Below are 54898 nucleotides of genomic sequence, written 5' to 3' on the forward strand. Positions count from 1 at the left end.
AATCACACTGATATATCATTATTTTTTAATCACCACTAATTACTTACTCAGACCAATCCTTACACAACCATATTCATTTTCTAAGAAATCACTTTTAAATTAGAGCAAATCACTCACGTATCTCATATACTTCTCAGGCTTTTTCCATGATCAGCAAAGGCTCCCTCTCCACAACCACAATGCTGGACAGTCACAGTGCCTGCCTTCCCTGGACCTGAGTTTTAGATACACACAACATAAAGAGCCACTACTTTTGTTGATCTTATTTTTGATCAGGTGCTCTTTCTTCAGCACAGTGCCAGAATGACTGCATACTGCAGATCTTCTGTCACTTGGCATGTTACCCATTGATATCCATTTCTTCATTAATGCACATCATCTTGTGTAGGCTTAATTAACTTAAAGACAGACTAAGAAAAACATCAGTATTATATCAGGTCAAAAGAAAGCCTGACTCTAAAAGAACATTTTAAGCTGCCTTGGTAATAATTAGGCAATTTTGTAAACCAACACTCCTCCTGCACACATACAACAGAAAATTAAAGTTTTGTTAACTACTGCACTGCTTTATCATTATTCAATTAAGACTCAATTAGAGGGGAAAATGTATGAGGAGTGGCTGAGGCCACTGGGCCTGTTCAGCCTGGAAAAGAGGAGGCTGAGGGGGGACCTCATCATGGTCTACAACTTCCTCGCGAGGGGGAGTGGAGAGGCAGGTGACCTATTCTCTGTAAACACCAGTGACAGGACCTGCGGGAACGGTGTTAAGCTGAGGCAGGGGAAGTTTAGGCTGGACATCAGGAAGAGGTTCTTCACCGAGAGGGTGGTCACACACTGGAACAGGCTCCCCAGGGACATAGTCACTGCACCGAGCCTGTCTGAATTTAAGAAGCGATTGGACTGTGCACTTAGGCACATGGTCTATGCTTTTGGGTAGACCTGTGTGGTGCCAGGAGTTGGACTTGATGATCCTTATGGGTCCCTTCCAACTCGGAATATTCTATGATTCTATGATTCTAAAATGCTGAGCGCCAGTAAAGAAAAATTCACTCTTAAAATGTTCTATCAGGTTTTTGTACAGGTATAACATGCAGTGTGACAAGTACTGCCATATGATGTGTATTTATTTGAGTTGGTACCATCTGCATTACAAGCAGTGGAGTGAGGCAGAATCAGATTGATATACAGTCATTTAAGGCTGTGTATTCTATCAGTTTTCCAAGAAAGCCTCCCTAAGCTCATTTTATTTTAAAGTAGGAGACGTAAACAATCAACTACCTGTTTCAGAAAGTGCTTTTTGATCCCATATAAGACAACTTCTTAAGGAAAGTTTGTTTGCCCCAACCTCAGAGGTGGATTTTTCACCAATTCTTCCACTGCAGTCTAATTCTTCTCCCAGATTTTCCCTGGGAACACTTTTCTCTGCACTTCCAAAAAATGAGTCAGGAACACAGCCCAAATCCTGCTGGGAACTATTCAGCAATACCTGTCTTTAGCTACTCTTCTGAAGCCTGAAATACAGAGTCAGACCCATTACCTGTTTGAACTGAAAACCCTGTAACTGGAGGCCTCCTGCCAGAAGACAGCGTTGTTCCGAGTGACGATTTCTGTCACTCAGCTCTTCCAGGCCAGATTTTTCAGAAGCAGGAGAAAAAATTTTAACATCCACCACAGCCTCAGAAGAGTACGCATCTGATAGCTGCCTATTAGCAGCCTTCACTGGCTATTCTTTCAGTAATATGCGAAGCAGTGTACAGCTATGCAAGCTTGTCAGCTGCTTCCTCTTAAACATGGCATGTCCTTGTCAGGGGCATTGAAACTTTGCCTTTCTTACAAGCACCACTCAAACCAAAGGCACAGAGCTGCTTCAGCTGTGTGCAATGAACAATCTGCCATTGCTTCTGGACCAAACTTCTGCCTCCGAGCCTCAGCAACCCACCCGATTGCCCTGGCTATGACACAGCTTTGGCCAACCCCCACGAGCACTCCAGCTTTTCCAACGCAGCTGCTGAGTCCTGCTGTAACCTCACCTCGTCAGGCTCCTGATCTTCCCCGGGGTGATGGTCCCCGGCCGTCCCTGCCCAGCCGTAAGGTGCATCTCATCCACCCCAATTTCTAACACCTCACTGAAGCACACACAGTACCTTACAGACAGGCCCTAAAGTTAGTGTAGTTAAAGGTCTATGCGAAGGCAAAAGACACCTTTAAGTAAAAAGTTTGGAGGACGCGGCCTCACCTGGCTCCTGGAGGCGGCAGGGCGCAGCGCTGAGGGGCGGGGGCGCCTCGCGGCAGCGCCTCCGTTTTCTCCTCAGCGCCCCAAGGGCTGCGGCCACCCCGGGCTTTCTCCTCGACCGCCCGCGCCCAGCCCCGCGGGAGGGACAGAGGCAGGGAGCGGGGACACCCCCCTGCCGCCGCCGTGAGGGGAGCGGCCCGGGCCCGCCGCTGCCTTCGCGCCACCGGCACGTGCCGCCGCGGGCGGGAACGCGGCCGGTGCAGCAGCGGCAGGAAGGGGCCCCGCCGGAAAGGCGGGAACGGGGCAGGGCGGGGCTCGCGCCCGCTGACAAAAAAGGCGGGAGGCGCCGCGCGGTGTCTGAGCAAATCGACTTTATTGCTTCCGACGGCCTGAGCCACTCCGGGCGCATACACGTCACGGTTTCTCTTAATAAAAACATAGGCACAGGGATTTAAAAAACAGCAGTAACATAAAATAAAAAGTCATAACTTATTTAAATAAAACAGTTGCTTTGTTTCCGGCTTTCAGCTCTCGCCAGGTTCCTCATGTACAAACACAGCACAGTGCAATTAAGAATAATTAATTGTTCATTTTCTACTTTTTTTTCCCTTCTTTATATATAAAATACATTTAGAAGATATATACAAAATCATCTCGGTGAACATTATAACAAAAATCTGTTCTCAACTTCTACAGGATGAATGATAAAAACAAGTAAAGCTCAAATTGTGACAGGGTAATTTCCACAATATTAATTAATAAGTATGAATATGGCAACAAGTACAGAGCCTATTCCATTCCAAAAATATTCTGAACAGTGAGAGCATTTAAAACCTTTAACAAGAATGTATATCATTCATTAAAACCTTGGTTTTCATCAGGATTGTTCCACTGATGAGAACGGTCCACCTCTGTCCATTACAATATAAGAAACTACACGGAAGGCAAACAGCTGATTTAATTGGTCCCTGTGATGCTGCTTCACAGTGCAAAAGGCCTCAATGTCCAGCAATTTATTTCCAAACCCCTCAGACAAAAAGGGAGCAGAGGGCGGCATTTCAGAAGGTGGGAAGAATCCCACACCTCAAAAGCTCTGCTAGCAGCACACAGGCAGTTCGGAACAGCTTTAAGCACATATGGCCAAGAGTTTAACAGACAGGTATACATGGGTAGATTCCCTACATGCCGAAATAAACAAACATTTAGTGACTTAAATAAAAAATAAAAAATAAAATAAAATAAAATAAAATAAAAAACCAACAATTATTAACCTACTTGAAAGATTATTTAGCATTGTAGTAGAAGAGAACTGTGTTCTCTTCAAAGAGGAAAAAAAAAGCAAAGAGGAAAAGCAAAAAAAAAAGCAAAGAGGAAAAAAATGGCAGGAAGATTGTTCTGCAGTTAACGCTGCTGCACAATCCAAGCCTTGAGCTCGTTGCATGGCCACGCTGGAACATGGCACGAGTGGCTGCCACCATACCTGGTCTAGCTGAAAGGGGTTGGCTTCACTGACAAATGTCTCAGAGCTCAACTGATCAAAGCAGAACTAAGGGAATTTGGGAAAAAAAAAAAAAGCAGACATACAAACAAACAAACTCACAGTGTTCCTTCCTTCCCCCTGTATTGTTTAATAAACCTCCTAGTGCTCAATCTAGGGTATGGGTCAGCCGAGTGAACTACCAATATAACCCCAGTTTGACGAAGCGACAAAATAGTCACTTAAAACATCACGCCTCTCAGCTTTGGAGCTGGAAAGGCTGGACTCAAACTTATCTGGTTCTTTGTGGGAAGAGCCCCTCAAAATTTGGTAAGAGAAGAGGAAAAGGCATGAGAGCACTGGTGTTAAATTGCCACACCATCCTTGATTTAAAATGGAGTTTAAAACAATGCCAGGCTGGCCATGGATCCATCTCAAACTTCTAGTATCCAGCTGGCTGTGATGAGGTAAGGCTTATTAGAACAACTAAAACTATTGGTAAAAAAAGAAATAAAGAGATGGCCAAAGAAATAAAGAGATGGCCAAAGAAATAAAGAGATGGCCAAAGAATCTGTAGCTGCACAGTTCTAACTTTCCCTGGTTGACCAAAGCGACCTCATCTTCTCTTGGGGGACCAAAACAAAAACAAAAAAAAACAAGTCAACTCCCTTTCCAACATTGCTAGCCCAAGGAGCAGATTTGAACTAAAACCCTAACAAGCAGAGGCAGTTTCTTGTTTTAATATAAATTAGCTAATACAAATAAATGATTAACTGACCTAGAAACCTTAGCCTGATCTTGTAATACTTGTGCAATATCTACCATTCTCTGGGTTTCACTAGTATTCTACCTTAAAAATTAAACAGAAAGCTAAGAGAACGCCTTTCAGTCAAATGGGAAGTCCATGCTCCCTCTCCTTACTTGTCCAGACACGTCACAGACCATGGCAACACAAGAGATGAAATAAAAGGAAATGAAAGCAATAGTATCAAAATGCAGTGTCATATTTGCCAAAACATTAATTCTCCTGCTTTCACATTTTCTATACCTACTTTCTCTTGCCCTTCCTTCAACATTCCCAGTCCAGGTTCACCTCTGCTCCCTACACATCACTTCTTTTACTCACTTGCTTCCCCACTGCTTTTGCCCCCTCCCCACTTCCTTCAATTTAAGTTATTATTCTTCCCTCAACTCATACTTTCTGCCTCTCTTCTGCAATCCTTCTTGTACGTTTCCTGCCTTTCACAGAAATACTTTCTTGTCAACTGCATTTTAGCCTTTGCCTAAGAAAGGATGCAAAAGCATAAATAAAAGTAGCACATTTTTCTTTCTCAGAAACTGGATTACAGGCAAAATTAACCTAATACCAGTTTTCAAAACCTGGTTCACACCTTCAGCTCTAAAACCTGAAGCTGGAAGTGGTCATTGTAAAGCCAAACAAAATCATTTTTCCTGTCAATCTATTTCTCTTTCTAGGAGGTTTGCTTTGTGATTTTTGATTTATTAAATGGCAAAATAAATACGAATTTTTAACAACCAGTATATTCAATACAAAAAATAGCCTCATCTATGCTCCTTTTTTGTACCAATTGAACAACACTGGTTTTTATTATATGGATTGAGTTAGGCTGATACAACTTCCTAGCACAAAGGAGTTATCTCAGAACGCTAGTTTACTCAATTTTCAATACAACCCCCTGGAATAAAATACAGGTATGTGCAGTTTGGGTTACATTTGAATGGCACCTATGTAAATAGGTGTTAATGAATCTCCAATTTGCTGACAAAGTAAAATAAAAAATAAAAAAGTCTAATAAAGACTAAAGACTTCTTTTTATATATACTCTGGCTTTTTTTAAGTGCCCTGTTTTGGTGAGGCATCCCCCCATCACTCTGTAAAAATGTTTTATTTGGGTACATGACAACCTCTACGCCTCTACGGGTTATTTTTTTTTTAAATCTTTCCTCATACAAAAAATGCCCTAAGACATCTCATTCTCTCAGCGGCAAGAATCAGTTGTACTCAACTGACCAATGGCAGCTGTGTTAGTCTTCTATCCACCAGCCACAGATGATGGCCACAGCACAATTCTTGTTGGAATAGAGAACTGTTTACTGCTAGGCTGATGAAATCAAGGTTATGATGGCACTATGATTTTCTCCTCAATGACAGCAATAGCAGAGTGAGTATTGCACACAGCCAATGACACCTGTCAGATATCTGCTATCAGATATGCTATAAGCAAATACAAAAATCATATAAAATTTTCTTTAAGACTCAGTAACAAATTCCCTGACTGAAATAATGTACATAGACTTAGTCATTGTGCAAAATGTGAATTATTCTGCAGTTAAGGAATATCAGTAGAAAACCCACATCCTGAGTGCAGTTGATATCACAAATAGACTTAAGTATCCCAAAAAGCCCAATATATAAAAGCACACATGTGGTGCCTGTGCTGCAGCATTTCCCTGGAAATCTGCATCCCCACAACATTCTAAAATGCTCAGTAGATGTTTAACAACATTATCCAGTTGTTGGTGTTGTTTGAGAAGTGGGAAGCATCATACCAAGGATTCAGACTAAAGTCAAGGTCTGCTGTCAGAACTGCTTTTTCAGCAAGGATGAAACTTTGCTCTGTTCCCTGCCCATGGAATGCTAATGACACTAGGATATGCTGCTTCTTCTCTGAAGAGTGGCTTTTCTTTGCTGAAGATCCTCACCATCACTTTCACAGTTTCTCTGAAATAAAAAAGCACATTGTTTCAGTCACATAAATGTAATACCACACTGCTAAATATGATACTCTGGTATTATTAGCGTATCTGGTATTATTAGGTATCATTAGCGTAAAGGTAACAGAAATATCCCAGAGTTTCATTCCAGCTCACGTGCAGTGATGGGTTCCCCACCCTCCATCACACTGCTGGTGACAAGAGTAGCTGTGCAGACTCCATACAACCACTCATTGCTCATTCAGACAGGACAGTTACTGCTCTGGTATATGAAATGGTTGTCACCACGGTATTGCTGTCATACGGTATATGGGACATAATCTGCAGCCTCCATGCTGTTCCTTTATAGAATAAATGTGGCAAGCACCTACAGGCCATGTGGAGTCACCATTTCTCTTTGTCCAACATTTCTGGAACGATGCAACTACAGAGGCATTAACAGCACACAAAGGATGCCGTGATCTTATCTGGTTTCCCACTCAAACCATGCCCATCCTGTTGGCCTGTGCATCCATGCAAGCATAGTAAAATTCAATTCATATTAAAATATCCCTCTCTTCTTCCTCTTTGAAAAAGGTACCTACCAAACTTTCATCCTGTATTAGGACCTTTTTCACCAGTGAACGAGATAAGTGGTTGCAAAATGAGACAATGCTGTAAGAAAGCTATGGAGAAAGGGAAGAACAAGAATTAGACAACACTGATGCGCTGCAGACACATGCAAAGAAATTTCATTTTTCTAATGGATCTTACATTTTTACTTTTACAAGCTCTGTCTTGCCCTCTGATCCCTATCCAACTCAAGAAGCCTTACACGAGCAGGATTAAAAGCTTGCTGTCATACCTTCCATCGCCTTCTGGCATATTGCCTTTTGAAGTTTTCCAAGTTAACAACAGATTCTCGCCGTACCAAAGCTTGTTGCTTGTCCACTGGCTGGAAGATAAAGATGGCAATTTTATTGCTCGGCTTCCTTTGGTGCATAAGGACAGCATGGCTCAGTTTTCTGTACTCCTGTTGACCAGGTGTTTTTATAGACTAAGTTCCCCACCAAGCCTTCTCTTTTTGATACTGAACAACCCCACCTCTCTCAGCCTCTCCCCATTTATCAGATGCTCCAATCCCTTCATCACCTTAGCAGCACTTCATCAAACTCACTCCAGCATGTTTTGCTGAAAACATCACAATAAAATGGGAAAAGGTTAGCTGTAATTGAATATTAGTTAGCAGGATATATGGTACAGCATATCTGAAGAAAATTGAGACTATGTTCTTTAACCATACCCAAAATGAGAGCATGAGACACCGATATCCTGGCAGTATGAGGAAAGAATTACAGTATCTAATAATGGGGAAAAAGAAAAAAGAAAAAAAAGAACATACACATCAAAATTCAGACACATGCTTAAAATTTTGGGATGCCAACCTGGAGTTAAAGAACAGATATTCTGCAGACCCTTACACAGCCCTTCTGAAAATGAAGTACTTTTGAACTCCAAATCCACATCAATATATCCACAAGACCAGACACTTGTATTCGACTGGGAATGACATAATAAAAGCTCAGTACCAGATCTGGTAAAAGTGGAAGAAAAAGGCTGGGAGACAACCCTTCAAAAATTATGGAGTGACAACCATTTCAGCTCATCTGGAATTTGCTTATGTAGGAGGTGGACAACTCAGAAATATTTATCTGAACTGGACTAGAATGCAACCAAGGCAGACAACCAAAGAAAGAGTACTAAAGGAGAATTAAAAACACATCAGTGAGGATTAAACATTTTTTCAAGCAAAGTAATAATGTTTATGAGACAACAAATGTCACTTATCTCCTCAGATGCTGTGGATACAGTTCTGATTTCTACAAATACTGAGTTGTGGGCTAGACATCCTTCGCATCTAGATGTACACACCATTTGCGCACTGTTGAACTAGGGCATATAAAGACTAAATATCATTTCCTCGTGCTGCAAGTGGCTAGCATGGTACAACAAAAACCTTAAGCAGAAATCAATTTGAAGTGGAAAAAATGTCACTGGCTAAATGTCAGCTGCGTAATCATCATGAAAAATTTCTGAGTGACCTTTTGGCAGTACAGCCATCAGCAAATCAAAACAGCCCACTTTACAACACTCCCAACTGTTAATAACTGCCTATCAGTTTCTAAGTAGCCTGCAAAGCAATGTCCCTGTCATTTTCTCAGTCATTAGAATACCTTTGCAAGCAGTATGTCAGTTACCTCCTTTGGCTGTGGGAACCCTAGCCTCAAGGACTGAATCACGGATATATTAACCTCAGCCAATCACACTTGGGAACAGAGTGGCCTCATTTCATGTTCTTTCTCATCATGCCAGGGCATTTGTTCATAAAGAAAATCTACATGAACAGAGGACATGAAATTACAGCTGAGGGAAGGTGGACTCTCTTTCTTGAGAGTCTTCTCTGAAGATATCAACTCTCACTGGGCTCTAGGTTATTTTTAAAGATTAAAACTCTTCCTTATTTAAAAAAAAAAAAAAAAAAAAAAAAAAAAGACCTGAGTTTTGATGCAGGGATGCTTGGCTCCTACCTCTCTAATTCTTGTAGCTGTATAACAGTCACCTTGCAGCAAATTCATGCAGCTAAGTAAAGAGGCTGCAAACTAGCTGCAGAACCTAGCCTGCAAACCTTCCCAGTACGCAGAAGCCCAACATCTCTTTTTCAGTCACTAACTACATCATCAAGGAAAAATTGTGTCCTACATAAAGAACAATTTATTGTGTCCAAAAATGAGAGGTACATCTGTGAACATTATATTGCATAATCAAGTGACTTCTTTGAAATACAAGACAGCAGGGCAGGATTCAAGTTTGGGCCAACTTTTCTTTTACTTTCTAAAACTTAAGAAAAAACATCATAGCAAGAACACTAGTCTCAAATCAATTGTAGCTTTGTGACATCAGCATTACTGTAGAAAGCAAATCAGATGTCTATGCTTATTATCACTCACATTAATATTTGCACTGCAAAATTACATACATAGTAATTTGATCAGTTCATTAAATTCCAGCTCTGTCTTTCAAATGAATCTCTTTGGTATGGGACAGGAAACTTAACTGAATTTTAAACTGAAGAATAAATTGTTAGCTTATACCTTTTGATGGTAAAAGATCCCAACCTGAATAACAGGCCTAAAAAAAAATTTTAACCATTCTTCATCGGCAGACATTTCACAGCAAATTTCCACAGTACTAAATGTTAAATTACTACATCATTTACTTTGTGCTGGAGCACAGATTTAATTTGCAAATATTTCTCCCTTCTGTTCTGCCCACACCAGGTCTACATGACTGTTTCCTTCATCCAGCCAAAGATGCTACCACAAATTCTTTATTGGTTTCCAGGCACCTGGCCTTGAGTAAGTACAGGCTGAACTACTTGCTTTTCCACATTCGTTACTTGGTACACTTTAGGAACCATAAACTATAAGCAGTGCAAAAGGCCACAGGGTTAGATGTGGTCCGTACCGCAATGATAATCTACCTCCTGCAAGTTCAGACACCAAACATTGGAAAATAACTTCAACTCTACAAACTTTAGTACTGGGATTTATGGTTTTGCAGCTTGTGCAATACATCAGAATTTCTATTTCAGTTCTAGGTGATGTTTTTGTGTAGAGATTATGAACTGATTTGTTTTTTTTTTTTTAAAAACTGCTGTACATAGACAGAGGCAGCAAAGCCCGCACCTAATCCAACCTACAACATTACTGATTTGATTCTGCTACATCAAGATTCAACCCTGCAAGGAATTCTTCACAGCAAGATCTGTTTAATAGGTCCATTAGTGATTCACTAATATCTTTGCTGAAAACAGAGTCAAAGTTTCCATTCACACAGGCTTCATTTCCATTTTCTGGTTGAAAACTACTCATTAAATCTTGTATCCACTTAAGATCTTCAGAAAGCTCTCGACTGAGAGATTCATATTGACTCTGCAGATCAGCGTATTTCCCAGTTATGCCTTTGAGACTAGCACCTACAGTCTTGATATCATCTTGTAGATGCCTCTTCAAGGATTCAATTTTACGATATTCATACTTCAGCTGAGAGAGCTTGTGCCTCACGCTTTCATTCTCTTCTTTATACCAAGCTTCTTTCTCATTATAAATGGAAACCAGAGCATCAATGTCCTCCTGCAAAGAATCATGGGATGCAGCCAAATTGCTGAAATTTCGTTCCATAAGTGAAATGTCTTCTACTACACGCGCAAAGCGCTCAAAGTTGATGTAGGTGTTGTTGGGAGGCATACTCGAATGGCATTTTATGGTGTACTCTCTCAGCCGTTTTGTCTTCAGCTGTGTGTTCTCAACCTTCTTTTCTTCGACTTTTGTTTCTTCCTTCAGCTGGTGAGTCTTCAGATAGAGGAAGCGGTATTACTGAACATTTACAAGGCAGTGCAATAATTCAAAGTCTACACAAAGGATGCAGCCTGAATTTTCACAATTCTGGAAGATTCTTTGCTCCCACAGATTTTTCTTCATGCATTTGATTAAAAGGAAAAAAAAGCTAGTGTGATGAGCATCGTGCAATCGTTCCAATGCAGTAAGTGTTAAGTACCAGGCCACAGTTTATTTTCTTGTTAATTTTTTTTTAAATCAGTCTCAGAAACATCCATATTTGTAAAAGGAAGAACAACAATCCTGAAAACACTCCACTTAATGCTTCACACAATGCAGAGCAAAAAATGGATTTCAAACATCATTAGTCATGCTGAGATTAGCCAAATGTATTTTCAATGAAAGATTTATCCACAAACAAGCAACTTTTATGATGAAAAAAATACATACAGACACGAATGTATGCAAATCAACACACATGGTGCAAGCAGTTATATTCTGGGGGAAATTATATTTTCACATCGGTTATGGTCAACTCTCAACTCAAGAAAGCACTAAACCCAATATGCAGTATATATCCATGCACATAGAGGTGGACGGAGAAATGCAAAGCACAGTTTAACGCAGGACACTGTATGTGCAACAAACATCAAAGCTTTGTTTGTCTCCCTCTTTTTGAAAGCTATGGTAATAAAAGGTCATGATTAAGGTTTGCAGAAATCCTAAGATTGAGTCAGATCCAAACAGCTTCTTTTCCAGTGCATCTCTTTGAGATGCATACCACCTCTAATGGCTTAGAGGTCAGATTTCCATTTATCACATCAATAAGAGAGAGAACATTGTTTCTGCTTTGCTCACAGAAGAAAAAAAAAAAAAAAAAAAAAAAAGATCTGTCTTTTTATTCAGTCTTACCGTTATCCATGGATGAGACAGAGCTTCCTGAATGGTAAGCCGTTTCCTAAAATAAATAAATAAATAAATAAATAAATAAATAAATAAATAAAAACAGATTTGAATAAGAAATACCATGCATACAAGGCCGTTGACCTTCTCCTGGGCTTTGTATAACCAACAAAGCATGCATCAAGATAATTCCAGGACTAATAATCAAACTTCTGGGTTATGTTTTTCCACAAGGCATCTGGTTTGTGTGTAGATTGGTAAATGTTCTAAGTTTCAGTAAGGAGCTGTCCTCACTCCACATAATTTTAATTCCTACTTGTCCAAAATCTATCTGTACTTTTGTGTACCCTCCTATAAAAAGTGACAAAACATTACTTATATTCGTCCTACATGCTTAGAGAATAAATTATACACCTTTAATATGACTATATCATGATACACATCATTAATTATATTGAAAGCATCCGGTAGAGCATAATATTACATCACTCCTGGAGCTGCCGTTTCCTGAAAATATCATTTCTAAGAGAAACACTTCAAACTTAATCAAACATGATCATTCATTCCTGCATCATGGCAGTTCAGTGAACAGCACCCTATCGCCACTGAGCATCAAAGGCAGAATCACAGCATTGCACAAGGACTGCCTCTGGACACGTGACTGATACCAATGTCCCTGACTTTCCCTTGCTTATAAAGAGGTTGCTAGACCTTTGCAAACCTCTCAGACCTTACCTACCCTAACATATACTAAAGCCTGAGGATTTGCAGAAGTCTCGACACAACAGCTTGTCCCTTTTTAATATTGTTCTTTTCTCCTTATGAAACTGTTAAAAAGAACTGCAAGTGGCCTGACATCCCTCTGGGACAAACAGGCTTAAGGGAATGAGATGCTACTTCTATATGTAGCTTATTAAAAGAAATAAATGAACTGAAGTCTAGGGTTCCCAATAACTGGGAATAAAACTAGGAACAAAACTATCACACACACTCTAGGTGACTGTAGCAGATGCACAGAGACTTAAAGAACAATTCCTGCAGGAGCATGTGTAGTGATTCTCCTGTCCTTGAACCTCTGAGGATGTGCCATGGGATAATGTTATCTCCTTGCAAGTAGTTCATAATAGACTGAAATATTGGAGTGATGATTACCCAGAACTAAAGATCTTGCACACCATTTTCAGTCCTTCACCTACACATTGTTGTACCAGTTTGACCCGGGAGAGAATGTAGTCCAGAAATTAAAATTTAACCAAGGAGCTTTTGGTTCCTTTTGGTAGGGTTTCTAGCTGCAGTGTTTCACTATAAGCACAGCCACAGAACTTTTCCTGCTGTCTTGCTCTTCAATAGCAGGGTACACATTGCAGGGAAACCTTTGCAGATTACTCAGCAAGCTATTTCACCAAGTTTCTCTACAAGAGGGGTGAATGTTTCTGAATTTTCACTTACCGTGTATCTTTCACCAGGAGTTTCTGAATAAAATCTTTTGCCAGGTCACTGGTATTGCTGAAAAATTCTTCATCAAATTCGTAATTCACAGCTGTGATGTTAGCAAGTGTTTCTTGCTTAGTTTCTCCAAGGAAAGGCGATGCACCGCTAAGCCTGGATAAGCCAGAAAGAAGAACCAATCAGAAAAATAAACAGCAGAGGTCCTCTAATTCAATGACAGTGGCTATGTAATGTACACTTGGGACATTTGTGCATCTCTGTGTTGTAGCAGCCATGCCACTTGGGAAATGACAGGTCCAGCTTTGGTTTGCTCCATCTGTGGTTCTGAGTCATCCTGAAATTCTCTAGAACAGCACTGTGTGCTCTGACAGAAATGCAGAGATTCTCCCATTCTGAGTCTCATTTAAGTCACTGCTAGTTAAGTAGAAAAAGCTTCAGCTAAGGAGAGCCTCTGTCCCTGTGAACCCCACAAACACTACACCAGGCAGAAACTTCCATCAAGTCAAGCAGATGAAGTTGTATTTATATTGATTTTTTTTTTTTTTTCAGGCAGGAAAAACCCTGCTTGCAATTTTCTGCCTGCAAAGCCACTGACAAGTTCCCTGCACAGGAGGTTCAGCCAGATGTTTCTCAGCTGGAACCACAATACAACGTGTGACCAGAAATCAGGTGCGTGGCCTTGTCTGGAGGCCAACTCCACAGGACAGGTGTGGGCACACTGCTCATTAAAAGGAATCCACAAGGGGACTTAGGTTGCAATAGAATCCAACCATTTCTGAACAATGCAAGACTTCATTGTTGGCACTCTTTTCCAACTGCATGGATATAAGAGACAACATTGTAATAAAATGGAATTCAGCAGTCTTTATCTAGACAGAAAATACTTTCATCTTGATTTGCTTATTTTGCCTCTCTCTCTCTCTCTCTCTCAACTGTGACTGATGACTTTTGTCTTTGATAACTATTTACCTTCGCTCCATAAAACTCGAGTGTCAGAGTGATCATTTATGTTCCATGCTTCTCTGACAATTTTTTCCTCTTTAGGACTTAGTTTTGAGGTCTGTAAAATGGAAGGATTCTCAAATCCTAACACCTAGTGACTTTTGACATATCCTGACTCAGTGCCTGTGAACACCTAACAGCAGACCTCAGTGATAAAGGCTTTGCATTTATAACTCAGTTAATCACTCCACCAGTTACTGAACTGAGGTCTTGCGTGCATTTTGACCTCTACCCCTGATGATGGCATCCATTTGATTGCTGCCATATTTTCTAAAGTACACAGTATCATTAAACACACTCCCATTTATTCAGAATTCTTCAGAACAAAAAGCTTTGACATTAACAGCTAACACTATATAAAGGCATACTAATTCCTGTTATCTGGCGTAACACAGAAGTTGACTCCTCCTGTCACAAAAAAGCATGTTCTTTTTTTCTGATCTTTTGTAGGGAGGTCATTTTCAAACTTAATTACTATGGCAATCATAACTAGCCAACTGGATAAAACTGATTGACTACTGGACACAGCACAGACCCATTCACTTCAGTATTCTCCCTCCAGAACTCTTAATGCAATGGAAAAAAACTCTTGAGTGCTTCTAGGCACCTGTGCATCCCTGTAACCATACAGTAAGTATTCCAACCTGCTTTTCTTCAACTCCAAAGTTTTCTCCTCATCATTCATGAAGACCCATAAAAAGCAGTTAATCACGTTCCATGTCCTGTCAAGTACACGTGTCACTGAAAACAGAACGCTGATAAAAAGCAAGGGTCTGGAACAATTTAAAACCTTTTAACCTAAGCTTTGGCTTAACCAGTACCCCTATCTATTCAAACTTGCCTGTTTTCACCAGAAATAACTCAGCTTGCAAATGCTGCTATTACATTTTCTATTTCTGTTCTTTCTGCACACTAGTAATTCAACCATTCTATGGCCAAACTATATGCTTTTCCGTCTTCTGCATCATATTGTGCTAATGAGACCTCATAAGAAGCTGAAATGCCTCGCAATGCCAGAGACATTTGTTCTTCATCTGCTCATAATGACCTTCTTAATTTCTTTTACCTTTTTTTTAATTTTATTTTAAATTTGAAAAGGCTTCAGGATAACATTTCCCTTTAGACTGTCCATCCTGCATGTGCAGCTCCTTTCTTGCTTGACTGAAGGAAAAAGCTATTTCATACTAGTGCACTAGTGCTTTAGAAACACATTTACAGGAATCAATCTGTTGTTGTACTTACAGTATGTAGGTGATGACTCCTATGCTCCTGTAATACAAAGGAGATTAATTGCAGGGTTTCTATATGATCTGTATCTTTTTCAGTGTACACAATACTGAGATGTCAATAGTTGCTGCTATGCAGGCAGAAAAGCCATCACTGTCTTAGATAACTGCTACTATCTTTCTTAAAAAAAAAAAAAAGAACAATGTAAAATTCACATTTTCACTGAAACATCAATATTAACATTGATTATATTTATTAAATTAATGTTTTACTGTAGTAGAATTTACTACAGTACACACCAGAACTAAAAAGAAACAGAAGCAAGGATGTTTTGTTCAGGGTGATTTCTTTTGGCTGCCTTCTCAGCAGATCAGATTAGTACACAGGTCTCCTCTGCATGCAGTGCTCTTATAAATAAAGCTGTCACAGGCATTGCAAGAACATGTTTTCTTTTAAGATTGCTCCATTGCAGTGGACAGTGTCAACCTTTTAACCCTCTAACTGCCATTATTAAAATTTTCCAATGCAATTTTGCAGAAGTTAAATGCTCATCATTTTTATTAAAAAGAATCCATAGAAATTGAAAGACAGAACAATGAACTAGTAACTACATTTTGTTCTGTTTGCAGTAGAATGGATTCTCTTCAGAACAAATTGGGAAAAATTACTAGTAGAGCAACCTGGAAAAGAAGTTAAGAACTTACCACATATCTGCAGCTAGTCCCAGTGGCTCATAATTTACTATTTCTGGAGCTGTAACAGATATTTAAAACAAGAATGTGGGTGGGAAGGGAAAGTGAGAGCAAAAATGAAAGGTAGTTATAGGATACACTGTTTATACTTCAACAGTTCTGATAGGAATTCAAGTTCACAAGTGTCCAGGAGAGGTCATACTGAGTAACCTGAAGTATAAGGCAACTCAGTAAGGGTCAGGCAGATACCATATGCAAGTTATAGTGTAAATCATGCCTTCAATAGCAAATTATTTGAGCTTTGTTTTGTTTCCAGAACGACATTTAACTGGTGTCATTTAAGCTAGCTTCTCATAGGTAATCAGAACTAGCTCTTGTGGAAGAGATTAAAATTACAGGCTAGGCTACATTGCTAGCCATGTGAAAACCTGTTATCATTATAAAAATATTTCCTTATTGGAAATCATCCCCATGTAAGACTGCGTGCAAGAGAAAAGGCAAGGTACTGAGATGAAAACAGGTGTCTGTAACAGCACTGAAATGATCTCAGGTCAAGCAACAGTTGTGGTTAACTGGAATATGAATTACAGGTCTCTCCCCTCCCCACCACAACTTGCAGAACCTCCAAATGAAACCAAAAGAAAGGAGAGAGACAAATTAGAATTATGATCAGCAAGCTACACAAAGAAAATCAGGTGGGAAAATATAAGGGAAGTAATTTTATCTAGTAAGAAATCAAAGAAATCTGTGGAATTGTGTATCTAACAGAGATAGCTTACTTGCCCCAGGCAACAAGTAGAAAATGATAATTTGTATTGCAGTGTTTCACAACCTCAATCCTGAATTTGTGTCTCTAAATTTTATTTGGCAACATCCTACTCTCACAGGGGTAGCCCATCTAATGAAAGCACCATTTGCCTATTCTAGAAAAATAAAGTAAATCTCCAGATTTAGGTCACCTTGATACAAACAAAATGAAAACTACTTCTACTCCTTGTTTCTTAACTTCAAAATGATGTCACAACTTACTCAGGACTTGCAATTCAAGACAAAGCAACTGGTCACTCACCTACAAATTCTGGAGTTCCAAAAATGTTTTTAAACTCAACTCCATCTTCTATTTTGTGAGCCAGGCCAAAGTCAATGAGTTTGATGTGTGGAATAGGGATATTTTTGTCTAGAAGCATAATGTTTTCAGGCTAAAAATAACAAAAGATAGATGTTTGTTATTATATCCTCTTGGGAAAGTAGCAGATCTATACTTAAGAGTTATCAAATGTTTTTTTCCTTCACATACACAGCACCATAGAACAAGAAATGCATACCTGTGCCTACCAATATACAATTCACTCTTTTGATAAAGAGATGACAACTTGTGAAATTTGACATCAACAAATGGACCAGAACTTCACAATAGTGAAACAAAACTGATAAAAGTAATACCTTCCTCCTTTTACAGTCTGTATTCTCATCTCAGACAAAATCTTCCTTACTCTCACCTTCCCACTAGTACTTCCAAGCTTTTCTTAATGCTGGCTGTTGCCAGGATGTAAACAACATATCCTTGTTTTCACAGTGGGACAGAAGTTTTTCCACACTACTGTATTTAGTTCACTCATCTGATAAAACATGTCACTAGATTATTATCCCAGCAGCACAGTGATACAATGTGAACTGGGAGCGTGGTATGTTTTGTCCCCTCTTAGATTATAAAATATATCTTGGCCTACAAGGCCCCCTTGGAAGATGCCATACCCTGACCCCATGGATTTACCTCAGTTACAACCACCAGTGCAGATGTAACAGTTAGCAGGTAGCCAAAACTGTGCAACTACCCAAAGTGGGGACAGAGCACTCTTGCTTGATCCTGAAGGAGAGCTGCACAACTAAGAAATTTGGCTGGCAGCATTTAGGCAGAATTGTTACAGGAATTTACACTGAGAAACTTCAGTACTTCTGTCCAGCTACTCCTACTGAACCAGAATCCACTGGATAATGCCTTTGCAAGTGGCTTTTAAGAGATTCTAGACACACCTAAACCTATATAGGGAAGGAAAATACTATTTCCTGTGGCACTAAGTTCATACCTGCAACAAGAAGACCCAGAAAGATTCAGGATTTGCTATATGAATAGTTCTGAAAGTGGCAAGCGTTGGGATTAGAGGTCCTAGTTCATGTATAACAGCAAGCCATTAAAAAAACATGTAGCATTTCTTACAGGTTTGTAGGGCAAAGCCCTGAACCAAAGCTAGAACAACTTTGAAATTAGAGCTAGCTTTTTCTAAAATATAGATTTGAATTCCTTACTCTTCCCAAGATGCAATGGATATTTCTTTTTTTTTTTTTTCCCAACTAAATTTCTCAGCCTTAGTTACTCCCTGCCACCCCTTGAATCACAGGTTTCAGAACTAACTGTGGTTTCAATTTGTCTGATGACAAGCTTCAATGCATTAATTTTTCATAACTTAATCATAAGCTCAAGAGCGACAGTGAGACAATTTGATTCACTGCTGACAGCTGCCTGGCCTTTTCAAAACAGATCCTAACATCTCCTGGTAACGCACACATTCATTCAGAACTGCACTGGGAAAGAAAGCATATGAATAATTTAATATCATAGCCATTGGACCAAGCATAGTTAAAAGCCTATTTTAGCCTCTGGCTAACAAGTCCAGTATTCTTCCAAGGATCTAGGGCATGTGTGCTCACTGCTGGTACAAGATATAAGCTTGTCTGGAGCACAAAGAACAGACTGAAATGGCAAAAAGTCACAGTCACTACCTCTTGGACCGTTTTATTCCTTAGGTAGTGTTAAGATTCTGCAGCTCCACTGCAATCAATGGAGCCCTGTCAAGTGATGAGGTAAATATGCATTATCTTCTATCTAATCAGATCACTGCCTTAAAATATGGGTCTCATTAGCATTATTATTAGTAGCATTAATGCTAGTGAATCTCCAATAACAGTCCTATAAAACCCAGGAGAGTTATTCTGTGAATATGTTTTATTAGGTCATTTGATGTTTTCTGTCAGTGAAATGATTCTCTACTTATCCTCCCTCATTTCTATTTTGCATTTCTCGTAACATCCATATCAACCACCTGATACCACTGGTATTAAATATCAAATTAGTTGCTAGAGATCCGTATAGAAAAAATCGTACCTATATTCACAAAATAATTTCATATCACTAGGTCAATAATTTCATACCACTAGGTATTATGCTGTTTCCTAATACAATGTGAAAACCTTCAGTCTTTGGCTTCTGGATTCACATAGCAATTCCAAAATGAAGTGTACATCCCTTTATAGCTTCATACATCTCACATGCTTTTGTGCATGCCTCCTGAAGTGAAGATTTCAATGGTAGTTTTTGCTAACTAGTCTGTTAGGCTAGATGTAATTTTCAGCATTCACAAAGACTGCATAAATGCCATGAACACTGACTCAGGTAATCAAGAACTTTAAGACAGAGACAGCGTTAGGCATACATTTAGCACAAGCAATCAGCATATGTGTCTTGAGATTCTAGGAGGAGTCTGTCTATAGCACACACATCAGTGCAGTAATTAGCACTACCCTAACCTGGATTTAAAGTTAGCACAAAGAACATGTAACGAAGCAGTAAAGTTTCCTTCATTTTCCTGAAGGACTCTTAAAAGAGTTCCCTTTATTTCCTGTTTTCATTCTATCTTCTATGGAGGAAGCGTATTTTGACTGCACTTCTGGAAGCAGCAATGTTTGAGGAGCCAGTTCTATAGCTGTGGGTCTGCAACTAAGAAAGCACTTTATTCTATAGTCAAGTGTTTAATCCCCAAGGATGACAGACTTCTACCTTCAGATAAGCATGCCCACCTAGGCAGGGCACAACCAAAAGGAGAGAGTCTCTTCTTTATTGATTAGGCTATGCATGTCACCTGACACAGCAGGTAGAGGGCTCTGTGTGGTGTACTTTGAAGGCCCTAAGCGGTTAAGAAAGCAAGAAGTCTCTCTGTTAACCAGACTGCACCGAATGACTCATACTCCTCACGTTATTCTAAACATAGTGGGCATGTTATTTTAGGCATGTTACCAGATACAGATATGCATCAAATTGTACAAATTGCAGTCAGTCATTAAAAACAGCAGGAATGTTAACTCTAAATCAGCATCTTTACCTTTAAATCAAAGTGAGCTATTTTCTTAGAGTGAAGGTAGTTCACACCATCCAAAATCTGCTTGATGAATCTGGTTGCTTCCTCTTCACTCAAAGATTCCTTCTGTGCTAGGAAGTCAAAAAGTTCTCCACCAGACACACTACAAAATGCACGAGAAAACTTCCTGTTATCTACTGCATTGTAGGACATGAGTACAAATACAGAAAACTAAATTAAAAAAAACCTCTATGTAGTTAGAAAAAGGCCACCCTTACAGACAATCTAGAGCTTTGTGTTGTGGTCCCAGACATGACAAAACCTCCTTTTGGCTCCAGCTTCCTCCCCTCTAAATTAAGGATTATCTTTCTCAAATTCATAGATGCTGCAAGGTTTGATTCATCGAGCATCCTGAAGGACCAAAAGGGGTGCAACGTCTGATAAATCTACAGACATACACACACTTCAGTACACGGGCTTTGCTGTTAATGACTTCAACTGCCTTTTTTCAACGTTATCACTCAGGACAAGACAGGAAATAGAGTTGTAATAGTTAACAACTGTTAAAGAATTACTTCTCTTATCAGTTGCCATCAGTAACACAAAGCAATTAGATCTGCCAGCAGATCTTTCCAGAACAGCCAATACAGATTCTGGCCTGACAGATACAACTGACAGGAGAGCATTTATTTTGTGCTGATTTTTTTAAAAAAACAAACTAGATTTCAGCCACTTGGAAGGTACCTAAAATTTGTTTTCTCAAATCAAGGAAGTGCTAGAAGTTACTATGAATTTTCACACCAAAAATGAAATATATTCCATATGTATTTAGTACATAAGACTTCTGTTTTCATTTTTATGTCCTGTATTGAGAGTTCCAGTGCTGTTTTTCCATATATAATGAAATAGTGTTATCTAGATACTGAATTGGGCATTGTTTGCAGTTGTTATTCATAATTACACTCACATTTATTGTTTCCAGCTCACACTGTTATTGATACTACACATTTTATTCTCATTCCATTTTACTGTTCGAGACATACACAAAATGGTTTAACTGGGTTTAACAAATTGGTTCAATAGGCTGAGATGTCCCACCTACCTGTGCTCACCATTCAGAATCCAAGCACAAGACTTGAGTGATCCAACAGTCAATTTGGAACACAAGCTTTTGGCCCTGTTGTCTGATAAATATCAGTAAAAAAAAAGCAGGGAGGTTGAAATGGTCTGAGTTAACTAAGTGCTGTGACTTCCAGTCAAGTTAGATTACATTGCCTGTGTACTGCAGAGGACTTTTAGGCAATTTCCTCTGACCCCGGGGTCTTTACAACACTGGTGGTGACAAGCTGACTTTGCCTCTTTCAGAGCAACTGTTGTGAACAGCTCCAGAACTGCAGAGAGGTCAACTGCAAACAAGAACCCTGTGTCAAATTCCACAGAAATGGGCTCACTTCTTAGTTTCCATGTTGCTGTGGGTGTTGTTACAAGGCAGAGATTTACACAGCACCTGATTAATTGCATATCGATTAATGGATATTTTTTCACAGTTCCTATGTTGCCAGAAACTTTCTATGCAACACGAGGCAGGAGACTTCACGTGCCATTAAAGAAATCCGTAAGTGAAATCTGCTAATCTCTCAGTGAAATCTGTGTACAAAGAGCAGGCAAATCCCATTTCCTTGATGATTGCTATTCAAACTACACTTCAGCAATCACCTCCGGCAGGCGCTCTGGCCCTGTCACCAGGAAGCAAGCTGCACTGGGATACTTTCTTGTACTCTTCTGGAATGTAACCGTGCAGGCACACTACTCCCTCTGTCTCTTTCTGTGAAGGCTCCTTGGTGACAGTTCCTCATGGCAGACTCTTTAATCAGGACTATAAGAAAGAAGGCAAAGCAGCCTCACGGCAGGGTCCATGAGACAAAGAGCAGCAAGGTCATAAAAAAGCATACCCCAAACAACGTGCACATGGAAGGGCAAACTGTGGACCCGCCAAGGTGTGTGTAACAACAGTGAATTTGGCAATGCTCTTCTGCTCCACAATATGAGAAACAGTAACTGTAGAATCAGCCCCCATATAAAGGGAAGATACTCTTGTCTGTGCCAGCACAGTCTGAATTGGGAGAGAAGTCAAGCCAAAGCCTGATTTAAACACCTGGGCAGCTTCTTCAATTAAGCAGGAATACTGGGAACATTCTTTTGAAGATAAAGTCCATGGTAGCTTGTCATAAGATTACTTGGCCAGGTGCTGAAACGTTTCTTTTGATAAATTGCTGGGAGTATAAGTATCAGTGTGACAGGAGTAGAAATCATCTGCTTATGGATAGAATTTAGTTGTCTTTATCAGCAGTTATCATCCTCAATTTGTGTAGAGCAGATGGATGCAGTGGCCTTGATCAGGTCTAAGCTCCATTGCATGCAGCCCTCCAAAAGTGCAATAAGCTACAGCTTAACAATAAGACACACAAAACATGTCAATACGTGTGAGGACAAGAAAAAGTAGAAATTCATGAAATGGGAGGTTGTTTCAACACAAAGTAGCTGCAAAGTAGCTTTCAGAAAAAAAAAAAAAGATCCTTTTCTGTCTTCTAAAGTAGAGACTTCCAGTTACAGATCAACATTTAGCCATAGACATATACTTAAAAATTAGCATATGTTCATCATCACTCATATGCCATCTGCCAGCAGTCACATTAATCTCCAGGAACGCTCCACAGCTTAAATGCTGACTCCCCTGGAAAGCTACTGGTTACTTCATCTCACTCAGGGATCAAAACTTCATTGTTCGGATTCCATGCACAAGGTCAGGGCAGTGCCCTAGGGAACAAACGATCTACATAACTTCAGCTACGGTGTCTTTGTATTTCCTTCCTCACACACACAGAAAAACTGCACCATTTACTAAATATCTTAACATCGCAGTAAGTAGACCACCTCAGAGTATCTCCTCCCCGTCCACAGCTTTATTTCAGGGCCATGAACTGACGGGTAAAGGCTATGTCCCCTTCTTTACAGCTCCTCTAAAACTCAGGGCTTTGTAAACTAGGTGATACTGGCTGCACAAAGAGGAGGACGTAGATCAGAAGGGCTTAAACTGGTGTTTTTCTTCTTTCACTACATGGCAATTTTCCTCCCCATAAGCCACGATCTTACACCGTGACCAACAAAGCTCCTTCTTTGAAGAGCTACTTCCATTCCTGTCTCTGATGAGTACAAGTACGCAATTCTGACCTCTGGTTTGCATGTATTCAGGTATTCAGGTTTCTCCTGGCTCTCAGTTACCAGGTGATTCAGAAAGCCAAGCCACAACAACACAGAAATATATTTGCACATGCAGTAAAATAATTTACTTCCCTTTCAACAGCACACACTATGAACTGTACAGAAAATGCTTTGGACATAGCTCTGGATGACTACCTGTGCACACTCACTTCTACTACAGTCCTGATCCTCTACAATGAAACATCCAGAATGGCAACAAGTCAAGTTCCAAATTTCATCCAAATTCATTTCAAAATTCTAAGTTTGGGTATAAGGAGACCCAATCACTTGGTGCCTCCTCCTTTCTAATTTCTTTAAATAATGAAATAATTTTTATCATGGCTAGTTTTTACTCAACAATTGACTGAGAAAGAGATTGACAAATTTGATACTGTTTCAGACTTCAATAATTATCATTTCTCTACATTGTGAACACCTATTAGTCAGGTTTTCTCACTTCTTTACCGTCGGTGACATTAAATATAGGCAAAAGAACCAAAGGTGACTCCCTGAAATGCAAACTCACATTCCAACTAAGCAAAGGTTCCTTAGCCAAGACTTTAAGATGATTCCTAACCTCACTTCCAGCTTCTCTGGGATGTTCGTTTATTCTTCCAGGAAGGGTCATGCACAGGTTATGCAGAACAAGCCTGTGTTCCCTCAGCCCAGACAGAGAAGCTGCTGGTTTTAAATCTCTCCTTAAATAGCACAAACCGGTCTATGTTATTTAGCCAAATATGTATAATAATCATCCTAAACCAGCAGTCTGGCAACCCAATGGGTCACAAAGTAGGGATGAGGTAGAGCAGTGCACAGATGCCCTGGTTGGAAGGTTCACTTGTCAGTGGATCCTCAATGACAAGGGTTTTCCCACATCGCATGGCAAAACTTGACAGAAGAACAGTTCTCCTTCATTCCCACCCTGCTGCTATTTGTGCTTAGCAGTCGAAGTTTGGGAATTCAAAAAACTTTTCCATGCTCACCTTCTCCCCTCCCACCCCCTTTCCCTACAGGTACTGTAAGTGAGGAAAATATGGATGTAGTGAGAACGACTGAAAATGTTGCAAAGGGCTTGATAGCTTCACATGCACTGCAAGGGAAGAAAGCAGGAAGAAAAATGAGATGAGTGTCAGTAGCCATTTGTAGTTCCTCCAAGGTCCTCCAAGGTTCACATCAGAGCAGCACTGGGCAGACATGAGGTAATCCCTCTGCTAGCAAACTGTTTTTAAATGAACAACAGTCCTTGGCTCAGGAACAATGGCCTCAGCTGATTTAAGGTACACCTGTATCCCCAGGACACACGGGTGGACCAGGGCGCCTGTTTACCAGCAACCTCATTCAGTTCTTCTGCCAAGATCTGTGCGGCCTGAGAACACAACAGCTCCATTTCAGCAGTGCCTCTGTGCTCTGGCAGCCTCTACAGCCCTTTCCTGTTCCTATTTACCTCATCCTGCCCCAGAGGATAGGAAGTCCCCTTACTCACAGCTCAAGGATGAGGACCACATCCGTCTTGTTCTCATAGATGTCGTGCAACTTGATGATGTTGGCATGTAGGGTCTGCTGCAGGATAGTCACCTCCCGTTCAATTTCCTCACGCCTCACTCCACGACGGCTGGCCCGACTCTGACGCTTTTTAATGAACTTTGCAGCATACTCCAAACCTGTGCTCCTTTCTCTACATTTCTTCACAATTGCAAACTGGCCACTGAAAGAACAAGACGATGATAAAAACTCTGGTAAACCTTTCATATAATCCTCTGGTAGTATCTCACAGCTTTCTGAAAAAGCCATTCACATACAAAGCTTGATCCTACAAGCTCTCCTGAGCAACACTGTTAAAGTCATACAGACTTGTTCTCCGTACAATACTGGGGACTGTCAGAGCTCCACATTAAAGTCGCTAGGAGCATAACAAGGTGGTTAGCCTCCTGCTGTGTCCAAAAGGTAGAAAACACAAGCAGTGTCTGACTACAGGAGGGTAGAAGTGTCAATCTCTAAAAAGCAGTTCACGTTTAAATGAATAAGAACTAGCTCAAAAGGTTCAAATTATCAGTCCTTCACTGGATGATGCTTAAGGCAGCTAAGTTTGTGACACAGCACTGGATGCTTTGAGAGGACATGCATGCGCTGAGGAGTTTCCCTTCAGAATAATCTCTCAGAAACAAACTCAAAGGACTGATGACCCTTCAGAAATGCAGAATTGGCCTCCAGTAACCAGTTTTCAAAGAAAATAATGGTTTATTCACATTTCTGCACTTTGTTGATAATTTGGCTGTAAATGTAACTGGAATAACCACCGGTTTCTCACTGCACATCAAGGACAGAGAATTCCTCATTGTATTAAATGGCATTAAAGTTTAAAAGACATGTGGCTGCTATTTGCTAATAACATTTTCCTGACTGTGGCTCCTGAAGTAAGACATTTCATTCCAATTGTAATATTTCCCTCTTATCTTTTAAGAGGGAAACACTTCGAGGTCAGATGACTGACTCAGACAATAGTAACCCTTCAGGTTGCAGCCTTAGGTCAGTGATGTGAATTTCTCAAGATGAGACAGTTGTTATTGGCTCTTCAATAGTAAAGTAGGGGACCCTACTTTGTTCTCATTTGTGTGAACTCTTCTCCCTTCATCATACCCTTGAGAGGCACTTTTTGAACTCAGAAGCACCATCTCCACAAAACTGATGCTCCCTCCTTCTCATTTGTCTTTCTGAAAAGTAACTGTAATCAAGCTGTGATAAATCTAACCAAAATTAAGAAAGAAAGGTGGTGTGTAGCTAAAGAAGGATTTAAACAATATAAATTCTGTGTAAGGCAAGAATATGGCATGAAACTGTGATTATTCAGAGGATCCTTTTGCCCATCCCATTTGGAATCAATAACTTCTTCCAGACAAGGACAACTGTGTTATATCTTAGGAACATTTAATCACACAAAGGTCATCACAAACATACAAACAAGGAAATAAAATCACAAGCCATCACTCTGAGTTTGCATTTAATCTACCCAGGAGATGTAAGAGAGCCACTTCTACCTCACTTCACAAAAATTAATTTTAAATAAAATTAATTTTAATAAAGTAATAAGTATTTTAATAAGTATTTTTAATACATAATTTTAATAATTTTTAATAAATTACTCATTTTTAAACAGTTACATGCTTTTGACAAGTCTTCTTGGACCTAATGGTACTTCAGGATTGTCCATTACTCTACCTTTTCACAACCAACAAGTTACTGGTGTAGATCTGGACATAATAAGGTGTAAAGTAAAAAAACAAAAAGGTGAGGTTGAATTTGAGCTGGTGGGAAACAAGGACCTAGTGCAGAAGTGTAGTGCACAGTAAAACTGCCATGGAAAATTACTCTAACAGCAGCATTTGGAGATTGTGTTTGATGAGCTTGATGGCAAACTGCTGCTGACAGGACAAATCTTGTAGGAATCTCTCTGCACCTCAACCTACAAGAGTTTGAATGGAAGGAAAGGTTGATGATATTTTTTTGTTAGGACACTAATCCTAGCTAAAAATCCATGCTTTGCCCTTTTCACAATAATTAGAATGAAAAGCAAGGAAGCTTCAAGTCTACCATGTGCACCCTATATCCCACCAATTAATATTTGATACATTCATACTTTAGCTAAAAACATGCAAAAATATTTCATCTTTTTTTTCCACTGTGTTGCAGAAGGAACTTTCAAACTCTAGGAAGAAGTAGAACTCTTCTTTTGTGTTGCTCTGGTAAGCCACAGTCAACTAATACGTCGGTCAAATCATTACCCTTGGCTAGAATGTATAAACCATAAGATGTATGCAAGGCCCTGCCACCAGAAGAGCCATCTTACCTAAGCTGTTGTTCATAAGAAGTCTGCTGATGGCCAATTATTCTCAAACAGAAGAAAAAAAAAAAACACCTGACACTATGCTTGAAAAACCACCCAGTCTCTCCTGCCACAATGCACTGAGACCTCACTCTGCAAGACTTGGTAGCTCTGCAGTCCCACAATGTATGTTTAGTGTCAGATATTTCTGTAGTCAGGGCATTATAGCCAGGGTTGTAAGGACAAGATTCATCTTACAGATAACCTTTACCTACTGTGATTTCATCAGCCAGGATCCCTTTGTAACAATCAAACACAATCCTTAAGTGCAGCCCCCCATGGCTACACTACAGAAGCACTGAGCTGTTATTGCTTTCAATATTATTATATCCTTCACTGGCTGGTAAGCAAGAGATGCAACTACAGCTGGAACGTAAAGTATGAAACATACACAGCAGTAATAGTCAGAACCTTATAATTATGCAATGCACTTGGTACTTCACTAACACAGGTGGCTGGTTAGAGTCTGTCTTTAACCTAGAAAGGCAAAGAAATCAAAGATTAAAGCTGTCACTTGGCCCTTGCTTGCTCTCAAAAGCTAACAGTCCACAGCAGAAGCAGCCTCTCATTTCAGAGGGTTCAAACCATGACAGACAGCCTGAAGTACTGCTTTTTGGTTTTCATTTTCAGATGTAGCCTAGGACCTTTTCAAGTGAGGCAGGAACAGTCGGGCCAAGTGGGACAACTGTAGTTATCCCTTTAGGATTCAATCACAGATGGAATCAGGAGTGCAGGCACTTATTAAATCCATTAATTAATACATATTTCTGCTTCCTGATTTTATCATTACATGAAAACTCTAGAGAACTTCAGAGAATGAAATTGCTGTTACAAAATCAGCAAATTTGCCTTAAACATACTAAAAGAGTTGGATCTGTAATGCTAAGAGCTATTTATGTAAAACATCATAGGCTTCATGTTTGTTGTTTGTTGTTTTTTTTTGTTTTTTTTTTTTTTTGAATTATTATGGGGGCTTGGGGAAAGGGCTTGTTTGACTGTTTTTCAAAACTCATGTCCTATTTGGGCCAGATTTTCTGAAGAGACATGGTACCGTCATGTCTTTGAAGAGACATGGTCACTGTATTGGCTTCCTTGACTTCACTCTGAGGACGAGTTTTGCCAGCAAAATTTAGTGAAAAATTATTTCTTTATAACTATTGATTATGGGAGTGAACGGAGTCACGCTTAGAAAGCCCGATGATACTGTAGGTTTTGTACATTTTAGTTTACTTAAAAGCTTACAAAGGTAACAGACACAGCACAGGAATTCCCATTTTCTCCTTAGACAGTTATAGCCTGGGGCAATTGTTCATCACATTACCCATTCCTTTGTAATCTATTTCCCCCCTGCATGTCTACCCACAGTCACACATCTACCTGTTCCTTTCATAGCCTTCATGCCATTGCCTTTATCCCTTAAAAACAGGCTTTTGTGGACAGCCTTTACTGAGACATTTCATGACCAAACAGATCATGTTGCAAGCCAAAAGGAAAAAGACAGAAAAATGCATCATTTCTTAGCCTAAGAGATTTAAGACTATTATGATGCAATTAGCCATGATACTGTCCATAGCCAAGTGTACCCCACACCTTATTTGCTGCTTATTAAAGCATCACAGGAGAATGTGATTTCTAGACCACCTTAGAGCCAGCCACCACAAAGTAACAGCTGATGGATCCTTCAGCACAAGTAGCCTGATGCTCTCCCAGGCACTGATGCACTGAAGACCTCTAAGAGAAAAGCTAAAGGCTGGAGAAGGGACAAGGAGGGGGAAAGGTCTTTGAACAGATGTGAGAGGGGTGACATATTGCTGTGCTTTTCTATCACACATGTATTAAAATGAGTAGTTTCTGCAGATACCCATACAGCTATGAAGAAGAGGGGGTCTCACTGGTGTTTAACAATCAGTCAGCCATGTTCCAGGTTAGTATTAACAACAGAGCTCTTAAAATCAAGGACCAAAGACTACAGCGTTTCTGTGCCTCATAATGCATTTGCACTCAGTGGGTAAGAATCAGTGTCAACTTCCAAACCTTGCAATCCAGATAAGGCAAAGGGTAGCAAAAAAAAAAAAAAAGTGTCTTCTCTTTGACTGAAGAGTTGACAGCACTGAGAAATTAAGCTACTTATTTAATTTTACATGCAGAGTCTGTGGCAGATATCAGAGTCTAAAACAAATTTTACAGCTTGGATGTCCAAATTTCAACTGAACATCTTTGCCAAAATGCACGTTCTTAATACATCACTGAAATGAAGTTGACTTGGATCCTACAGAGCAGTATTTACAACACACACTAGATAAGCTCATAGGCTGATAATTCCTACTTTTTATTTTTTTAAGGGAAGTTTGTTCCCTTTCAGAAATGTTTTGTACAGCTGTATAACAGCCTTGTTAGAGATTCAATGTAGGCTGTCCTCAACTGTGCTAGCACATCAAGAGTATAAACAATAGCAGCTGCAACCTGTCAGTTACAATATAATTAGGTACAACATGAAATTTGTCCATCATTAAGACAGGAATTTATCCTAGCAATGAAGACAACCTATTATTTGGATTGCTAATATCATCTAGATCTGTCACTGAAGAAGAACACAGAGAGACAATATTACCAAGTGGCATTAGAGTCTATTTTCAGAATCACGCTTTATATGAGCAGTTCAGCTTATGTTATTGTGCAGTTCAGAAGAGGATATGGGGGCAGAGAGAGGAAACTAGACAATCCAGCATAGCTGGATAACTTCTTGCTTTATTGCAAGTTCATTTAATTTCATTTAATTATTTATTTTTTTAAAATGAACATTAGAGATGATTTTTAATGGTGGTTTAGGAGGGTAATGCTCTGGGGCAGAATTTGACTTGAGTGACTGACAGAGGTGCAGCCTGCCAGCTTTGTACACTTCACTGGGTAACAGTGGTATTGCTATAGTGCATTACAATAAGAAGAGCCTTCAAGCTACTCTATGTATATGCATGGGTTTTTATGAGTCTTCCTCTGATATTCCAGAAACACCACATTGCTCAGTAGCTGTCATGGAAAGCTGAAAATATGTAAACAAAATACTGAGATGACAGCACAGGTTACCTGACTCCAGCCTGGCACTGAGGCTAGTGTAGGGATAAATCAGGAAGATGGCTCTGCCTGTCATTTGAGAAGAGCAAACCACTTCATCCCCAAATACCAAACATATGTTCCCCTTTCTGCATGTCCAGTCTATTCTTCATTCTGTCCATACCATCTTCGTTTAATTCATTCCAAAAAAAAAAAAAATCTATAAAACAAGAACTTATTTTTATTACTTTTCAGTAGTTGTTAAAACTTGAAATTCCCATAAGATAGATGTTATGGTAGAACATGTTGACAGGTACACGTGACACTGAAATACATTTTCAAGAAGTTCTTTGTGAAGTAAATGAACCTGAAAAAGAAAGATAGAGTTCTGGAATTCTGCCAGTCAAGGGCCTATGCTCAGTCCCAAAATGAGCCAGGACAATTTACTTTGGAACAGATTTGCAAGGGATTTTAGGCAGCAACCTCCCACTGATTTTAATTTTAATGGTAAATAGGTTCCTACGCACTTGATAGAAAAATGACACCCGAGTTTTTCTGTATTTCATTTCCCAAAGTCTGTAAAATACAGGTAATGCGACTGGAAGAATGTAGTAAAACTTCTAGGAGTAAGCATACAGCTGGACCTACATTTAACTTCCTGTCTCTAGACATCATTAGAATTACAATTATAACCACTCACATTTTTTTCCACTAGGTGATCCTCCCAAGAACGCACTGCCAGAAGGGAAACTAAAAAAACAGCCTAACAGCATCTCAGCCATGCTCTTAAATGCCTATATGCACATGCAGACTACCAGGACCGCAGAACAGTTTAACCCTTCTTTTTACAGAAGATCTGCAAACTCAGTTCAGCCACTATTTAAAGGGATTTCTTTGGTTTCCAATCTGGAAGATGTTTACTTGAGGTAGAGTTTTCAATGGGAAGTCGCTCAGCTCAGCAGTACCAGCAGTATGTGCTCAAGCTGGTGGAAAAATGCAACCTCAACCAATTGCAAGAGAAAAACACAGTGATATTTTTCCACCCACCCTTTGTTTTTTTCCACTTACATGGTGCCATAAATATCTATTACTCTCCTTTAATGATGTTTTTGACCTATAGCAGATGCAGAAAGGTGAACATTCCAGATTTCTCTTTCATTTGAGGAAAACAGACATATGAAGTACACCAAGCTACAGCAGTATAAGCATGGTAATACCAACGTTGACACATTTGGTGTTGCTGCACCAGACGGAACAGTCTGTTAAACTGTATTGGACACAAACAAATGCTTTTAAGGGAAGCGGAGATGACCTTCCATTCCTTTTCTCCTCTCTCACATTTGATTATTATGTTTTAGCACGTTTACATCAAGCTTTCTAGCCTACTTCAGTTCTTGCTCAGATGGGCACTTCTCTCAAGTCTGAAGCTGAGTTAAAGTAACTGCAGTTACTTTGTCAGCCAGGTGGTTCTAATAGTACCATTACATTCCAGACAAAGGGCCTTGAAGGACACTTCTTAAGTTCAAGTCTCAAAGCCACACAAACCACGCAGAAAAACAACAAAACTCAAGCCTGATTGCAGTTCAGAACAATGTACACAAATAAAAATATACACAAGGTACCATAACAAAAACAGTCTGCTATAGAAAGGAGCTTACAGAAAAAAAAAAAAAAAAAAAAAAAAAAAAAGCTGTGAAAAGATAATATGGTGTTCACGATTCAAATAAAACCATGTATTTTGGATTTGTACTTTTTACTTCACATTTAAGACATTCAGTTGTGGGAATGCAAGCCTATTAGGGTTTATCTGCTATTAGAAACACTGCCCCAAACAAGGACAAAATGACGTAATTCATACACGTGGTTGCCTGCATGCAGGAAGCCAAAATACAGCTTGGTGATCTAATTTTAGGTTTACTAGACTTTGCAAAGTTTGCCAGTTGTCTCTCTAATTGGATGATAAATTACATTTGGTCCCTCGACAGCAAGAAAAAAAAGTTACACCTTATCCAGTGCCATATATTCTCTGAGCTATGAGGCAATATGATATATTTAACTCTGAAAACAATTTTTTTTATGCTTACTGACAGCAACAGACAGCAACAATCAGTGTACGTCATTAGCTGCTGCTAACAGCTTCACCTTATGTCAGCAGGACATTGTCTGCTCCCCAGTACAAGTCAACAGCACCCTTTGCTTTGGTTTGACATAATCTATAGCTAGATCAAGAGGAGAGTAAAAATCCTAAAAATACATTATGAAATCATCATGTGTCATTATTATTTTCCTTTTGCATTCTTAAGTTAATATACAAAACCAGAATCACAAACAATAACGTCAGGCTAACACAGGTTAGCGTTCTGGATTCAAGAGGCTGCCTATAGAGCCCAGATACCATGGCTTATTTAGTTTCAACACTGAAGGGTCATTTATTCACTGTCACAACTGTTGTTTTTATGCCAACAGTTCTGTTAATGATAACTTTTTGCCACTATTAAATTCATACCGGTTTTAAATGGTAATCTCATCCTTTGAAATTCTGCATTTCACTTCTTTTCCACACTTTTTCCCCCCCTTGGGAAAACTAGGTTCTAATATATATTTTTTTAATTTCATAGTTGTAATTTCCAAAGCAAAGCCCTTAAGAATTCTTGCTGAACGTGCTTCTTAAAAACCTCAAGCTCCTAAAGCAGTTTTCCTCCCCAAAAGACTCTCTTCCCTCTTTCCTTACACTTCAGAGACAAATTCTACTAGTTTCATTGCACTGGCATGCTCTTAAGCTCTTCCCACCAAAGAGGACAGCAATCTGTTGTTAACTCCTTCTACAAGTCATTTGTGGGCTTTCAGAACTCACTCACAAAACAACTGAATCAAAAACCATGCAAGGTTCACAAACTATATGAATAAAAATACTTCACTGGAAGCTTTCTGTAAAAAGTCCGTGATCACAGCCATGAAGAACTGGGAGCCTTCTGTAAATGGACTATAGCAATAATCTTTAGTGTGTTTTATTTTTCACAGGCATTTTTATTTTTTATAAACTAAACCAGCATTTGGAGTGGCAGAATTTTAAATAAGTAGTGAATAAATAGTGTGTCTAGCAGCACAATATTTATTGAGGAGCTAAACTGTGATAGCTGAAACACCAAGAACAGAAATCCTAGCACAGCAAGGTCAAAGGGAAAGTATCCTCTTGTTCCCATAAGACTTCATGAAACAGAACTCTCAAAAAACCCAAACATCTACCTGCTTAATTCTCTGCTGAGACCTGTCACAAACGTCACTGTACTTTCTGTGGTTAAGGTGCAAATAAAGTGTTTTCTTTTGTTTAAAAAAAAAAAAAAAAAAAAAAAAAGCAAACAAAGTGGCTACCTCTCCTAGAATAACTACACACTACCTAGACTGCAGCAGATGCCAGATTACAACAGAATGCTTTAAACATTTTCTTAACAGAGTATTTCATATGAATTTTGACACCTAAAAAGTACATAAATCCTTCAAGCATGTGAAAGATACAAAAGTAAAACCTATTCACAATACTCTACAGTCACATGGTCAACCTCTCACGCAAGATTATCACAGACACGTCATTAGTTCTTAACCCAGCCCTGTGACGGAGTTCAGAAGAAAATCTTTACGTTATGAGACATGACTACCCTGACATTACTTCAGGTTCACTTAGTGGCTGGGCAGTGTCAGGGTGACTTAAAACCAGTTCATAGAGAGAGGGAAGTATCACAATACCACTACTATAACAATATGCCACTTTAAACCTAACAAGAGGTATTATTTTATACAGAAAGAAGAAAAAAAATCAGCTGCCACTGTAAACACAGTGATATTTTCGCCACCACTCATGTTTTTACTAACCGATTGTATAATGCACCAGAACAGTGACTTTACAAGGTAAGTTTCAATACTCACAACAGGAAAGTGCTGAGCAGTTCTGAACATATGCTGTGTCTGATAACGTCTGCAGCACCTTTCACCCACATTTCTTTACAGCTCAAAGGTAACCAACATGTCCTGGGCTAAAGACAACGCGTCCACTGTCAGAAAAGAATCAGAACAGTGGAAGAACATGGACTAAGCCAGAAGGATCCAGTTTACTGGAGTAAGTAGGGAGCAAATAAACCATTTGAAATTCAAATCACCATTTAATAAACCTTATACTCCTGAACAGTGACTTATTATTGGCTTAATAGCCTATTAAGTAATGTTACCAATTAACATATATAACATCAACAGTCAATTAAGTAACGTTATCTGAAATAAAGACAATTAATGCCTTAGACACCATTTTGGGTCATTAGCTCTGACTCACAACAAACTGTGCCACCTATTCAGTCATCACCAGCATCTTCCGAAGCTGTTAAATGTGTGGGGGTTTTTTTTTTTTTTTTTTTTTTTTTTTTTTTTTTTTTTGGAAGCTTCCCAATGACACAGTGACAAGCAATGTAGTCTATCAGCTCCTCAGGATGGAAAAGCAGAGTCTGCAGTGATATAGCACTAGCCCAGCAATTCTGGCAAGTTACTGATAGCCTGGCAAGCATTATTTAATCTAAAGCTCAAGAATTAAATGTGCATGATAGAAATTCTTCCCACTTATCACATTTTAGTTTTAGATTGAATATCAACTCTTGGAGTAGGAATGAACAGAGTCCAGAGACCTAGGGAAGGTCAAAGCTGACTCATGCTCAGCAGGAATAGCTGATTTGATAAGCTGTTCCTTCTGCTATGTGGAGCAACACCAGTGCATACGTAACATGCATGCAGAAGGTTAGCACACTGTACCCTGTGTCTAAAGGTCCAAATCTAGCTGAATGCAAACAGATCATAGTATACCTGAGAGCAATAAATTATAAGGGGGAACCAGTACTATGGTTTAATGGTTAAATATTTTTTCCCCTTCCCCATGAATGAAAGGGATGGAAATCATGCTGGCATTTTAATCAAGTTTTTAGAAAATTATCTGTAAGGCCAAAACCACGAAGGGTTCCTGAAAGTCCCATTTCACTGCTCTTTGTGGATTCTTCTGGTCCACCAAAGTAAAAGGAAGAAGTTCCCTCCTCATCTTTTTTAGTTTCTGCTACACAAAACAATCTCCTCCAGCAGCAGGACAGCACAGAAGCTGTGCTATTTGTTCTCTCCACTCTTCCTACATAGGAAACAGACACACCAATACAAATTCTCTGTGAGGATTATGGATCCACAAAACTCAAATACTGAGACTAATTACTCCAATTACAAAACAAAACAATTTTTCTCCGTGCTTCATGATACAAAACCAAGACTTTGGAAATAGTTGAAAGAACATTAAAAACTAGCAGGGAAAACCATTTAAAAAGGAGAAATCTAAAATCACTCACTCTGCTGGAAGGAATAGAAATCCAAAAAGAACGACTGTATTAGAGAGCTGATGACAATCTTAGAATCATAGAATATCCTGAGTTGGAAGGGACCCTTAAGGATCATCAAGTCCAACTCTTGACACCGCACAGGTCTACCCAAAAGTTCAGACCATGTGACTAAGTTCACAGTCCAATCTCTTCTTAAATTCAGACAGGCTCGGTGCAGTGACCACTTCCCTGGGGAGCCTGTTCCAGTGTGCAACCACCCTCTCTGTGAAGAACCCCCTCCTGACGTCCAGCCTAAATTTCCCCTGCCTCAGCTTAACCCCGTTCCCGCAGGTCCTGTCACTAGTGTTAATGGAGAAAAGGTCTCCTGCCTCTCGACACCCCCTTACGAGGAAGTTGTAGACTGTGATGAGGTCTCCCCTCAGCCTCCTCTTCTCCAGGCTGAACAGGCCCAGTGACCTCAGCCGTTCCTCGTACGTCTTCCCCTCCAGGCCTTTCACCATCTTCGTAGCCCTAATCTTAGTTATGGTGATCTAGTATCCCATGCCATAGTGTATATTGAATCTTACGTTGAAACAAATGAATGACATAGAAGATTTTTGTAACAAGAAATATTAATAGGTACTGGTTAGTGCTCAGTAATTAAAGTTACATTTTGCATTGAAAACAAAGACTTGTTCTGCATGTATTATACGAAATAAAGAATCCAAGGTTACTCTTCCAGATTCAGAGAACTAGTTCAAATTACAAGTGAATCTAAGAAGAGAGTTAAGTTCCATGTCTGAGAAAGCTCAATACTGTGTAACTTCTACATACAGGGAAAAAAAAAATCCTTGTATGAAGATACTGTGTGATGTGTGTGAGGAGTAAATTTCCTAGCTCTAATTACACCCTTCTGCTTACCAGGGAGAGTCCATCTAGCTAGGTGACATGACTTTTTACCATGGATTTCCAAGTTCTTCTCCTACAAAGAATACCTCAGTTATCTGTGCTTTTGGTTTCCATTAGGTAAATAAGCATTTATTAGTTACGCTGTCAGAACAGTGATTATATGCCAGGCCCCTAAGCCCCATTAGCACTGGTAAAACATTGCATCTGGTGTTCTTTAAGTTTCACCCAGAAAAAAAAAGAAGTCTACTGTCTCAGCAAGCTGACCTGATCACACACATGGCAGGGAAGAGGCAGGACTTGTAGCTGGAGATGGGGAACTTCAGGAGATATGAATAGCCATTGATTAAAGATTTAGCTTGGCTTTAACCACACCCCAGGTCAGCAGGGGCTGAGAAGCTAGAAGCTGGTTCATGCCAACAGTAATCAACAGAAATCACAGTCATTACCTTTCACACTAAGGCAGTGACTGAATCATCTGGAATTTCTTCTGGGCCAGCCCACAATATAGAAGGAAACAACTTCACCCAAAGCAAACACCTAATGCATGCACCTGTTTTGTTGCTCTCTACCAGAGCAGCTGCGTACAAGATGACTGCTGAGCTGCAATTATGCAAAGAAATGAAGTACCCTACCCAAAGAGGAAAAAAACATCCAGCAATCCCTTTGAAGTCCAGAAAGTCAAAGTTCCACATATTTAAAAAGTACAACAGAACATGGAGCATTGTCCTGTTGATGCAGAAAACAAATGTAATTGCTCAGAAATGGCCTGAATGTTACCACCATGAAAAAAATGGAAGCATCCTATCACATTCATCTTGTTAGATCAATTACGTACAAACTTTTGTTTATCCATGAACAAAACAACATCCCAGACATCTCTCAGGTTTCTCTGTTAAGCATGATGCTTGTGTGCTGCAAAGAGCTGAGCTGTGGTGAGCAGGGCACTGTCTCAGGACACGGCAGTGCCATTCTCACACTGCCCTGCAGGAACACAGTTCTCAGTGGGCACTGCCACGCCAGGTTCCCAGCCAGGCTCCGCCACACTTCCTACCCTCAGCCCAGACCTGACATGCAACAGTGACACTGCCCAGGAGGCACACGTGTCAACAGCCCTCTGCAGATGAGCTGACAACACATTTAGACTGATGACTCTATGACACAACCTTTTATGAATTGCCCTGCATCTCCCTGAAATTCTAGCACTCTTTGTGTACCTACCACCCCTGGCAGCGTCTGCCAGCACAGCTAGAAAACACTCCTGCGAGGTTTTCTCTACCTGGACAGAGCAATCTATACAAATCACAACACATCCCAAGACATTTTTTCTTAAAAAGCTCCCTAGTGAGCTCTGCTACTGCCACTTCCCTAGACCAGTAGGCCAGTTCTTCCCTCTCTTGGCTCATTTTGGCTTCAATTTACGATTTTCCACCCTTGGCCTCCTCTCCCAGCCACTTTCCCTGGCTGAAGGGCCAAGGGCTATTTGACAGCTGCATATGCCCAAGGCAGTTAAGCTATCCTTAACTTTCTCTCATTTTTTAAGAAGCATCTCCATCATTTAGACATGCAGTTAGAGTGATCTGCTACCAACAAACATTCCTGCAAGCAGCTTATGCCAGGATCCTCCTCAAAGCACACAAAACAATTAACAGGTTTCTGACAGAGAAGTATATTGAAACGGATGGTGAAAGGCACAGTTTGCTGTTACTTGAATAAAAGTGACATTTAGAAACAGAGAACCACATTTGAGGAGGGATGAATTTTGATAAGATTCTGTGCAATCTATTTTTTTTTTTTTGAAGTAACTATTTTTGATCAACAGCTCAAACACAGGAAAAAAAATGATTTTGCCAGAAATCAGTTTGATGCCTTCAAGGAGAGATAACGTCAAATGCCTGGGAGGACTGCATAATATAACTCCCAAACTGCATAATCCACTGCCTTATGGAGAAGGGAAAAAAGAAGAAAATCTTCAACTACCTTTACAGGTTCTGAATACCTTATATTCTATTGCATTCTAACTTTCCCAGACTTCTAGACTAGCTATTTTTACTGAGGATTCTTTAAATAAATCCTCCTGTAACATTTTCAGATTGTGAAACTCCCCCCTCACTAACCATAAATTTTGCAAAAGAAAACATTTAGAAATATTTCAATATTCTAACAGTATGCTGTACTGTAGATTTTAAAAGGGTTTTTTCTTTTTTTACGATGTTGAAATTTGCTAAATTTACCCATGAGGCACTTCATCTTTTTAGGCCCCCTTTTAGCTATAGCTAGAGAACCTCATTCCCCACAGACTTCATACTTACAAACCAATTGATATTATCTAGCAGGAAGTAACGTTAAAAATACATGCATGGTAATAAGGTATTTCCCTCATTCAGCGTAGGCTGTGCTAAACTTGCCTGCCAGTGTAGCTGCCAAAACTACGCAAGCCCATTAGCAACTTCTTTTGCCTAATGCCACATGCCTGACTTCTTGTTTCCTATATGTACCCTCTGGAGAAGTTGGGCAACAGAGGTGTAAACCTAAGATTAATATTTGAAAGATTAAGGGAATGCTGAAGTTAGGCAGCTAGTTACAATACAGCTACAGCATGGAAAACCTGCTCCCCCTTTCTGCAGATTTTTCCCTCACAGTGTGCCTTGGCATGAGAAACAACGTCTTTTCCAGCATCCTTTGAGTCGCCTCTAGCTCTGCAATGGTTCTGAAAATGGTCTGGTTCAGGAGTCCACAAATATGCTGTTCGCAGGGTATCATGTAACTGGATCTGAACAGCTTTTGCTGCAGCTACCTTAAATGCTGCACAGCATCAGAAAATTTCCAGTTTCATCATCAGATAGGATACACTGAAGCCTTGCAAAGAAGCATTGACAGTATATAGCAGAAGCCCTCTTTCCTAAGTGCCGTGCCTTCAGATAATCAGGGACTGGCCCTGTTGATGAGATCCTGTATTTTAACTTCTGACTGAATCATGCTAGAACAAGCATTAAGCCTGTATTCATGATGAGTTTTGTTCCCAGGAAGTCACAAACTCAGTTAGGAGGACATGAACAGGACAAACACTTCATAGTTTGTTTAAAAATATTTGTCTTGTAAATGACTTTTTCTTTAAAAAGATTTGTTTTGTAAGTGACTTTCATTGCCAGAATCATAATAACCAAACCCTTTTAACCCCCTGTACCTGTCAAGCACTAACAGCTTGTTACAAACATACTGAAGTAATAAGAAGCTTCTACAGGCTCCAAGGGCATCAGTCATCACTGAAAAAAGATTCTTATAGCACTTCATTCACCAGAACTTGTCTAGTCTGTTATTTTACTTCCAACAAAGTAAGATATCACCAGCCCTAATCAGTAGTTACTGCTCAGAGACAGACTCAATAACCTGGTCAAACTATACATATAACACAGAGCTGAAACAAGACATTTGCAGAGCTCCTCACAAAATCTCAAACTGAAAATAAAGCTGGCAGAAATTATGTAACATGGCATTCATTTGAATGTGTAAAGTATACAACTCAAGTGTTCAAAACTAGGGAGCTACTCCAGTCTTGCTGCCCTTTTCTCACACTTTAGAAGGCTCTTGGAAAGTAAAAAAAAAAAAAAAAAACAAAAAAAAAACAGAGGTCTCACAATTTGTCCATTTCCTTCAGGTCTTTCCAGGAACATTTTTGCCTACACACCTCAGTAGCAAGTCAACTTGGATTTCTCACTACAAGACATCTACCGTCACCTTGAAGAGGGAAGGTTAAGCTCATCATCACAAAAGACAATGAATTTACAAAACCAAGTCACCAACCAAAGTAAAAATATACTACTCATTTTCCAGTTCTTAGTTTTATTAATTTTACTGTAACACCACATACTAGGGCCTCCTATATTAAAAAAGCACAACTTCTACACGCTGCATTCACACTGCAGTTTTTTAATGCTCACTGCTGTCTTATTTTCACTTTCAGGATGATATTCTCAAAACCAGTCATCGCTCAAAAGCAAACAGCTATGGAAAATTTATGAGTTGAGGCTTTCTTGAGATGGAAGAGAGCAGAAAAATAATATAAACACCCCACATATAAAGAAATGCTCCAAACAACTCAGAAGATGAAATAGCTGCAAATGCCAAAAAAATAAAAATAAAAAAATGGCTGGGAAACAGCTTCAAGTGAAGTGTTTTAATGTCACTAAATCATCAGCCCTTGGAAAAGGATAATTGCACACACACAGTCATTTATCAAAAATGAACTGCCAGATGTTGGGAAGGAAGCCACCACTTGTAGAGCCCTAATTCAACAATTTGCATGTTAAAAAGAAAGCATCGGAGGGTTGGACACTGCATGGGAACCAGCTATCTTCACTCAGAGCACTGTAAGTTGCTAAGTGACTGGGGAAGCCCTGTGTCATCCAGCCCACAATCCAGCATGGTGTTTAAGCCTGGCAATAGCCCATTAACTCCACCTATAATTAATACCTGTGGATAAGCCTTTATAGATTAAAAGCTATATAAAGGCATTAACCTGTCCCGCTGAAATTTTGATTGACTATTCTTTTCAGGAACACATACACAATGCTTTGCAGGCAGATATTAACATGTTGTCAGTGCTCTGAGCCAGCCGGAGGCTGTGCAGCGCTGTTCATAACAACAAGCCAAATAAACGGGGCTGCATCTGTGACTACAGCAGCATGGCTTCCTGCTTCCCAGCTCATTCAGAGAGCAGACAGGTGAACTCAGTCTAAAGCACAGACAAAGATGACACTTATCCACAAAAGACAATGTAAACGTACCTTCTGTTGTCCTAGTTGCAAGAAAGGAAACAGGAAAAAAAGTTAGCACACTTAACCTGAAAATAATAAATATCCACAGTGTATTTCTTTGAAAGGGATGTGTTTCTATTGTAATATATTGAAATTGCTTTAGACTGTCATGCAGTGCTTTGATCATGTCATTGTTTTAAGATGCTACAAACATCCCCATGTTTCAGCTTTTACAACAGTGTGGTGTCACTTGTAAACTTACCTTCCTAGCTCTTCCCCAATTTCATAAACGTCCTCCACCTTCTGTTGCTTGAACAAAGCCATGTTTGGACTCTTCATTGATGCACAAAGATGATGCCACTAGAATATTAAGAAAGTAGGAGATTCATCATGACATTTCAACGGGCAAAGAACAGGTAAAAAACTTTTCCGATATAGGCACTTTGGATCTATTGCAGCTTATTTATGTCAGAACTTACAGTTGACCGGTTAAAGGAATTAATTTATTAGTCTCTGCCAAACAGTGAGAGCCTGATTCAAGACAGAGGTGAGCACCTATAAGTGAAGTGCCCTTCACCAAAGTAATTGAGAGCATACACATACAATTAATGATGTGACAAACTTGTAGACATAAAGCATCTTTGGTCCATGAAAGAGAGCTTGTATAAATATCAGCATTGCAGGACACTTCATTCAAAGTGTCAGCAGGCAGACCACAGCTACAAAAAGACACCGTGATTCTATCTAGGGAGCTTTCAGTACAACATCTCCTATTACATGCTAGATGCTGCAAATAATAAAAAGAGAAGCAGCAGCATTTATTGCATGCATTACCCTGTGTAAAAGTACAATTTATTTCCCAAAGATAACCTTTTAAGTTGACGAGCTCTGTGAGGTCTGGAAGAACAAGCCTCACACTGGTACATTTGAGGACCTGGGAATACCTTATGCTGGGCCATACTAAACAAACAACAACTAAACCTGCCTCGAAGGGTGCTTTTTCCACAAAGAAAGTTAGCCTGCAAAGCAGAGAGCTTCTCTAGATTTGCTAACCAGAGAATGAGGCAGCTAGGGAAAGAGGAAAAAAACTTTGCTATTTATACAAAAGTCAGCAGATTGAAATCCTGGAGATGTTCTGGCAGCAAGGATCATTCCTGGCTCCCGAAATGATGCTCCAAAATGCAGGGGGCAGGGAGAAACTGAGAAAGAATTCACTGTGATATATGCATGTCCTCACCTTTACTGTGCTACTCAAACACTCATGTATTACAGTGCTAGGCATGAGGAAACTCTCAGGAGTAACATAAGTCTGGTCCCACATTTAGACTGTCGACAGAAGATACAACAATAGAAATAATGAAGCCTTCAATGAAGATCACAAAGCAATGCCCAGCAAATGATACTCCTTTTACAAACTGGCCAGAAATACAAGCATGGATCACGGAATAATGGTGGATTTTTCAAAATTATGCTCAAGTGTGACACCCTCCATACCAATGTTCATCAACTCAGTCTTTCCATGTGTTTTGGGGTGTGTGTGGTTTTATTTATTTATTTTTCTTGCTTGTCCCCCACCACCTTCTTTGGGGCAGGTCATCCACAAGCTGCTGCTTTTGGAAGACAAGAAGATCAGAGACATTATTTCTTGGGATATACTTACACAGGTACATATGTTAAGCTTACAGAAGGTATTTTAACAGTAACCAACCAACCAGTTTACAGCATTTAGTGTTTCCTGTGTAGATAAACACTAGCATTATCCTCAATGTCACAAACAGCATCCACTCTTTAAATCAGACTGAGTAAAGTAGCTGTAAGACCTCTCATATCATAACTGCTCTGAATCTAACTGCATTGAGCCATGCAGCTGTTGTCCAGGCTAAAGCCTCCGGGCTTTAGCGACATATTTGTACTCTCAGCAATGCTTACTTCCTTATGAATCCCAGATGCTTCTTGCTTCACATGCACTGGGGACTTCCAGGTTCTGTATTTTTTTATACAGCTCCCTCCTGTTTTTAAATAGCAGTCTTTGGCACACTGAGAAGCATATTTCACCAGCAAACAAAGACCTATTTTGATCTTTAAGAAACAAACTCGATTCAGTGTTGCAAGAAGCGCCAGCTATTTTGATAAACCATCAGACTTATTAAAAAATAGGACAAAGTACCAAAAAGCAATTGCAGGGCTTCTGCCAAGCTGAAAATTCACATGGTTTTCTTTTTTGTTGTTGTTGTTTTGTTGTGTTTTTTGTTTGTTTGTTTGTTTTTAAGACTTTTCCCAATCTCTATAAGCAAATATCATAAGCTGCAAATATGTTGTAAAAATCTAACAGACTTGTCAAAATGCACCCAGCTTTTGTCATGCACTCACCTCAGTGAACAGACTTGCTGCTTTGTTTTCTCGCTCCCTTTCTTTAAGCCTTTGGCTTCTAACACACTGGAGGCATGTTGAGTATCAATTAAGTTCCTTTCCAAGTACAGTCCTTCAAAGGAAGGGAAACAGTCTCCTCATTCTTCCACATATGCTTTTTGGCTGGTGTTAACAAAAACTACATGTTAGAACATAAATGTTTTGACTGCTTCATCTCAATCAGAGGGGCTACTACACCAACACTTACCCCGATATTGGTTAGAAGTAACATTCACTCTTTCAAAAAGCAGTAGCAATAAGGGGTATCAAGAATGCCTATCCCTCCACCAGGCATGCAGCACCACTACCTGCCTCCACCCTCCCGCAGCACAGCTTTGTGTGGTTTCTTGATGGGTCTCACCATACGCTCGGTATCTGTGCAGTGCATCCTTTTGGACTACCATTTCCCCAGCACAAGAAGACATGGGGGGCTCTGTGACCATTCATTTCCCTTCACTCCTTTCCCTTTCCCAAGGCATTCATTAGGCAGGGAGCTCCCAATGGCCCCGACCAGCCGACTTGCCTCGCCTGACACATTTGCGGTAACCTCATGGAGGAGAGGGAGGTGCAAAGCACCCCCGGCAAAATCTTTCATGCCCTCAGCAGCCTTTCTGGAGGTCTCCACTGCAGATGTGATGGCTCTGACAGATGCTGGGAGGCCTATTGATTTTTCATTAACAAATCTGTCCAAGCCCCAGTTCCAAAACCCTCCTTTAACTTGGCTCTAATGATGGTCTCTCTCATCTGGCTACCTAAAGCAAATAATAGAAACTGCGCAGGTTGTGACACTGAAGACCAGAATAACATCACTGTTGAAGCATACCGCAGAAATCAACACTTCCGTTTCCGAGCCTAGGCTGGATGCTTTACGATGGTGTTTGTCACTTCCACTTTCCCTGCCCATATTTTCTCAGACATTTTCTAAGTGACCCTTACTTTTCCTGTATTTTCAGGGTTTTGCAAGGTGAAGCCACAGAAACCATTCTGCTTCTTTGCTCATTATTTTCATTCTTCTTGTTAATGCCTGGGATATAAATGTCCCTTTCCTCTCAATCAAAATAAACAACTAAAATTCTACTTTGTAAGTAAATACCATATTTCTGAAGCAATCTTTCATATCCCCAGAGAAATCTCATTGACCAGTTCTGCTTGGGCCTTGAAACTATGGTAAATAAACTCTTCAGTAGCATTTATAACTGGGATACTTCTAAGCTATTGGCTTCACATGAAGTTTATATCATTTTGTTTGCAGTTGTTCAGAACGGCATTTTCTGAAGTGTTGGAGCAAACCTAGCTCAACACCCGCAGACTTCAGAAGAAGCAAACAGAAGACAAAGCCAAGCCTTGCTGAAAATCCCAAACTCATCCTGATTCTGTTTTGCTCATCCTGATTTGCAAGATCAAGTTCTGAGCCCATGAGAAAGTCAAGCAAATGAAACTGGCCACATATGAAGAGATGTTGCTGAGACTTGCCCAAAGACTGTAAATCTCTCAGATTGACTACTCCCTTCATCAGAATCCAAGGTACGTGGCTATAAATAACATTGTATACAAACACACCTCAAAAGAAAAACATTGTCCTAAGAGACAGAGAAATTGCCTTAAAAACATTGTTCTGAGAATGGGGAACCCACCCAATATGCCTCTGGGAACACAGAGGCTGTTTGATTGACAATTTTACTCATCTCCCAGCAGTCTCCAAACAACACACCTACTTCTGCAGATGCACATAATCCACATAGTATTTTCTCAAAAATAACCAGAAAATTCTCATCCCTTTTACTGACCTTGTTCCACAAAGGTCAAAGCTCCAAGCTCGCGACCCAAGACCCCATTCACTCACCCGACTCAAGACTAGAGCCTCATTTCTGAAGAGTGAACGCAAAATTGCTCCAAAGCGTCCACAGACTCCAGTCATACCTCTGATGCGCTGGTGTTTCCCGTGTCTAACACTGCCTTCCACTCTCATTACTTCTGCAGATTTCTCTCGCTGGCTTTCACCCAGCAGTCACAGTCAGCAGGTACCCAAAATAGATCATACACTTGATGATCTCAGACAATTGTCATAAGCAAATACACTGCACAAGGGGAATAAGATAATAAAAGATGACCTTTATGCACTTGAAATTCATCTGAAATAAAAATTCTTTTCAGTCATAAACACAGTCCTCCCCAGACACTGCACGTTGATCTTCAGAAGCTAAGATAACTTCACAGTTGAAGATTGAAACTACAGTTTTTGTTGGACTCCATTTGCAAACACGGAGCACAAGTACTAAAGGGGGAATGAGTGCCTTTTATTTTTTTTCCTTTAATCACATAGTGATTCCCTGAGGCTGATCAGTGAAAGCTGACCGCTGAATTGGAGATGGTTGTTCATCTATGACACATTCAGACAAAGAAGTCACAGAGTCACAGAATGACCGAGGGTGAAAGGGACCTCTGGAGGTCATCTGGCCCAACCCCCTTGCCAAGCAGGGTCACCCAGAGCACATTGTGTAGGATAGCACCCAAGTGGGCTTCGGATATCTCCAGAGCAGAAGACTCCACAACCTCTCTAGGCAGCCTGTCCCAGTGCTCCGTCACCCTCACAGTTGAGAAGTGCTCCCTCATATTGAGCACCTCCTGTGCTTCAGTTTGTGCCCATTGCCTCTCGTCCTGTCCCTGGGCACAAATGAAAAGAGTCTGGCTCCATTCCCTTGACACCCTCCCCTCAGGTATTTACACGCATAGATTCATACATTCCAGTCATACACTCATGATAAGAGAAAATAGCAACAACCAACTTTGTTTTCTGATGCACTTTTTATGCTAACACCTCTATCGCATACAAGGACCCTTCCGGTCCCTTGGGGTCTGTCCCAGAATTCATTCAAACTGGAAGGGGGGAGGGGGAATCAACTTTGGTCATTCTGAACCAGACTAGAGCTTTAAGAGGCCTGCACCAAGCTCTGCAGAGGACGTAGCCTTCTGTGCTCTTTCCCAGAGCCTGCCATGTCTTTCCCTCAACCGCCCCACGCTGGGGCCATCTCTTCTGTCTCGCTGCTGTAGGATTCCTAGTGCTGAGCATTTTACTACAAAGGCCAGCTGCTACTCAGCATTCACGTTACTTGTGTTTTCATTATGATACCTCATAGAATAGTTCCACCTTTTACGCATCCCAAATATTACAAGATGTCAAGGTATTATTAACACTATGCAAATTATTTTCCTACAGCCATGTAACAAAGCCATAGCGAAACCAGAAATAGAATACAGACCTCCCAGGTTCCAGTTTCTGGCACCAGAAACATTTACTGCCTCATCACTTCACGCTCCTAAGTTCTGTCATACCATAAAATCAGATCTTATGTACCCTAAGAAATCACTGTTTTCCAGTGTGATCCAAGGTATGGATTTAAACGCATTCTTTTATGCACACAGGAGGTAGATGTTCTTACTCCAGCACAGAAGTGCTTTTTTAGTGCAGCTCATGTTGTGGGGATAAGAAATTAATATTCTGAAGACAGTGGCAGAATCCATCTCAAGGGAAGCAGAAGAAAGGAAGGTATAATTTGTTCTTTCAAAAAAGTATTTCCTGTGCAGGTAAATTATCAGTCCATTAGCACCAAATTATTTGACAACCAATGACTGGTCTGCACATGTTGAATCCATGATTAACATCCATCCACCACTGAATAAGAGAAAGATTATAGAAATCTGAGGTGAGAACAAAACTGTAGGATCATTTGGCTTGTCACCAACTTTTTCCTCAAGCTATCTTCTGTAGCTATTTTGGAAACCAGTTTCAAGTGACTGAAGTAAGAGATGAATAATTTTACTTTCTCAAATACACCTGACAAACTGAATCACTAAACCCCCTTTGGCCAAACTCAGAAGCATCCTCTCTGGCATGCTTTCTCTTCACAAAGCAATAGCTATGCTCAAGCAAAACCCGAGATATGCATTGAAACAGACCATAGTAAAACATTTTCCCTTCTAAGCTGTTTTTTACTAGCAAGAAATTACTACAATTTAGAACTAAAACTGCCCAAATGAAGATTAAAAAAAATAAAATCAATTGATACAGTCTTCTTATTTGATGCTTTATGCTAAAACTAACCAAGATACTTACGAGCATTAAGGTGTTTTGCTCTTTCACCCTTCTTATCTCCACTGATTTTTTTTTTCTTTTTTAATCTTGCAGAAGATTACACAATTTCAAGAGCATAAAACAAGTCATTTTTATCCCCTGCTTTCAAATAAAAGGACTTACAGCACAATTACACAATGGTACTAATTTCCACAAATCTTTATTTTCACCTAACATTTTTCCAGTCAGAAAGCAACAGTAGTCCAAATTCTCTTCTGTTGGAAAATTCAGGCAGCTGTTATTACCTGTGTGCCTATAATGGACACAAAACGCAGCAAACATCTGAGCAATCAGTTTGGCCACAGTCTCATTATAGAATCAGTGCTGTAGACACAACTCTCAAGGGATGCCTTTCTGACCTCCCAGGTTTACCCTGCAGTAATTATCTGTGTGCTGAACGACCAAAGACTGCGTTTCCAAGCCTCCATTTCAAGGGTACACACCAAATGCATTAGCTCTGTGGCTAATTACAGCTCAGCAGCAGGCAGCTAGCTGTGAGGGCCGCTGCTGTAACTGATCCCAAGGCCCTCGCATGCTTGAGCGATGAGCTTGGTGCGAATGCCTCAGCCAGGGCACGGGGAAAGCCCGCAATGCCCGGCATGTTGGCGCAACATCGGGGCCCCTACTCCCCGCCCCTGCGGCGCCTTCAAGGATTATGACTGCAGAACAGAAACATCGCTGACCCCAAGCTGTGATCAGGCTCATGCTACCTGCAACTTTTTCTTACGCAGAGACGAAGGGCAGGCATAGGAAAGTTTGAAACCCACTGATGTTTCAGTAGGTTATGATCCCCAGAAGATCATAGTTGAGCTTCCCCCTATCTCCCTACAGACATTAAGTAGGTGAGCACGCCACTCTGGGGCCTTTTGCAGCTGGTGCTCGTGGCTTAAGAGCCCCTTGCTCTATCTACCATGACTGATCAGCCAAAGCAGCAGCTGCCGCACGCTTCCACCCTCCCGTTCACACCTTCGCTCTTGGCTGTCCCTAGAAGGATGCGGGCCAGGCACCGTGCTGTGCTTGCGCTGCCCAGAGGGGCTCGGCTTCAGAAACCCCACAGATCCTGCCTGAAACTTTCTGAAGGAAAAGACGGGATGGAATCTATAGATAACCGGGAGCTGCACGGCATGTGCACGAGGGCATCAGTAAGCTGAGGCGTAACCAGCCATCCACGCAGCTCACACAAAGGGGTGCTTCTGAACCTGCTTCGCTCCCCAGCCTTTGTGGGACCTGCTGAGGGACAACCGAAAGCTGCTGCTTGCTGAGATGATGCGGGGAGCTGCCTGCCCCCGTGCTGACAGCCCCGGGTGGAAACCACCGAAGCCCTCCAAGCACCCGAGGCTGAGGGGAGGGCCGAGCAGCAGCCCGAGCCGCGGGCAGCCCCGACGGGCTCCGCAGCCGCCTCACTTCAGCCCCCGAGCCCCGCCGCGGAGCGGGGACAGCGCTGAAGCTGCCGGGGAAGGGACGGCTGGGGAGGTGGGGAGGGGAGGGGAAGGGAAAGAAAGGGAAGGACGCCGCCGGGGGCTGCGGGCACCCACTTACCGCCGGGCGCGGCCCCTCCGCGGGGCTCCTCAGGGCCGAGGCTGAGGGGGCTGAGGGGGCGGCGCGGGCGCCGCTCACCGGGAGAAGCCGCCGGGGCCGTGCCGGGCGCCCGCCCCTGGGCGTGAGGGAGGGGAGAGGAGAGGAGGGGAGGGGAGGGGAGGGGACGGGAGGGGAGGGGAGGGGACGGGAGGGCCGGGCCGGGCCCCGCACCCCGCCGCGGGGAGCCGCGGCGCCCCCTCACGGGCCCGGGGAAGCCGGGCTGCGGCCGGGAGCCGCCGAGACACGGGGCCAGCTGGGGCCGGGGGCGCCGCCGGCTCAGCGCAGCGCCTCGGGCTGCGGAAGGGGGACGAGGTGTGCCCGCACGGCCCCGCTGCACCCCCCGGCTCCTCACGGCACCAGGCCGGGGGGCTGGGACCCCGCCAGGCTCACCGGCACCGGGGCTGGGGGGCACAGGGCACCGCAGGGAGGAAGGAAAGCGAGCGGGGAGGCTCCGGAGCCCCACGCAGGCAGTTATGCAGGGAGCTGAGCCCCACCTTCCCCGTGCGCCCCCAGGTAAGGGCCCTGCTCTTACAGCCCACGCTGCACACGCAGGGCCCGCACCTGACTCACGGAGGAATAGCGGGCGCCAGGACCAGAGCCCCCGCAGCGAGTGCTGCCCAGCAGGATTTCTGCTCCAGGAAGTCCCAAGAGCCCAAGGCATCACCGCCGAAATGGCACCGGTTGCTTGCAAGGTGTCTCGCCCTCCTTCTCCGTTGGGGTAGCAATTGGTCCAAGGTTAAGTAAATAGCTCACGTTGTTCCAGCTTTCAGCAGCACTACACAACAATGCAAGCTACTTCAGAAATCAGCAAGCCCTGGATCTGAAAAACAAACATTGTCCTCACTTGTTTATTCAGTTGTGCTCCATTTCGTCAGTGGGCGAGCTGAGTTACTCTGCAATGATAACAAAGTTTAACCAAGGACACGTGCAAAAAATGTAATGGTTCCTGACATGGCTCGAACAAGACTATTTTGATAAGAACGTGTTGCATGCGAGTGGCACATATAATCCCAGAATTTGACAGCCTTGTATTTGTATTCCCACACTTGAGATGTAAGTCCTTATATAACCTTCCAGACTATGACAGTTCTCCCAAGCTGGTTTGGGAATATTTCAGGTGTCGGACCTGATTTCCTTTGCTTTAAGTAGATTCAGAATACAAGAAAAGAATAACAAGGAATTAATACCAAAGAGATGAATTAATTACAGAGAAACTCTAATGAGAAAGGAATCTTCTATATTCTATACAAGCCTAAATACAAGGTTACATTGTTTTATGTGTGGCCTAAAATTCAAAGTCGCCAAGTGAACTTTCCTGTTTCAAGAAAACACTGGGATTCAGAGTGACCAGTCTTCACTGTGCAACTCAAAACGAATTAGCATGCTACTATAACAACCAGCTGCCATACTGCTGGCCAAGTTGCCCTAGACGAAATTTTGAGAACTACATCCTTCATTTGTTTATTCTCCTGTCTTAAAGACATTCCCCAGACCTGTAAAACTGGATTTTCTCTCTCTTTTCAGCAGACAGTAATTGTGATAAATACTGTATGGTCTCCTTACATTTATTCCAGGCAAGTTAATATCCAACATTTGTTAATGAGCCATCGTGGTATTTTTCACACCTTACAGACTGAACATAAATGCTTTTAATACAAAGGCTGCCTTTACTTACAGTTCTGTATGCAGTTAAGATAAAGCAAAGCTATAGTAAATTATGCATAAACAGGTGGCCTGTTTCCATTGCAAAACATTGCTAAGATGATATAATGAATTTCAAAATAATTTTATATTAGGCAAAAGCCTAAATGCTGTGCTTTTTATTATCACAGTTAGAAACTTGGCTTCAGACTTCAAGTCAACCAGACTGAACTGTGCCCCTGCTCCACAGCCCAGGAGTTCCACCCAGTTCTCCCAAATCAGAAAGGAAAGTAGCTGTGTCTGATATTACAGAGGGTGGAGGACAGGAAATGGGAGCAATAGTAAAGATTTCAAATGCCATCAGAATGAATTGAAACAGGAAATAAAGAGACTTCATTCCTCACCTTTAGTTCTACAATGTGGTATGATCACATGCAAGTCACATCAGTACTCCTACAAAAATCTCAGAGAAAAGGGCACACAAGGAAGGCCGCTTCTTTTGTTTGCTCATAGCTACAAAGGGAAAAAACAACAGTTTGCCCTGACTGGCCACAGACACTTTTGAAATCAGGACAACCTCTCCCTAGTCCCTGAATAACCCTCTTTGAATTTAGTTTCTACTGACCAGCCCTACAAGGTCTCCCAGAACACAAGGGTAGATGGAATCTCATCCCCAATACTGTACCCACAGGGTTTACAGGCAAAAATATAGGTTCTGCATAAATAAGAAATTGCTCTCACCTGGTTTAGTTGTTCAGTTTCCTTTAGAACATTTTAACTCAGATTTCTTTGTATCATCTCTGGCAATCAGGGCAAAAGACTTCATGTGCATAAAGGACAAGATTAAGCAGGAAAAGTCAAACCTGAGTAGCTTCCAAAGCAGGCAGCACAAGCAACCTGGTAAGTCAGTGAATTCTGAAGATAAACGCCATAATGTCTGCTAGCCATGTATTTACCAGTCTTTTTTAGAAAATAATGAAGAATGAAGCCCATACCTTACTTTTCCAAGGGGATGCCCCATGGGTAAACACCAGAAAAAACACCACTTGCCTTTACAAAAACAGGTAAACAGGATATTTTCATGGTTTAATCACCAATCATGGTGCCTGAAGGCATCGAGTCAGTTCATCAGCTCAAACATCAAGTCTTAGAGGCATCTCACTGCAAAAAATATATAACTTTTGTACATACATAAAGTACACCTTACTTGAAACACACAGGCACGATGTCATCATTCAAGACTAGACGCAACTGAATTAAGGCCAAAGTCTTGTTAATTTCCTCATCTGTATTCTAATGTTGAAAGTTTTAATTACCCTATTTACTTCTCTACAACAGGCAGTTTTCTTATTAAATAACTGCTTTAATAACTGCTTTCTTTTTTTTTTTTTTTTTTTTTTTTTTTAATCTCCAGCACATATTCCTGAGTTGTGCTTACCAGTCTAGTCCTTCCTCTGAAAAGCTAGTCATGTTGACAGCGCAGAGTTGGCTGTCAGATATATAGAATTGTAGAGGAGTACAGCACAGTATCATGACAAAACACCATTCTACTAACTTCTTCGTGATTGAACCTTTTACCTTCTTTACCAGGGGGAAAGCTTCCAAGGCAGAGCACACCCTTCCTTTGCATTATCTCAGTGAATATACTTCACGGCCTTCATGTGTGGGAAATCTTAAAGCCTCAGCACTACATGGATTCTGCTTCCAGTGAGGTCAAGGAGCTGAAGATAAGGAACCTATGTTTAGCACTTCTGAAAATCCCATAGAGTGAATACCTGATATACTATAATACAACACCAGCAGACATCAGCATGTTCTCCACATCTCTGAGTTACTCTGAATGGAGAACAAGATTTTGCAGATATCTGCTCTCAGGTCAGACTGGATCAGCTCTATTTATCCTTGCTAAAATAATGTATTTCTCAGGAATAAGTCTCTTAACATTTATCAGCAACTGCACTTGCATTCTTGTTGCAATTCCGTTGAGAACAAATGTCTTGAGCTCAGTCCCAAGGAGGAAACAGTAGCCTCAGCTGTTCTTCAACAGGCCCCAGCAGCTGCTGGGACAACACAACCTGCTCATACTAAATATGCAAAGTGTCCAAGACAGATCTTGCTCCCCACCATGCATTCTCTTTCCAGAATTTTCTGTTTATTCCTCAGACTTAAAACTTTCAGTATACAGGACAGGAGGTTCTCTTTAGGCCCGAGTAATTTTTTCCTCAGTTGCTGCTCTCTATCCTATTGTGCAAGAAAACTTTGAACAAATTCCCAGCTGTGCCAATACCTACTCTTAACAGCTTGCCATCCTGTAGCAGAGCTACAGGACAAGAACATTCTGCTAAAGAGGCTGCGTTAGGAGATACTGTACAAATATTCAGGTTTCTTAGGAAGTCTGTTCCCTGTAAGGACTCATGGAAAGTTAATTTTCTTCTCCCATCCCTCCCAGAAACTAAGGAAACCAATCACAAGTTTACCCAGACAGCATCACCTGCATGCTAAACGTCTATAGTTCACATCTTCATGCTTCAAAGCCAAATTTGCATGTTTGTTCCTCTATACTCTCTGAAATCACATTATCAGACAAAAACACTTGCTTTACTAGGGATTTGTTCTGATGGCACCCGCAGTTATTCCATCTGTTATGAAAAAAGAAGAACCAGAGCAAGCTGTAATGCAAAGTAAACAATTTATTTTTTTTTTTCTCACAACTTTTTTTAATTTTTTTTTTTTTTTTTTTACAAAAATAACATCACTTATGTTTTGTGATTCAAATTTCTTGTACCGCATATTGCTTATTTCCAACATGGCACTTAAGGGAAGATTCAGCAAAACAGCTACACAATTTAGTGAAATAAAGTGACTCTTTTTCCATTTCTCACTTAAGCATGACTGAACAAACAACTCAGTTTACCAAGTGTAGAACCATTCATTTATTCTCGATGTCTTAAGGAGCAGAAATCTTTCCCTTTCTGCTGAAATGTCTTACCATGTTTCAATGACTGAGGGCAAGGTGCATATCTGTCACAGAAAACACCTAAAGGGCAATGAAATATTTTTATTCATTACATATCTGGTTAAAAAATCTGGTAACACTTGATGATAACACTACCTATATACATGTCCAAGTAAAGCTGAAATACTACGAAGACTTAATAGCTAGAGGTATTGTGCACCAAACTTCTGCCTATTTAATAAAAGGTAACAGAACATTTTTAACCAAGTAACCAGAAATATCACTGAAAGTCATGCATAAGCATACAAAGATGGAGAAATATTCTGCAATAATCACATTAGCAGTTAGGTTTTTATAACATACTGGGAACCATACCTAAGAAATTCTGCACACGTGCATGATCTTGGAGATTAAAAAAAAACTCTGCAGTCTTCATTTGCATTAACAGGTCAATTTCCTCCTAAGTGGCTGGTATGGATGTTTAATCCTCATATACTGTTTTGGAAGTTCTCCCCAAATTGTGAGCACCTGGTATCTACACAGTTCAGCTTTTGCAAGGCTGACAAGTCACACTGTATTTTCGTTTGATTTCATTTGGTTTAAATACTGGTTGTATATCCTGCGTATCCCTAATTAGTTACTGCTCCTCAAAATCACCAAATTAAGCACCAGTAGAAAACTAGTGTTTGCCTAAAGACATTTGTAACAGTGAGGAAAGCTTCCCTTGAAGTTGCTACCTGCTGCATTTGTCTCATTTTTG

At 40.7% G+C, this 54898-nt stretch overlaps 1 protein-coding gene across 3 annotated transcripts; it reads right to left on the minus strand.

Annotated features, from left to right (window-relative positions):
• Window positions 1-5179: 5179 nt before the first annotated feature.
• DAPK2 (death associated protein kinase 2) lies at window positions 5180-49558 on the minus strand. Of its 3 annotated transcripts, XM_032195130.1 has the most exons (13): window positions 49503-49558; window positions 43793-43954; window positions 41685-41782; window positions 24973-25194; window positions 20253-20391; window positions 17165-17294; window positions 16108-16156; window positions 15419-15445; window positions 13175-13327; window positions 11735-11780; window positions 7291-7380; window positions 7031-7111; window positions 5180-6453 (listed from the first exon to the last, which is right to left on the minus strand). In XM_032195130.1, exons 3-13 carry the CDS (start codon window positions 41759-41761, stop codon window positions 6379-6381), a joined length of 1089 nt encoding a protein of 362 aa, XP_032051021.1. In that variant the 5' UTR covers window positions 41762-41782; window positions 43793-43954; window positions 49503-49558; the 3' UTR covers window positions 5180-6378. The 3 variants fall into 3 exon arrangements, with proteins under 3 accessions (XP_032051021.1, XP_032051019.1, XP_032051020.1); XM_032195128.1 differs by lacking the exons at window positions 5180-6453; window positions 7031-7111; window positions 7291-7380 and adding an exon at window positions 9175-10837; XM_032195129.1 differs by lacking the exons at window positions 5180-6453; window positions 7031-7111; window positions 7291-7380; window positions 49503-49558 and adding an exon at window positions 9175-10837 and having other exon boundaries at window positions 43793-44055.
• Window positions 49559-54898: the final 5340 nt, after the last annotated feature.

The sequence above is a fragment of the Aythya fuligula genome, chromosome 11 (genome assembly GCF_009819795.1).
Source record: "Aythya fuligula isolate bAytFul2 chromosome 11, bAytFul2.pri, whole genome shotgun sequence".
In the NCBI taxonomy this organism is placed as follows: Eukaryota; Metazoa; Chordata; class Aves; order Anseriformes; family Anatidae; genus Aythya; species Aythya fuligula.

Excerpts from the sequence above, each read along its gene's own strand:
- DAPK2 (XM_032195128.1), bottom strand. The coding sequence starts at position 41,761 with ATGAAGAGTCCAAACATGGCTTTGTTCAAGCAACAGAAGGTGGAGGAC. Across the intron at positions 16,157-17,164 it reads TGGAACTCCAGAATTTGTAG|CTCCAGAAATAGTAAATTAT; the intron begins GTGAGTGACCAG and ends TATCTGTTACAG. Across the intron at positions 13,328-15,418 it reads GGAGTCATCACCTACATACT|GCTTAGCGGTGCATCGCCTT; the intron begins GTAAGTACAACA and ends TGGCTTATCCAG.